The sequence below is a fragment of the Carcharhinus amblyrhynchos genome, chromosome 11 (genome assembly GCF_965287045.1).
Source record: "Carcharhinus amblyrhynchos chromosome 11, sCarAmb.v2.hapA, whole genome shotgun sequence".
Classification (NCBI taxonomy): Eukaryota; Metazoa; Chordata; class Chondrichthyes; order Carcharhiniformes; family Carcharhinidae; genus Carcharhinus; species Carcharhinus amblyrhynchos.
Window position 1 is genome coordinate 49153480 of NC_137334.1, and position 57401 is coordinate 49210880.

Here is a 57401-nt window from a genome sequence, read left to right on the forward strand (position 1 = left end):
GAAAAGAAGGAAGAAGCTGCCATTGAGACTCACCTTCGTGACGACTGACCAGAGGGACTCAAACCATCTTTGCAGGTAGTATATCTGATTTTGGGGTATCCTCTTGTTTTATGTGGGTAATTTAAGGGTTAGTAGTGTTATTGTTAATAAACTTGTTGAACCTTTACTTGTGTTTGTTGTTTGTCCACCTTGCAAATAAGGGCACCGGGGTAAAACATTGGAGTAAACAAACTGGTCTAAAGAATCAGAGATATTTTAACATTTCAACAATCTGGTTTTCATGTGGTAATCCTCACAAGTGAGGATTAGCAGAGAGTGGCAAGTCTATGCTGAAGGATCCATGTATCTCTTTGTGCACAGTTGTCTCTTATGTACGTTGGCTTGCCATACATAATTTTCTGATCTCTGAGATTATCTTGTGTAAAACAAACCCAAATTAAGCCATTTTTACCTGCCACATGAAACAAATACCTGAGGGTCACTGTCATAAAGATGGATAAAATGTTATATGTGCTTTAATATTGGTTCAAGAGCGAGCAGCTGGGTGGTTGGCAGATTGAATATCATTTATTGAAAACAACTTCACACCTCAACTCTGGGAGTACAGATAAAAGATCTTTACATGAACATAGTGAGGTCCTTCTCCAATGGCAATTGAATTTTATGATCACTTGACTTCATTTGATCCTAAACATCAACCTACATACAAGCTCTTCACTTCAATAGCATTTCAAGAAAACTGAAATAAAAAGATCCAAGAACTCTACAAACTCTGGAATATCAGGTTAAATAATTTAATTTCTAATGGCATTGTTCTGTTCCTGTGGTACGATGCTGGTAGCAATCATCCTCTGCAATCTCCTTCCATACCAACGTGCGTTTTTTTACCAGCACTGCATACTTATTATTACCGATGTGGTGCTGCTGGTTTTCCTCCACCACATGGAGGATGGTGCTGAAGTCTTAATTAGGAAAGTTATGTCAGATCTTCCACTCATTGATCTTTGACCCTGCCATCTTTTTTCTGCAAAGGTAGCACCCTGATTAGCACTGCTGCCACAAAGTGCCAGGAATCCAGGTTCAACTTCGACCTCAGGTCACTGTCTTTGTGGAGTCCTCACTTTCCCCTCTGCATGGGTTTCCTCTGGGTGCTCTGGTTTCTTCCCACATTCCAAAGATGTGCGGGTTAAGTTGATTGACCATGCTAAATTGACCCTATTGTCAAAGGATTAGCAGGGTAAATGTATGGGGTTATGGGAATAGGGCCTGGTGGGATTGTGGTCGGTACAAGACTCGATGGACTGAATGGCCTCCTTCTGCACTGTAGGGATTCTATGATTCTAAATAAGTAAATGTAATTTTTTTTGGAGACTGTTAATTACTTTGCATTCCTTTTTTAAAAATGTAAATTTTAATTGGCACAATTCTTTTCACAAACTGTCCAATGCACATATCCATCCACATTAAAGTTTTTTTCAGATGCTTTTATGGTTTTGTCAAATATTTAAAAGTTGAAAACTTCTGTTAAAAACAGTCCTCATCTTCCACCGAGCTGCAGGCTGACTTTTGTGGGTATGACTTCTGTAGCTAAGAGTTTGACAGACACTGTGGACATGGCTTTCATCCACTGTACCACTTGTTCCTTCCTTTTTGTCTTCATTAACAATGTGCAACAGAGCCACACTGGGACGCATGTCGCAAGGCAATCTCTTCCTGCCGTCCAGATGAAATTCATACCTACAGTTGTATTCAGTGTGAACTTTAGCTCACGGTTTGTGTTGAGTGCTGTTGCTTCACCGCAGACTGCAAAACTCAGATAATTATTGTTTCTGTACATTCTCAGTGTCTTGCTACTTTATTTGTTTCTTTGTATCCTATATCTAACATGTTAGGAATCAGAACATAGAAAAACTACAACACAAACAGGCCCTTTGGCCCACAAGTTGCACCGATCATATCCCTACCTACAAGGCTTACCTATAACCCTCAATCTTATTAAGTTCCATGTACTCATCCAGAAGTCTCTTAAAAGACCTTATCGAATTTGCCTCCACCATCACTGACGGCAGCCGATTCCACTTACCCACCACCCTCTGAGTGAAAAACTTATCCCTGACATCTCCTCTGTACTTACTCCCCAGCACCTTATACCTGTGTCCTCTCGTAGCAACCATTCCAGCCCTTGGAAAAAGCCTCTGAGAATCCACCCGAACTCTCCCTCTCAACATCTTATACCCTCTATCAGGTCACCTCTCATCCTTCGTCTCTCCATGGAGAAAAGACCGAGCTCCCTCAACCTATCCTCATAAGGCATGCCACCCAATCTAGGGTGGATTGGGTGGCATGCCTTATGAGGATGTTGTTGGACGTTGCTCCCCTTTGTATCATATCAGTAAATAAATGCAAGTGAGTAATTTATTACATAGCATAAGGTGAAAATAGGAGTAAATGTGAGAGTCTTATCGCTGGCGAAACTGATGCAGGATTTTGAATGCACATGTTTGGTGTTGAGTGGAGTTGCTAAACATTGGACCTTTATAAATATAAACATAACTAATACTACAAGTTAATGGAACAAACTAATGCCACATATATTAATATAAAGGCAAAATACTGTGGCTGCTGGAATCTGAAACAAAAGCAGAAAATGTTGGAAAATGTCAGCAGGTCTGACAGCATCTGTGGAGACAGAATAGAGCCAACATTTCAAGTCTGGATGATCCTTCATCAGAGCTGATCTTAGGGTAAGATATTAGCATACCAGTTTTTGATAATATGCAGAGTCTAATAAAGGCCAATTTGGGACTTGTTTAAATGTAAATTGTCACTGCATATATTGTGAGCTAAAACTTGATTTTAAATTTACATTTTTAGTTTTCTGCTCAAGGCTTTAAATTTGACTGCATTAAATTTTTCAGAGTAAAAAGCTTAGTAAGAGTAAGAAGAACGGTTGCTTTGCTACTGGTGCTATGTGGGAATCTGGGGTAGTTCCTGGATTTGGGATGACATTTGTGGGAAGGGCCTCAAATGGTTTTCTGGAATGCATATCCCCGGAGGTGGTCAATCTGCAGGAACAATGAGTTGGTGAGGAAGAGTAGTTAGTGACTACCACCCTCCCTCCCCCCCCACTCCACTGGGGATAGAAGAGGCAAGGACCCTCAGGGTAGTGAATTGATAATCATTCAATACCCAAGACCTTTAACAATAACTTGGAGGATGGAACTACAGAGTAGGTGGTCGCCAATGGGTGGGGGGAAGTAACTGAGTAAATGTGCAAGAGATTTTGGAGAGGAATAATAGTCAGGGTAAACTAGTGGATGCCTGACTCTGAAGTCAACCAACAGATATTGGGTGATGTAGACGGGCTAAGAAATTATATTTTACATAAAATGGACGGGATGGGGCTGAATGGTTATTGTGTTTACTTACATTTTTGTGAATTTAGGGCCTTACAAATTCAAAAATACACATCTGAGGGACAAGTATAGATGATGTAAAACATTACTTTCACATTTACAAGTGCTCTTAATAAAGGACAATTGATAGGACGTGTCAAGAAATATCTATCTAAAAAAAAATTACAATGAGATACCAAGAAAGGTATTCAAGGCAAGGCTACCAAACTCATTTTAAGAGAATTGCTTTACAGGCTGCAATGGGAAACTGGTAGATTACATATGCTGGAATGATGAAATCCATTGGAAAAAGTGCTTGTTTTGAGACATGAAAAAAGGTGGGAACACTAGATTTATGACTTGGATTCCCAGGTCGTTTGTGAAGTCATAAAACGAGTTGCAAAATAATAGTTCACATTTCAAAATATCAAATAGCTTAAGCTGCACAGATAGCATTGTAATGTCCTAACTCCAGTTGTCACAGTGGTAACTGATTTGCCTAAAGGCAGGAGTGATATTTATTTTTCCCTCATTCCATCCCATCTTTTCCTCGGTTAAAGCTGTTGATTCACTGGCACTCGCTGTGACTCATCATGTACTGGATGGAGTCTTGACTCCACAACTTCCAGAAAACTGTAACTGGAGCCATTTCCTCACTCAAGCTGCTCCACTTACTTCAGAGCTGTTTGTAAATGCCAGCATCGGACATTAGAATAGGCACCTTTCATGCTTTCTTGGTGGATGTGTGAAATGTTGCCACAAGGAAAAAACGCTCCCCTCCCCAATATTTGCCAATCTTATAACTTTTTGGACCTAACTCTGTACCTGCGACATAAAATGAGGCGGCTCAGGGAAAATATTCCATGTTTCTGAAGTGACAACCCGCGCATGCGTGCCGTTTTGGGTACTTTTTAAAAGTATTTTGTCATTTTTGTTGTTGTTAAAAGTGACATTTTAATTACAGAACATGGCTTTTTCCTGAAAGAAAATAAAATTGGCGCAAGCTGAGGGATCAAGTTGTCAATTCAGTGACCTCTCAGCTGAAGGGGGTGTCCACCCCGTCCCCACTGTCCCCGCCTTTTACCCGGAGCCACTGCCCCTCAGCATCGACACTGTCTTCCTCCCTCCCTCCCCCCCTCCCAGGCGGGCAGGAATGGAGAAGTTTCTGCAGTTTGTTGTGTTTCTGGTGACCGCCGCGTTCCTGGGGAGCTTGTCGGTGGTGTTGGTTTTGTTCTGGGTGCTCCACTGGAGAGGGGGGCTGGCGTGGGACCAGGGACTGCTGGAATTTAACTGGCACCCAGTCCTCATGGTCATCGGGCTCATCTTCATCAATGGATTCGGTAAGTGGAAGCCACACAAGACAGAGAGAGCACGACTGAAAGTCAAATTACTGCAGATGTTTAATATTGTAAAATTAAAAAAAGTGTTTTACATCATTAGAAATAATGTTACTTTACGAATAGCAAAGTAGACACAAAGTCAAACTTATTGCAAATTAACGTTACTACTTCAGAAGGAATTTGCATTTCTTTAAACTTGATGTATATAGAAATTGTCACATTTCTATATCAGAGGTACGCTTTGAATACGTTAATTAAAACACTTTTTGACTGAATAGGAAGCAGACATTTACTTGTTTTCATTTATTTTGAAAGAATTACAATGCGTTACCAGAAAGTTGGATTTCATGCATTAGTGTTTTACTTTGATCATTGTCATTTCCAGCAATGTTGGCCATTTGCAGTAAAGCTGATGTAGCTCCTGATAACGGGCTTAAATCCTTTCAAAACCTGTTCAGATAATGACTTCAAGCAGAGTTGAAATTTTGTCTTTCAATTCTTATACAAATAATTATGATTAATGAAGTGCTTATTCTGCATAGATCTATGACAATGTGATTTAATATTGTTCTGAGTTTACGTACCGACAGTAAAATGTTTTCACTTCTTTAAGGTATCATCATTTACAGGCTGCCTTGGACATGGAACCGCAGTAAGACCCTTATGAAGTACATTCATGCTGGCCTGAATATCGTAACCTTTGTTATTTTGGTCATTTCGCTTGTGGCAGTTTTTGATTTTCACAACTCCAAGAAGATCCCTAATATGTACAGTCTGCATAGCTGGGTTGGATTGGCTGCAGTTATTATGCATGCTGTACAGGCAAGTGACTTTTCAACATGAATGTGTATTGCATTGAAATTATGATGTTATACCTTTTGTAGCTGCCTTTGTTTAGATGTAAGACCCTAGTTTTGGATTGAACCACATCATTTTCAATCTTACTTTAGAATTCCAGCATTTAATGGCCACTCTTCTCTAACGGCTCCTTTACAATGAGATTATTAATTAGCCATTTCTCATTGCAAAATCTGAAATAGCTTGTTCTCTGGGTTTTCAACATACAATTCTAGAAAGCATGTGTGCGTGCGTGCATGGATCTTATTGAGACTTACAGGATACTGTGAGGCCTGGACAGAGTGGATGTGGAGAGGATGTTTTCACTAGTAGGAAAAATTAGAACCAGAGGGCACAACCTCAGGCTAAAGGGACGATCCTTTAGAACAGAGTTGAGGAGGAATTTCTTCAGCCAGAGAGTGGTGAATCTGTGGAATGTTTTGCTGCAGAAGGCTGCAGAGGCCAGGTCGTTGAATGTCTTTAAGGCAGAGATAGATAGGTTCTTGATTAATAAGGGGATCAGGGCTTATGGGAAAAGGCAGGAGAATGGGGATAAGAAAAATATCAGCCATAATTGAACGGCAGAGCAGACTTGATGGGCCAAGTGGCCTAATTCTGCTTCTATATCTTATGGTCATGTGTGCATGCATTTCTACCCCCTACCGATGAGAATCACATCTGGGCTTGTTTGTTTCTAAGTGCACTTTTCACGCTCATTCAGCACTTCGAATTTGTTTGGTATGATTGCACCCCTCCTCCATCCCCCAATCTTTAGTAGTTTGAAGTCCCTCATGATTTTTCTATTACTGTTGTTACGTGCACCTCTAATTCTTGATTTATACTATGTCCCCCATTACCACTACTATTTTATGGTCTATAAATAACTCCTACTAATATTTGCCCCTTGCTGTTTCTTGGCTCCACCCAAATTGATCGTACATCTTTGTCTTATGTAAGATGCTCTGTCAAATAAATGTCAAATATCCTAAATACCAAACATTCCGTTCCCAGCCTTGGTCACCTGGCAGTTCTCCATCATGGCAATTAGATCATACCGGCTTACTTCTATTTGCCTTCATCTGCCTTGTTGCAAGTGCTGCATGCATTCAGATCGAGAATTCTTTTTATGCAAAGTATTGTGACGATCTGGCACATGCTGCCTGAAAGGGTGCAGGAAGCAGATTCTGTATAACATTTGAAAGGGCATTTGATGTTTACTTTAAGAGGAAAACAGTGCATGTTGGGGGTTGGGATAGGGGAGTAGGGTTAATTAGATAATTCTTTCAAAGAACTGGCCCTTATCCCTCAAGCCTCTCCTATCACTCTCCCTCCACTACCACCACTGCACTATAGAGCACACATTTCTTTCTCCATTTCTCCTAAAATTTACCACCCACATTTATGCATGAGAATAATGGTGATCTTCTTGTTGTGTTCTCTGATTTTATGGAATCTCTTAGCTTTCTTTTTCCAGTCGAAGTAATCCCATCACCTCAAATCTATCCTAGTATCTATAGTTTCCTATTCTGCTCCTATTTTCTATGTTTCTGTTATATAGTTCCAGTGGAAGACTGGCACAGGTATAAAACAGAGTAATTCAGTGAATGTAGGTACTAGGGACCATAGTTAGCACAGCATCTGAAGATCGGAATAACTGAGGCTTGTTGTTTTTGTATCTTCACACTCATCCCTCGTAGTGAAAGGATTTACAGGCTGACTGTGCCAAAGGCTCAGTCACCTGAGATTTAACACTACGTTAATAGAAAAAGCAACTAAACTGGTGTAAACTGGATCCCAAATAAGGGTTATGCCAAATTTTAACATTCATATTTGCAGAACAAACATGGAATAATTCCAGTTAGAGAGTAATCCAGTACAGTATTTCTTGCAGAAATGTTCCAATTTGCATAAAGAGCCCTCCTGGGTTATTTATACCCCACATAGATGTAGAAAACACATCATCGCATGTCAGCTGGTGATGACTTGAAAAATCTTGATCGAAACTGAAGTGAAACCAATGTGCTGGTATTCTTTTAGTATTAGTGAATAAAACCAAACTGGAAATTATGCTGGATCTGAACTAATGCTAACATTAATTCTCCAAATATTCAGCTAAGAACTGTGGTTTTCTAATAATCAAATGAAACAACTCTGTAATTAGCGGTAATTACAATAATGTCAGAGCAGCAACTCAATAGCTTAATTCTTTTTCCCCATAACCTTTGATTCCATTTGCTGTAAGTGGTATATCCAGCTGCCTCTTGAATACATTTAATGTTTTGGCATTAACTACTTCCTGTGGTAATGAGTTCCACAGGCTCACCACTCTTCTGGTGGAAGAAATGTCTCCTCACCTCTTTCCTAAATGGTCTACCCTGAATCCTCATACTGTGACTGCTGATTCTGGACTCTCCCATCACTGGGAATATCCTCCCTGCATCTACCCAGTCTAGTCCTGTTAGAATTTTGTTAGTCTTTATGAGATCCCCCCTCGCTTGTTTGACCTCCAGCAAAAACAATCGTAACCTAGTCACTGTCTCCTCATACATCCCCGGAATCAGACTGGTAACCCAGCGTGGCTTTGTTAAGGGGAAATCGTGCCTTATGAATCTGGTAGAATGTTTTGATTCCGATGTGGAGTGCCATAGGCATAGACAAGAGTCATGGGTGGAAGAGGGGACTCACAATGTTGAAATGGCGGCGCGGGCTCGTTGGGCCGAAGGGCCTGTTTCCCGTGCTGTGTTGTTCTTTGCTCTTTGTTCTCTTTGTAAACCTTAGCTGTACTCCCTTGCGAGCAAGAACATCCTTCCTCAGAAAAAGAGACCAAAACTGCACCCATTACTCTAGGTGTGGCCTCACCAAGGCCCTGTATAATTGCAACAATACATTCCTGTTCCTGTACTCAACCTCTCGCAATTAAGGCCAACATGCCATTTGCCTTCTTTAACACTGCTGCACCTGCATGCTTACCTTCAGTGACTGGTGCACAAGGACACCAAGGTCCCACTGCACACACTCCTTTCCCAATTTAAAGCTATTCAGGTAGTAATTTGCCTTCTCATTTTTGCTTCCTTTGTGTGAATATGTGTGAAATGTGAATAACCTCACATTTATCCAAATTATACCACATCTGCCATTGATTTGCCCGCTCATCCAGCCTGTCCTGATCATTTTGAAGGATCTCTACATCCTTGTCACAGTTCACCCTCCCACCCAACTTGGTATTGTCTGCAAACTTTGAGAAGTTGCATTTTGTTCCCTCATCCAAATCATTAATATATGAATAGCTGGGGTTCCAGCACCAATCCACGTGACACCCCACTAGTTACTGCCTGCCAATTTAAAAGCATTAATTCCTACTCTTTGTTTCCTTTCTGCCACCCAGTTTTCTATCCATCTTATTACACTTCCCCCAATCCCATGCGCTTTAATCTTACATGATAATCTCTTGTGCAGGACTTTGTCAAACGCTTTCTGGAAGTCCAAATATACCACATCTACTGGTTCCCCCTTGTCAACTCTACTGGTTATATCTTCAAAGAATTCCAAGAGATTTGCTAAGCATGATTTCCCCTTCATAAATCCATGCTCTGTCTGACCCTGCCACTGCTTTTTAAATGCTCTGCTATAAACTCCTTGATAATGGATTCAAACGTATTCCCCACTACTGATGTTAAGCTTACTGGTCTATAATTCCCTGTTTTCTCTCCACCTCCATTTTTGAACATTGAAGTGACATTAGTTACCCTCCAATCTGCAAGGACTGCTTCAGAGTCTATAAAATCCTGGAAGATGACCACCAATGCATCCGCTATTTCTAGAGCCACTTCCTTAAGTACTCTGGGATGTAGATCATCAGGATTTATCTGCCTTCAATCCCATCAATTTTCCCAGCACCATTTCTCCACTAATGTTGATCTCCCTCAGTTCTTCCCTCTCACCAAATCTTGCATTCTCTAACATTTCTGGCATTTGATTTGTGTCCTCTTTTGTGAAGACAGAACCAAAGTATGTATTCAATTGCTCAGCCATTTCTTTGTCCCCCTGTTATATATTCCTTTGTTTCTATCTGTAGGGGATCTACATTTGTCTTCATGAACCTTTTTCTCTTCACGTATCTATAGAAACTCCTAGTGTCAGTCCTCATTTTCCCTGCAAGCTTACTTTTGTACTGTATTTTCCCTTTCATAATCAATTCTTTGGTCCTTCTTTGCTGAATTCTAAATTGCTTCAAATCCTCAGACCTATTAATTTTCTTGGCCAATCTGTATGCTTCTCCCTTAGATCGGATACTCTCTCTAATTTCCTTTGTAAGCCATGGATTGGCTCTCTTACCCATTTTGCTTTTGCGCCAGACAGGAATAAAGAGCTGCTGCAGTTCCTCTATGTGTTCCTTGAATGTTTGCCATTGTCTATCCAATGTCATCCCTTTAAGTAACTTTCACCAATCTATCAAGGCCAAGTCATGGCTCCTACACTGTTTCCTTTATTACGATTCAGCACCCTAGTCTCCAAAACAACTATTTCAACTGATCAACAAATGCCAAAGGATAAAAACCTTATTTTCTTCATGTTTTAGTGTTTGAGGAAATTAGTGAAAAAAAGCCATTGGCTTAAAAATAAGGCAAGCCATACAGAAAAGCCTAATCATTTGCACTGTTCAAGAACCTTTTTAGAAGAAACATTGTCAGAATTTCAATAAACTCCTCAACAGAAGTCGTTGTCACCCCAAACAAAATGCTAACAATTATGAAGATGGGATAATTTTTTTATAGAATTTATAGAATCAGAGAATAGTGCAGTTTAGGTCATTGAGTCTGTGCCAACTCTTTCAAACAGCAATCCAATTAGTCCCACTCACCTCTTCCCTTAGCCCTGTATTGTATTTTCCTTCAAGTCTTGAATTTCGCTCCTATTTTCAAAACCAAACTCTTTTCTAAAATGATCTGTCACTATGTTTCCATATTCTTACTTATTCCATCATTTGTACAAACCAATCCAATTTAACATTTATTTGTCATTCATTCATTACCCTTAACCAGGTTTGCCCCTTCAGCAGAACAGAACGACTTGCTAAATATTTTCCTTCTATTTTGTTACACTTAAGAAAAGTCCTTACTATCTGGTTTTCTTTCTTAATCCCTTATAATCTTTTTCTTATCACCACGATACTGGTATATTCCTCTTTCTTTCAGTGTTGTTAGTCTGCATTTTATCATGCATGTCTTAAGATTACTTAGTTTTGATTTTTTTAATTGTGTAATTATCCTTTGGTGCAACCCTTTTGATCTTTTAGGAATAAATATATTTGAAGATTCCTCACTGCTACCCTCAAAATCTTGTAGACTTCTAACATGACAGAGGTTAAGGGGCGACCTGATAGAGGTCTACAAGATTACAAGAGGCATAAACAGAGTGGATAGTCAGAAGCTTTTTCCCAGGGTGGAAGAGTCAATTACTAGTTGGCATAAGTATAAGGTGCGAGGGACAGGTTTAAAGGAGATGTATGAGGCAAGGTTTTTACCCAGAGGGCGATGGGTGCCTGGAACTCGCTGCCAAGGGAGGCAGGGGTGGAAATAGATACGACAGTGAATTTTAGGGATGTCCAGATAAATACGTGAATAGGATGGGAATGGAGGGATATGGTCCCCAGAAGCATAGGGGTTTTAGTTCAGTCTGGCAGATGGTAGGTGCAGGCTTGGAGGGCCGAAGGGCCTGTTCCTATGCTGTAATTTTTCTTTTAAAAGTCATTATCATATCTGTTTCCACTATCTCCCCCAGCAGCGAGTTCCGAGCACTCATCACCCTCTGTATAAAATATTTGCCTTGTATATCTCCTTTAAGTCTTGCCTCTCACATCTTAAACCTATGCCCCCTAGTAATTGATTCTTCACTCTGTCCATGCCCCTTATAATCAGGTCACCCCTCAATCTCCATCGTTCCAGTGAGAACAAACCAAGTTTCTCCAACCTCTCCTCATAGCTAATGCCCTCCATACCAGACAGCATCCTGGTAAATCTTTTCCGTACCCTCTCCAAAGCCTCCATGTGCTTATGGTGGTGCAGTGACCAGAATTGAACACTATATTCCAAGTGCAGCCTAACTAAGGTTCTAAAAATCAATGTCAGGAGTTACATTTGAACCCACACCTCCAGAGGAGAATGTGATCTGAACACAGAGCCTTAGACTGTTTGGCCACCCTGACTCCCTGAACCAATTCCCTTTAATTAATGTTAAAATCACTGCTTCAATAGGTGCTTGTGACAAATCATTCCATATTGTCTATCTTTACAGGGGAAAATATCTAACTTTGTGATTCTGTTTAGTCACCATGCTGACTATGCCTTTTATTACCAATTCACCAATCAATGCAAACGTTCTTTTATTTTCTATCCTCTTAAAATCCTGTCCAAACTTTTTCACCATTTTGAAAACCTGTTTTAGATCTCATCCTCATATCTTTGACTTAAAAATAAAATGCCTTTTGCCACAACTATAGCCTCTCAATCTGGTATTACTTCTAGTCGATCTTAATTTGGTTTTTTCCATAATTTGATTGGAGCACATGCAGTTCTGTAACCAAATTGTAATTGAAGTATTGTAACAATTCAGCATTACTTTATGGTATTTTTATAGTCAATGTCAAACTTCGTACCTGCTAATTTACATGATATTAGCATGCAGTCCAGCATTGAACATGCTGCTGAGTACTTGCACAACTTAGCAGGAAGCCCATGTTTGTGTGAGGCAAGCACAAGCGTTAAAACTAGCCTGTGCATTGGGGGGGGAGGGTGGTGGTGGTGGTGTGGTGGTGGTGGGAGGGGGGGGGGCAGTGGGGTGGGGTGGGGGGGGGGTTGGGGGGCAGTGGGGTGGGGTGGGGGGGGTTGGGGGGCAGTGGGGTGGGGTGGGGGGGGTTGGGGGGCAGTGGGGTGGGGTGGGGGTTGGGGGGGTTGGGGTGGGGGTTGGGGGGGGTTGGGGGGGTGGGGTGGGGGTTGGGGGGGTTGGGGGGGTGGGGGGGGGTTGGGGGGGTGGGGTGGGGTTGGGGGGGGTTGGGGGGTGGGGTGGGGTTGGGGGGGGTTGGGGGGGTGGGGTGGGGTTGGGGGGGGTTGGGGGGTGGGGTGGGGGTTGGGGGGGGTTGGGGGGTGGGGTGGGGGTTGGGGGGGGTTGGGGGGGTGGGGGGGGGGTTGGGGGGGTGGGGTGGGGTTGGGGGGGGTTGGGGGGGTGGGGTGGGGTTGGGGGGGGTTGGGGGGGTGGGGTGGGGTTGGGGGGGTTGGGGGGGTGGGGTGGGGTTGGGGGGGGGTTGGGGGGGTGGGGTGGGGTTGGGGGGGGTTGGGGGGGTGGGGTGGGGTTGGGGGGGGTTGGGGGGGTGGGGTGGGGTTGGGGGGGGTTGGGGGGGTGGGGTGGGGTTGGGGGGGGTTGGGGGGGTGGGGTGGGGTTGGGGGGGGTTGGGGGGGTGGGGTGGGGTTGGGGGGGGTTGGGGGGGTGGGGTGGGGTTGGGGGGGGTTGGGGGGGTGGGGTGGGGTTGGGGGGGTTGGGGGGGTGGGGTGGGGTTGGGGGGGGTTGGGGGGGTGGGGTGGGGTTGGGGGGGGTTGGGGGGGTGGGGTGGGGTTGGGGGGGGTTGGGGGGGTGGGGTGGGGTTGGGGGGGTGGGGTGGGGTTGGGGGGGGTTGGGGGGGTGGGGTGGGGTTGGGGGGGTGGGGTGGGGTTGGGGGGGGTTGGGGGGGTGGGGTGGGGTTGGGGGGGGTGGGGTTGGGGTGGGGTGGGGTTGGGGTGGGGTGGGGGGGGGTTGGGGGGGGTGGGGGGGGGTTGGGGGGGGGTGGTGGGTTGGGGGGGGTTGGGGGGGGGTGGTGGGTTGGGGGGGGTTGGGGGGGGGGTGGTGGGTTGGGGGGGGTTGGGGGGGGGTGGTGGGTTGGGGGGGGTTGGGGGGGGGGTGGTGGGGTGGGGGGGTGGGTTGGGGGGGGTTGGGGGGGGGTGGTGGGTTGGGGGGGGTTGGGGGGGGTGGTGGGGTGGGGGGGTGGGGGGGGGGGTGGTGGGGTGGGGGGGTTGGGGGGGGTGGTGGGGTGGGGGGGGTGGGGGGGGGGTGGTGGGGTGGGGGGGGGTGGTGGGGTGGGGGGGGTGGGGGGGGGTGGGGTGGGGGGGGGTTGGGGGGGGGGTGGGGGGGGGGTGGGGGGTGGGGGGGTGGGGGGGGGTGGGGGGGGGTGGGGTGGGGGGGGGGGGGGGGGGGGGGGGTGGGGTGGGGGGGGTGGGGGGGGTGGGGGGGTGGTGGGTGGGGGGGGGGGGGGGGTGGGGGGGGGGGGGTGGGGTGGGGGGGGGGGGTGGGGGGGGAGGGGGGGTGGGGGGGTGGGGGGGGGTGGGGGGGTGGGGGGGAGGGGGGTGGGGGGTGGGAGGGGGGGTGGGGGTGAGGGGGGGGTGTGTGGGGTGGGAGGGGTGGGGGGGGTGGGAGGGGGGGGAGGGTGGGGGTGGGGGGGGGGTGGGGTGGGTGGAGAGTGGGGGGGATGTGGGAGGGGTGGGAGGGGTGGGAGGGGGGGGAGGGTGGGGGTGGGGGGGGTGGGGTGGGGGGGATGTGGGAGGGGGGGGGAGGTGGGGGTGGGGGGGGTGGGGTGGGGGGGATGGGTGAGGGAGGGGGGTGGGAGGGTGGGGGGGTGGGATGGGTGAGGGAGGGGGGTGGGAGGGTGGGGGGGGTGGGGTGGGGGGGGAATGGGTGAGGGAGGGGGTGGGAGGGTGGGGGGGTGGGGTGGGGGGGGATGGGTGAGGGAGGGGGGTGGGGGGGGTGGGAGGGTGGGGGGGTGGGGTGGATGGGGATGGGTGAGGGAGGGGGGTGGGAGGGTGGGGGGGGGGGGTGGGGGGGGATGGGTGAGGGAGGGGGGTGGGGGTGGGGGGTGGTGGGGGTGTGGGGGGGGGTGGGGTGTGGGGGGGGGGTGGGGGGGTGTGGGGGGGGTGTGGGGGGGGTGTGGGGGTGGGGGGTGGGTGGGTGGGGGGGGGGGTGGGGGTTGGCAAAATATTAACTTCCTGATGGGATGAAAGTTGGCGCTTAAGTTGATGGTAGATTGAGTGACGTCAAAAGTCAGGAAACTATTTTTAATACCTTAGTATGTCACATATTCTCATTAAAAACAACTTTGCTAGAAGTAAGTATACCTTTGGAACTAAGTAATCAGCAAACCAGAAGTACCTACCTTCAGATCACAACTGCTTAAAAGTGGGTAGTCTTAAAAGTGGCTTGGGTCTGAGTAGGACTTTTTCTTAAATGGAGAGTTTTGTTGAAGCAGGAAAGAGAGGCATTGATGATGGAGTTCATGTGACAACTGTGAGAAGGGAACAGGGACATGGCTGACTGGGAGGACTCTGTGAAAGCAACATGGCTGACAGAGTGAGGAGGCTGTGAAAGTGACAAGGCTGACAGAGGGAGGGCCATAATACCCCTGCAGAGTCTTGTGGGGGCAGGGAGCAGAAACTGGACGATACATGGAAGGTAATTGCCTGCAGGCAGTAGGTCAAGCATCGTTGTGAGGAGGTCATGGGTTATAGAGAGTGGGCCGACGATGGTGACTGTCTGGTCGAGGGTAAAAGGGACATTCCACTTTGCTGGTGTTTAACTGATGGTGACCTGGGGGTGGGGGGGAAGCTCTCGGGTGAATGTTGGGGTGGGGGAGTGTCAAGGGTTACCCAAGGCAAGGCAAGGCTGGTGTGAGGGCAGTGGATGAGGGACATACCTCAAAGGTGGATGAGGGAGGGTGCAGAGTGATGGCTTTCAATTCCAGAGTCACTGTGCAAGTGTCCACATACATGGCCAGGTCAACACGAAAGTTCGCCTGAAGATGAACTTGTCTACAGTGGTGTAGATGGAGACCAGGGTGAGGTGGGGTGGTAGTGTGTGGCCAACACTACATGTAGGGCTTCCTATTGGTCAAAAGCACTCAGGATGGGAGGGAGGACCTGAAAGACACTGCTGAGCAGATCTTTTCCAGCCTTTCTGCACTTCACCTTGGGCAGACAAGCTGGTCAACTGCATCCAGTGCTTCTGCTATCTTTGGCATAGCTGAGGAGGAACTGGCAGAAAGTGGTCCAGGGCCAGGCACAATAAGAAGGGGTGCCAGCAGAGGGTCAAGCAGCTCAAGATGTTGGCAACTAGGGGCCATTATAATGTTTTCTGGTTTCTTAATACTATGATAAGGTGGAACTCACATACCAACAGATGAGGTGACAGCAGCCTGCTGAGTTCTGTGCCTTGTGTGTACAGTGGTCTTTGCTGTCATCCTTTTTGTAGGTTGTGCCCTAGTGGACTCCAGACTGCTGACGGTCTCCTGCACATGTGCAGGTGCACTTTCTCCGGCATCATCTGCTGGGGTTACAGGCAGAGGGAAGGAGCAGCAGTAACATGCCCTTGGGGTACTCTGAAATGACACCTCTGGGGTGCCGTGCTGACAGTCCTTCTCTCTATTGGCGTGCAATAACAATTCGCTGAATCCAGAGGGAGAAGAGTCAGTGGGAGGGAGATAGAGGCACCTGAAAAAAAGACTTATTCCTCCAGAAAGCTGGCTGTTCATTTAAGGTACTACTGGCTGTGCAAGTGTTGAACAGAATGATTCTCTGTTGCATAACAATAGAATAACTGCTTTTATTTTACAGATAGTATTAGGACTGTGCACTTTCCTGCTGCCCTGTACTCCTATGTTTATCAAGACTTTATACATGTCAGTTCATGTCGGTGTTGGTCTTTTCATCTTTGGAATGTCAGTTACTGCAGCTGAAATGGGAATCACTGAAAAGCTTATCTTCTCTTTGTAAGTATAATCATCAATTATCTAGAAAATGATAGCAATAATTGTACAAATAGCGCAAAAAAGTCTTTTGACCAATGAGTCATATGCCAATCAGATTTTCATTTAATCTCCTTTAGCCAAATGGTTTTCCATTTCTAATCAAAGTAAAAAAAACCATATGTATCAATTCTCAGCTATTTAACAAACAACTAAAAGATTTCATGGTAAATACACAATTAGCATTTTGCACTTTATCAATGCCTTCTGTATATCCACCAGTTCCTCTTTAGAAGCACATGTTACTTCTGCAAAGAACTCCAATAAATTGGTTAAACACGATTTCCTTCTCATAAAACCATGTTGACTCTGCCTTGGTTACCTTGAATTTTTCAAAGTGCCCTGCTATAATGTCTTTAATAATAGCTTCTAACATTTTCTCTATTAGATGTTGAGCCAACTGGCCTATAGTTTCCTGCTTTCTGTCCTCTCCCCTTTTGAATGAAAGAATTACAGTTATTACCATCCAATTTAATGGCACCTTCCTTAAATCTAGGGAATCTTGGAAAACTAAACCTAGCACATCTACTATCTCACTGACCATTTTGATTAAGAGCCTAGAATGAAGTTCATCAGGACCTGTGGATTTGTCTGTCCACAGCTCCAACAATTTGCTCAATACCACTTCCCTGGTGATTGTAATTTTCCTGAGTTCCTTCCTCCTTTCCAATTCCTGATTTACAGCTATTTCTGGGATGGTACTTGTACTCTTTTTATAGTGAAGACCAATGCAAAATATCTGTTCAATTCTTCTACCATCTCCTGATTTTCCATGATTAATTCCCCAGACTCACTTTCTATTGGACCACTGCTCACTTTGTTAGCTCTTCTTAAATATTTGTAAAATTCTTACCATCTGTTTTTCTATTTCTAGCTAGCCTCTTATTGTAATTTTTCCTCCTTTTTTAACATTTTTTTTGCTGCTTTTTTATTCTGTTTAATCTTCTGACCCATCACCCATCTTTGTGCAATCATATACTTTTTAAGTTTGATACGATCTTTATTTTCTTATTCACGGATGTTGTATATTTCTCATTGGAATGTATCTATTCTATTGTATTTTCTAAGATATTCTGAAATATCTCCTTAAATGTCGACCAATGTAGCTCTATTGACCCCTCCTTAACCTAATTTTCTAGTTCACTTTAGCTAGCTCTACTTTCATGCCCTCATAATTGGCTTTATTTAATTTTAAAATATCAGTCTTTGATGAACTCTTCTCTCCTTCAAACTGAATGTAAATTTCAACCATTATGGTTATGGCTATCTAGAGTTGCCTTCACTATGAGGTCACTAATTAATCCCATCTCATTGTATAGTCCCAGGTATAGCCTAGTCTCTGATTGTTGTACATGTTTGTTGTAAGAAATTTGCTCTAAAACAATCTTTGAACTCCTCATGTAGGCGCCTTTTGCCTATTTGATTTTCTAGTCCAGATATAGACTAAAATCCCCATGATCATCATTTTTCTGAGAAGCTTCCAATATTTGTTTCTTCCTTACTCTGTCCTACCATGTGGGTACCATTAGGGAGCCTGTATATCACTCCCACAAATTACTTGTCTTTATAATTTCTCATCTCTACACAAACCACTTCTACATCCTGGTTTCTTAAGCTTAGGTCACCCTTCTGTATTGTGCAAATACCATCATTAATTAACAGAGTCACCCCTCCACCTTTTCCTAGTTTCTTATCCTTCCTAAATGTCCAATACCTTTCAATATTCAGGTCCCCAATCTATGTCATGTCTTATTGTTGCTATACTTTGCACTTTCTTTTCCAGGCAGCAATACTACACTCCCATGTTCTCAGTCACCTCCAGGGGCTATATTAGTGAACACTGTGGGAGTTTTCATGTTTTATTTGAGGCATGGCAGGATATGCAAGTTCAGCACATAAAGGTCTGTTTTTCTCATGGATCCCAGAATGTTTGGGGCTCTTTCTTGGTTCTGTGAACCTGATCTCTTGACTCACAACATTCCTCAATATTTTAGCTTAGCCAACTTGAAGCTGGAATGGGATTAAAGTTAAAACTTTAGTGGATCCTTCTCTAACCCACAACTTGTACTCCACCTTAACTACTGACGCTACATGCGTCGTTGCTGCGTGTGTTCATTCTTTCTTTCTTGGGCCAATTACGTTAGCCTGGTACTCCACTGATCTTCAATACTGCATTCTTTTAGCCCTGTGACAGTTACTTTACTCAATACTGGATTCCTATGGCAACCCCTCAGCCTTTGACAAATATTCATTGATTGGCAAAGTCCTACACAAACATTAACTTCCTACTCCTAATTCTCTCTTTTGACATATGTCCCTACAGCAAAGGTGCTGTGACAAATGCCCAGTCTTGGCAAGTGCAAAGACCATGACACAGTTCCTCCTATATTTAGACCCTTTTTGCAGTTAGTTAGCTTTCCAGCATTTAGCCCAACGACGTACACCCTGTTCAACACAAATTATGACTTATTACTCCACTTTTAACCAAAATGAACAATGAGAGGGGATTAAGGGTTATGGGGAGAGGGCGGGAATGTGGAACTGAGCCACGACAGATCAGCCATGATCTTATTGAATGGCGGGGCAGGCTCGAAGGGCTAGATGGCCTACTCCTGCTCCTATTTCTTATGTTCTTATGAATGCTCCTGGCTTCCCTACAACAATCTAAGTTTAATTTGCATCTCTACATAGAGGTCCTAGGAACATTCTAGGCTCAAGACTGTTCTTTTAGTCAATCAATCAGCTTTGTTTCCATGGGTTCTTTTCTAACTTTTTCTTTAATGGTACATCTAGTAGTCAGGCCTATCAGCACTGTAACTGTGGCTTCACTTCAGCCAGACTTGCTGGAGCCCAGTTGTGCCCTAGAGTTAACTTCAGTTCATTCCCAATGGACACATGTTCTTTCTTAATGTTACATCACAACAATTAACATTTCATGAGATACAAACTCTTAATATACGCAAGTTCACAAAACCACCCTAATAATACAAATGACACTCAAGGTGTATGCTGCAATATGATAATGTAAGCCTTGTTAAACAAAGAACAAAGAACAACACAGCACGGGAAACAGGCCCTTCGGCCCAACGAGCCCGCGCCGCCGTCCCACTGTCTGTGACCTATTCATGATTTTAGTCTACACCTAACGTGCGAGGATCAGGGAGGTCCAATTTAGGGACAATTTAGTACCCAATCAATCAGCCTAAAAGCACATCTTTGGGGGATGTGGGAGGAAACCGGAGCACCCGGAGGAAACCCACGCAACCACGGGGAGAACGTGCAAACTCCCACAGACACAGGCCCAAATTCATGTGTCCGCACAGCAACAGAGCTGTCATGTTGCCCTCGAGATGGTCCAGTTTAAGCACACTAGTGACATGAAGCAATAGGCAACTCCCGAAGCAACGTCCAAGAGCAGCCCACTACAACCTGCCGCATGCATGCCCCTTGCTGGACTTAAATGCCTGTGGAGACAAAAAAATTCATTATTAAACAGGCAAAGACTAACATCCCTGAGGCAAAACGTATTCCCAAGCCTACAATGTTTAGTAAGGCCTACTATATCCCCCTATATGTAGCCTGCTCATATGGCTGTCTAAGTGACTCTTAAACAACCCTAGCGTGCCTGCTTCCACCACCTTACTCGGCAGTGCATTCCACACCCCCACTACCCTTTGCGTGAAAAACTGCCCTCTAATATTTGTCTTATACCTAGCCCCCCTCACCCTAAGCCCGTGACCCCTCGTTCTATCCATTTCTAATAGCGGAAAAAGCTTACCACCATTTACTCTATCTATCCCCTTCATAATCTTATAAACCTCTATTAGATCCCCCCTCAGCCGACGTCTCTCAAGGGAAAACAGCCCAAGTTCGTTCAATCTTTCCTCGTAAGACAGCCCTTCCATACCAGGCAACATCCTGGTAAATCTCCTCTGCACTCTCTCCAGGATCTCTACATCCTTCCGGTAGTACAGCGACCAGAACTGGACGCAGTACTCCAAGTGAGGCCTAACCAACGTTCTATACAACTGCAACATCAGACTCCTACTCTTATATTCTATACCTCTTCCTATGAAGGCTAACATACCATACGCTTTCCTCATCACATTCTGCACCTGCACCGACACCTTCAGGGACTTGTGCACTTGCACCCCCAGGTCTCTCTGCGTATCTATACTCCGGATAGTTCGACCTTTTATCGTATAACTCCCCTCCACATTATTCCGGCCAAAGTGCATCACCTCGCATTTCTCCGGATTAAATTCCATTTGCCATCTATCTGCCCAATCTACCAGCCTGTCTATGTCCTGTTGCATTGCCAGGCACTGCTCCTCAGTACCCGCCAATCCAACCATCTTAGTGTCATCAGCAAATTTGCTGATCACACCACCTACCCCCTCTTCCAAGTCATTAATATATACCACAAATAGAAGAGGTCCTAGTACCGAGCCCTGCGGCACACCACTGGTGACAGACCTCCAATTGGAAAAGGAGCCTTCCACTACTACTCGCTGTCTCCTCCTCCCAAGCCAGTTCTCCACCCATCTACATACCTGGCCTTGTATCCCATGAGCCTTCACCTTTTCTATCAGCCTACCATGAGGGACCTTGTCAAACGCCTTACTGAAATCCATATAGACGACATCAACGGCTTGTCCTTCGTCAACCGTTTTTGTCACCTCTTCAAAAAATTCCACTAGATTCGTAAGGCACGACCTCCCTGTAACGAAGCCATGCTGCGTATCCCTGATCAGATTGCAGCGCTCCAGATGTTCATACATCCTATCCTTGAGGATCCTCTCCATTAGCTTGCCTATAACTGAAGTCAAGCTCACCGGCCTATAATTCCCTGGGTTATCCCTCTGACCCTTCTTAAACAACGGTACTACATTTGCAATGCGCCAATCCTCTGGGACCTCACCTGTGTCCAAAGAAGAGACAAAGATTTGCGTCAGAGGCCCAGCAATTTCATCCCTCACCTCCCTTAACAGCCTGGGATAGATGCCATCAGGCCCCGGAGATTTATCCGTCTTTATACTGTCTAAAAGTCCCAACACCTCTTCCCTCGTGATGACTATTTCCCTCAACGGATCCTCAAACTCCTCAAGCACAGCACCAGACATCCGGCCCCTCTCCTGCGTGAATACCGACGCAAAGTATTCATTCAGGATCTCCCCCATTCCCCCAGGCTCCAAGCATAGTTCCCCTCCTCTGTCCCTGAGAGGACCAATCTTCCCTCTAACCATCCTTTTATTTCTAACATAGGAGTAAAATGCCTTAGGATTTTCTTTAATCCTACCCGCCAAAGCCATTTCGTGGCCCCTTTTTGCCTTTCTGATGCCCCTTTTAAGTTCTCTCCTACATTCTCTGTATTCTTCTAACGCTATCTCTGTCCTCAAATGCCTAGATCTAATGTACGCCTCCCTCTTCCTCCTGACCAGGTCCTCAATATCCCTAGTTACCCACGGCTCTCTAATCCTACCCTTCCCATCCTTCCTCTTGACCGGCACGTGCCTTTCCTGCAAAGATTTTAGTTTTCCCTTGAGAGACTCCCACATACCCAGCGTCGACCTGCCATCAAACAGCTTACCCCAGTCCGTATCTTTAAGATCCTGTCTAATCCGGTTGTATCTAGCCCTCCCCCAGTTTAACACCCTCCCCTTAGGACAGGCTTCATCTTTATCCATTAATATCTTAAACCAGACAGAGTTGTGGTCACTGTTAGCCACCTGCTCTCCTACTTCAACGTCAACCACCTGCCCAGGCTCATTCCCCAGAACCAAGTCCAGTATAGCCCCCTCTCTGGTCGGGCTATCCACATACTGCTCCAGGGATCCTTCCATTACACACTGTACAAATTCCTCCCCGTCAGCACCCTCTGATCTCGGCACCTTCCAGTCTACCCCGGGGAGATTAAAATCTCCCACTACCACCACCCTATTCTTCCTGCACTTATCTAGAATGTCCCTGCTTATCCCTTCTTCCACAGCCCTCGGGCTGTTGGGCGGTCTGTAGTACACACCCAACATAGTAACATCTCCCTTCCTATTCCTCAACTCCACCCATAGCGACTCGATTCCTATATCCTCTATACCTCCCTCCCTCTGCACTGCTATGATGCAATCCTTAACTAACAACGCCACTCCCCCACCTCTCAGCGACCCACCCCTATCACGCCTGAAGCACTTATACCCGGGAACATTCAACTGCCAGTCCTGCCCTTCCTTTAACCAAGTCTCTGTCACCGCCACCACTTCCAACTTCCTTTCGAACATTATTGCCTTCAGTTCATCTGTTTTGCCAGTCACACTCCTAGCATTGAAACACATACACCGAAGACCCTCAGAAACAATCCGATCCTTCTTCCTACCCTCCGGGCTTACCCTATCCCCAATCCCAGTTCCGTCCACATCCCCACCCCCCCTCCATATTAGTTTAAACCCTGCCGAAACACTCCAGCTAACCTTCCAGCTAAGATATGCACACCCTTCCCAGTTAACTGTACCCCATCCCTCTTATATATTTGCCCCTCTTTCATAAAGACTTCCCAATGGTCTACGAATCTAAAACCCTCTGCCCTACACCAATCCTTCAACCACGCATTGAGTTGGAGTATCTCATTATTTCTAGCCCTGCTAGCGCCAGGCACCGGCAGCAGCCCAGAGAACGCCACCCTGGAGGCCCTACATTTCAGCCTAGCCCCCAACTCCCTGAACTGCCTACGTATGTCCCCCCTGCACTTTGTTCCTACATCCTTCTCTCCTACGTGCACTATCACATCAGACTCGGACCCTCCACCCTTCAAAATTCCCTCTACCCTTTCTGAAACATCCTGTACCCCTGCTCCAGGGAGGCAGACTACCATCCTGGAGTCCCGCTTTTGCCCACAGAACCGCCTGTCAATCCCTTTGACTCTCCCATCCCCCACCACTATCTCACACCCTGCACTCTTCCCTTCCTCTGAGGTATTCTGATCTCCCTCCCTTGCCTTCTCTACCTCAGCTGTCACCCCACCCTTGATATTCCGGGGTAATTCCTCTGGGGCAGTCCTAGTGCTATGACTCCTTTTCTTTTTGTTCTTCCTAACTGTAACCCATCCATCTCTCCTCCCAGGTCCTGGTATCTGCTCAGTGTTACTGTCCCTATCCATGATTTCCTCATTTTCCCTAACTAAAAACATATCCTCCAGCCTCAGTTCCAGCTGCCTCACCCGGGCCCTTAATCTCTGCACCTCTAGACATTTCCTGCATATGTGTGCTTTCAGGAGATGTGCTGTCTCCAGAAATGTCCACATATGACAACGAACACAGTGAACACGTGTAACCCTAGACCCTGCCATTATGTTTGCCCCCTATTAAGGTGTCCTATTAATTCCTGTTACCAAGCCTACGCTCGCCCAAGCCCAGTGAGCTTAAGCCCTGTTACCTCTCACTCTGCTTCCCGCCTCACTCCGCTGCCCGCTATCTACCTTGGCCTTCTTTTTATACTCCCGCGCTCCCTTCCCAGCAGCCCCCGCGCCTATCTCCCGCTACGGAGCGCCAAAATAATCAAAAAACCCTCTTGAACTAGAATTAAGTCAAAATATAGTAATTACAATGCAGCACACTCACCAAAAGGCAGCCACTCGTCGAAATCACAGCTCCAGAGAACAGTGCTCTTTTTAAATTTATTTGAAATGGAGTTCTTTTCTTGCTGTTCTTTTTCTTTCCCTCATCTCCTGCCCACCCACTACCCTCCCCAGCGCCATTTATTATGTGCTGAGCTAGTGGAAAAACATCCAATTTCTGTTTATGAACTCTGGATTATACCAGATGTGATCACATCTCCTAACATGTGCACACTTTGAAAAACTCCAAATCCTGAACTTGGATAATGATATTTCCAAATATTTGTTTGAACTTTTTTTTAAGAATAGAGCAGAGATATGTTTTGGCTAGAAGAAAAGAACAACCGTTATTGTTGCTATACTTTGTGCACTTTCTTTTCCAGGCGGCCAGGCAGTAATACTACACTCCCATATTCTCAGTCACCTCCAGAGGCTATATTAGTCAACACTCTGGGAGTTTTCATTTTGCTGTTTGGTGGATGTATCTTGTGGATTGCCACACGTCCAGAGTGGAAGCGACCCCCACCAGAAATAAAAGAAAGTGTAAGCAGTGAAGGAGGATCTATCTTAAACAAGAGAAATTTTTCTGCTGAAACCAATAATGAAAATGTTGCTGAAGGCATAACAGGATCAACACCCCTCAACTTAGAAGATGTGGGTCAAAGATCAACGTTCTAAGAAACGAATTATAATTTTCTCAAATTTACTATTGAATACTTTATGCATTAAAAAGTAGTCATTCCATTTTTCCTGTGCAAGTGAAGATGCGCAACCAAAACATTACATTCTTAGCACAGCTCTTGGGCTCAGCTTTTCTGGAACAAAGAGGGGAAATACAGACCAAAAATAAATGTTTTATTGATACAGCAACTAAGTACAGATTGAGTATCCTTTAACTGGAATCTCTGGGACCAATTGCAATTCAGATTTCAGATAAGTATGGTTCTCGGCTACTAGGTATAAACTTGCATTACAATAGGCTAGATATACTCAATAGCTAGAAAAATAAGATACATCGCTGCATAAATGCATAAGTTTCTTTTTGACAGGGTGGGTCAGAAAAAAAAAATCACAAAGTAAATAGGACAGACGAATAACTAGACTTCCCATGATGAAGGTCGATGAGGTTTGAGAATTGTGCAAAACTTAAATGAGTTTGGTGTTTGAATTTACAGACAAAGGATATTTGACGTATCCATTTTGTATTAAAAATCTTTGTTTTATATATCCATTATTAACCTTTAGATTTTCAAGAATGTTGTTACTTGTAGAGACATTTGTGTAATTAGAAAAGGCCATGATATTAGAAGAATTACTACTGCATTAAATACTGTTTTGTGCAGATATGTAAACAAACATACAAATGCTTATGAAATATACAGTGAAAGTTTTTCATATTTTGAAAAAAGTCAATACATTTAGTGCATGCATTTAAGCATTTGTAGCAAAAAATGTACCATTAAACTTATACTCTGTAGTGATCATTGTACATTAATTTGCAGATAAATAAAAAAAAATTAATCCTTCTCCCTTGCTGTTGTTCATCATGAGCCAATTCCTTATTTCATTTTATCCTTCACCATTGATAAAGGAAACAAGTTAGGTGGAGATACGTAGCTGTTAATTAGTAGTCATGGATTTTGGTAATACTGAATTATTCTGCAATTTAGCAGGTCTGGAAAAGGAATAGAATGAATCCTCATACTAGCACTTTAATGAAGTATTATACAATGCATCTACCAGTCTTGGATACCCACTTTGTTATAGGTAGGAATTTGAATTGGACATGGATCCATTGTGAAAATATTAATTACAAACTCTCACCTGTACCATTTGGAAACTTGTTACAGCCACTCAGATCAGCTCTAGTACATTACTTACATAATTGCAGCTATTTCAAGAACTGAAGGCTGCAGGAGAAATGCTGAACAAATTTCCACTTTTGATATTTTGGAAAAATCATTGAATATAAGAAACAGGACCAGGAGTGGGCATTCAATCCTGCAAGTCTGCTCTGCATTCATTAAAACAAACTGATGTTTTACTTCTACTCCATGTTCCTATACCTTCTCTACATCACTGAATTCCCTTAGAGATTAAGATTTTTGGATGCTATGTTGAATATGCTCAATAACTCAGCTTGCTGAGACAGCATTCCCAAGACTCACTTTATCCATTTATTCCTACTCTATTTTCTTATGTTAATCCTCATTCCATGTATAGATACTACCCACCAATTTCATAAGCACTAATTTTATATAATAACCTAATGCAGCACTTTAATTACTTTTTGAAAATTAAAATATGGTTACTGGACATTTTCCCTGCTAGTTAGTAACTCTAAGATTTGTCAAACACTTTCTATTTCATAAATCCAGATTAAATCTGCACAATGTTTAGATTTTCTAAGTGTCCCATTACCAGATCCTGACATTTTGCCTGCTGTCAGGCAAACAGGCCTATTTTTTCTGCCTTTTTTGGCTAGTGGTGTTGCATTTGTTATCCTCCAATCCACTTTGACTGTTCTACATCCTAGGGAATTTTGCAAGGTCAAGACACACATTTGCAAGGTAAACAGTTCAGATGAACAACTAAACTTCCTATGATAGAGGTTGATGAGATTTGAAAATTGTGCAGATTTGGATTTACAGATCATTTAGCTGGCACATAGATATTAACAATGTCTGTCCTTTATTTATTATCTAATATGCAAAATATTTTCAAGCTTTTAGTTTTAAGTTCTATACCTACAATGAACAATTTTGTTGTTGACTTCATACTGTAGATAATGGCAAAAGGAGCGGTGACATGAAGTTTAATCTTATGTTGCTACATATCCATTCATAATTAATTTAAAAAAATTCTACCACATCATTAATCAACATTTTACTTGCAGTATTGCACTTTCATGATTTCTTATTAAAACACTAAACCATTTTCCCTATCCCATGTCTTTTTAAGAGTATTGGCAAATTTGGTCTATAGTCAGGAACATTTCCAAGTGTTTAATTTGTATCAAAAATAAGTTGATCAGTTTTTAAAAAGCAAACTCAAATTCCTGAATATATAGTATGTCAGAGGTGTACTGGTGTGCCATGAATTCCCAAATGTGCTGCAAAAAAATTATTCAAAATTCCTGTAATTAAACTAAAACCAACCTTCATCACCAGTGCAGTGGTCAGTATCTCCAAGCCCCAATGAACTTCAGGCCTTCAATGCTGCACTGGCCAGGAAAGAATTACACACGTGCCATTTAGAATTTTTACATTGGTCAGGGCCATCAGCACGACCAATGTTACTTTGACCCGAAGACAAAGGCTCCATTTACTCACACGAAAAGAGAAAACTCAAAAAGGACATGAGAATGAAGGGAGACATGGAGAGGTTAAAAGAGAGAGAAGACAGAGGTTAAAAATGAAGTTCCCAATAAGGGAAGACAAAGGTATGAAACAGGAACCATGGGTCGCACAGTAGTTAGCACTGCTCCCTCAAAACACCAGTGACCCAGGTTCAGTTCTTGCCTTGGGTGGAATTTGCACAATGTCTCCCAGTGTCTGCGTGGGTATTCTTCAGGTGCTCCGGTTTCCTCCCATAATCCAAAGATGTGCAGGTTAGCTGGGTTGGCCATGTTAAATTGCACCTTAGTGTCCCAAGATGTATAATTTAGTGGGATTAGCCATGGGAAATGTGTGGAGTTAGGGAGATAGGGTTGGGCATGGGTAAGATGCTCTTTTGACAAGTTGGTACAGACTCAATGAGCCAAGTGGCCTCCTTCTGCACTGTAAGGATTCCATGATTCAATAAAGCTGAGAAAACAGAATACAGCCTCCAATTGGAGAACAGATTGCAAGGAGCAGACTTTAAGTGAAAGTGCATTTCCCAGGAGGCAGCATGCCCTTTATCAGTGTTGGGATTTTCTGGTCTCATCCTCTCAACTGGATTTCCCACCAACTTCAACCCATATCTCTGAGAAACCTATGACAGCTGTGCATCATTAGCAGGACCAGAAAGTCCCAACATGAATAGCCTGGCCATAGTTTCCGGCATGCACCTGGTGATAAAGCTTTAATTTCATTCTGAAACTAATGAAAATTGTATTTAGAAGATTTGAGATAAAACATAGAAAACTACAGCAGAAACAGGCCCTTCGGCCCACAAGCTGCACTGATCATATCCCTATCTACTAGGCCTACCTATAACCCTCAACCCATTAAATCCCATGTACTCATCCAGAAGTCTCTTAAAAGACCCCAACAAGTTTGCCTCCACCACCACCGATGGCAGCCAATTCTCCTCACCCACCACCCTCAGTGAAAAAAACTTACCCCTGACATCTCTTCTGTACCTACTCCCCAGCATCTTAAACCTGTGTCTTCTCGTAACAACCATTTCAGCCCTGGGAAATAGTCTCTGAAAAGCCACCCAATCTACAACTCAACATCTTATAAACCTCTATCAGGTCACCTTTCATCCTTCGTCTCTCCAGGGAGAAAAGACAGAGCTCCCTCAACCTATCCTCATAAGGCATGCCACACAATCCAGGCAACATCCTTGTAAATCTCCTCTGCACCCTTTCAATGGCTTCCATATTCTTCTTGTAGTGAGGCAACCAGAACTGCGCACAGTACTCCAAGTGGGATCTGAATAGGGTCTTATAAAGTTGCAGCATTATCTCCTGACCCCTAAACGCAATCACTTGATTGATGAAGGCTAGTACACCATACACCTTCTTGACCACATCCTCCACCTGCGAGGCCAATTTAAGAGTCCTGTAGACCCGGACCCCAAGGTCCTTCTGATCCTCTACACTGCTAAGAGTCTTACCCTTGATATTATACTCCTTCATCCCATTGAACCTGCCAAAATGGACCACTACACATTTATCCAGGTTGAATTCCATCTGCCACTTCTCCATCCAGTCTTGCATCCTATCTATACAACTTCTGACATCCCTCCAGACTATCCACAATACCACCAAGCTTCGTGTCGTCGGCAAACTTACCAACCTATCCCTCCACTTCCTCATCCAGGTCATTTATGAAAATTACAAACAGCAAGGGTCCCAGAAGACCCCTGGGGCACTCCACTGGTGACCGACCTCCTTGCAGAAAAAGACCCATCCACAACAACTCTCTGCCTTCTGCAGGCAAGCCAATTCTGGATCCACATGGCAACAACCCCTTGGATCCCATGCCCTCTCACTTTCTCAAGAAGTCTTGCACAGGGGACCTTATCGAACGCCTTGCTAAAGTTCATATAAACCACATCCACCTCTCTTCCTTCATCAATGTGTTCAGTCACATTTTTAAAGAACTCAATCAGGCTCGTAGGGCACGACCTGCCCTTGACAAAGGCATACTGACTACGTTTGATCATACTAAACTTCTTTAAATGTTCATAAATCCTGTCCCTCAGGATCCTCTCCATCACTTACCAACCACCGAGGTTAGACTCACCGGTCAGTAACTTCCTGGGCTATCCCTGTTCCCTTTCTTGAATATAGGAACCTAAAGTCTTTTGCCAGAGAGCAGTTCAGAGAAAATAGGAGTGCCTCAAAATTTTTTTGTAGTATAGAGGTGTGCCGGGACAGAAAAGGTTGGGAATCCCTGCATGCACAGCACTGTGCACCTAGCTAAACTAACTTGCAAAATAAAATACATTGTAAAATATAAAAGAAATGCAATACACAAATGAAATTTTAAAAAAACTACAGTACCTGTTCTCATCTCCATTCGCAGTACTTTTGGATTGACTAGGCTCAATCTAGTGGCAGAAGTTGATCAGTGTAGGTAGCTGCTAATAACATGGATCAACTTCTACCACTCAATGGAGAATATAGTGTGGATTTGAAAGCAAAACCAGGAATGGAGCCAGAGTTGGGAGCCAGTGAAGAACAGATCCCAAGAACTCAGCTGAGAACAGAGACCAGGAGACAAAAGGTGAGTCACGAGGTAGACATCAGGGGCAAATAGGCAAGACCAGAAGTGGCCAGGTGGGGAGTGGCGGTGGAGGTTACAGTAAAACTGGCAATGTTGCATGAATATATTGACTTTTATTATTTCAAACTTTAATGGTCAATGTTAATTAAGTAAACTTTTAAGTAAAAATATAAAAACATCGACCACTGTTCACCATTTTAGAAATCCTGCATGGGATGTGCAATACATTGAAAACTGTTGTACAAACATGCCATGGGAATCAGATATCTAATTGGCAACACTTATCTTACCTTCCACGCTTATTGACCTCATAGCTCCTGTTTATTTAATCAATAACTCTGGTTACCAGAATGAAATAAGCTTAGAGTTCAATTCAGCAGAATTTACAGCACTATTACAGAAGAATGAATCATCATTATCTAACCAAAAGAATGTTTGTTTTAAACAATGTAATTCGTTTATTCAGGCATTTTTGTAATTGACATTTGTCAGTTCCATTCATGATTATCTTTGCTAAAAGATGTTTGGACCATTCCTTTATTTTCTCAAGTCACTTACAATCCAACTATCCATTCCTTCAACAAAGAACATATGTTTGCTCTCTATTTGTAACTAGTTTACACAAGCCAACAGTGCACAATTAAATCATAACCCGAGCAACCTGATTAGCTCATAGATAGTCAGCAGCTTTTCCAAAGATGGGGGAGTCTAAAACTAGAGGGCATAGGTTTAAGGCAAAAGGGTCCAGAGGGGCAATTTTTTCCACACAGAGGGATGTGTCTGGAATGAGCTGCCAGAGACAGTTTAAAAAGCATTTAGACAGTTACATGGGTAAGATGTGTATGGTGGGATATGGGCCAAATGTGGGCAACTAGGACTAGCTTAGTGGTTAAACACCAGACAGCACGGACAGGTTGGGCCGAAGAGCTAGTTTCCATGCTGTAAACCTCTATGACTAATTTTCTACCAAAACAACAATGAATTTAACATGTGAAATGTAATTCATCCAACAACTTCTGGTGAGGAAGTGACGCCATGAATTATCATCACAAGATGCTGGGTGATTTGTACGGCTGTCCTCCTTCTGGAATGTATCTCTGCAAAGCTGTGGAGGATGCATGCCAGAATTTTACTGGCACGCTCACCTGAGGCCCGCAAGATCCCACCCAGGCCAATGGAGAATGCCGTTCTGTGAGCCTGGTAAAATAAGGTTCATCAGTGCACTGTGGGCTGTTCCCAGCTATGCACACTTGAGATGAACATCAAACAAAACTGGAAGATCAAACTGGTGAAAGATGCTCTTTGGTTTGCCAAAAGTTTGCTGGTTTTCTGATGGAGTTGTCCTTGACTGAATGCTACAGACTGGCATATTTCAACGTCCAGGACTACATTCTGAGGGTACATTAAAGCTTGGGGCCACTGCTGCAGAGGTGCAAAGGGGAAAGATCCAGGAAAAAAAAAATTGTGGAAAATCTCAGGTTGTATGCCTGATGTGGAATATATATTTTAAATATCGAGAATTGCAATTATATGGAGGCACCCTGGAATGGAACATACCAAATACAGACTCATTGAATTTTATTGCACTGTAATTTTAAATTTAAAATGTTTCATAATGTACTTTTACAAATGTCATGAATAAACATTCAGAAAAAAGGATTTATGCTGCTCTGTCATACAAAAACAGAAGCTTTCCAACAACATCCCCATGAGTTAAGAAATTGCTCTATTTACATACCAACTGTCAATCAGACATGTTACAGGAAATTAGGGATAAACCTTAATGACCCGAGTGACTTTTTAATTGCACAATTTATGTTCCTATAATTTCATTCAACTTTTCTGGTCCAACTGAAAGCGAACAATTAAACTATTCTTCAAACATTGTTAAACTTTAAGCAGCAATTTACTGTCCAAACATTTTTCTTAATTTCCTGCTTTGTTTTGTAGCTAAGTTCACTTTAATTCATCATATTTCCTTCTCTGACATTCCTCTGTTATTCACCAAGACCCCTGATGCTCTGTTACCAGTTCCAACACCAACAACAGAAGTCCAACAACGTTAAAATACTAACAATACTTCAGAAGTACTTAATTGGCTGTGAAACTCTTTTGGACATCTGGTGGTCATAGAGGGAGCTATCTCAATGCAAAATAAATGAAAACAAAAAAGGAAATCTCAATGGGAGCCAGTAAGATTTCTCAACACTCATGATCTCACTGGCACCAGATATCCAGCGAGATCAGCCTCGCACCTGTCAAAAAATATTACAAGTGAGCCCAGGGTGCAAGCGCTTGGGCTCATTTACAGGCCTCGCCAGTGAAGGTTCTCTTTGGCGAGGATTGAGAGAGATCAATATCAATGGGGGCCAGACATGATGGCCTTGCCAGTAGAATGAAAGGCCATTGGGCAATCCCTGTCCTCCCCCACCATCCCAGAGGCAGTGTCAGCCTGTAACTGCCCACTGGACACCCTGGCAGTGCCAGGGGTAAAGTGAAACTACTGAACCCTGCAACAGTAGACTTGGGGGGTGGCATAGGGGCAGAGCAGAGCACAGGAATCTACAAATGCACAATGCCGCCCTCTGCTGCCATCAGCTGGCTTTGCTCTCTCAATGTTCAAACTGTGTGTGTGGGGGAGAGGAGGGAACCAACAGATACAATTAAAGATAAGAAAAAAACCATTGTGATCTTTGGACAACATCCCAAGAGATTGTATGCAATATAGCCAAAAAGCAGAATTGGAACAAGTCATAGTTCTTGGCAAAAAAAAAGTACTTATCATGAAAGATAAGTTTGGTCACATTATGTATTGCATAAATTTGTTATTTTTACCTGCAATTTTATTTTGAACATTACAAATGTCTGTTGCTTACAAAAACATGTCCAAAAAGCATTTTGAGTGATTTGATAAGTTCACCTTGTTATTTTCCTTATTTGGAGTTATGGAATGATTTATGGTATAGGCTTCTGTGGATCAGATGCCAGGAATTCAGCTGTATAAACTGTGACGAACTTCCAGTTAATGATCTCACATTAACGGAGATCAAAGATTTGAGTGGTACCATTGGAGGCAATTTCAAAAACTGATGTGGGCCAAGGCAAAATTCAAATAGGTTTCAACAACAGGTGGCAGTATTTGCAACAAAAAAAAGTTTAATTTCTTCAAGTTATCTTCAACTCAATCCAAAAAGGAGCAAAAATGTATCGATTTGCCTCAGCCATCCTACTTACCTGGTTAAAAAAACACTACACAAACTACAACACTCTCAAATTCATTATCTAATTTTAAATATTCTCAAGTTAAATCATTTAGAACATAAGAAATAGGAGCAGGAGTAGGCCAACTAGCCCTTCGAGCCTGCCCCGCCATTCAATAAGATCACGGCTGATCTGTCGTGGCTCAGTTCCACATTCCCACCCTCTCCCCATAACCCTTAATCCCCTCTCTCATCAAAAACCCATCAACCCGCGTCTTAAAAATATTTAGCGAGGTAGCCTCCACCACTTCAACGGGCAGAGAATTCCAGAGATTCACCACTCTTTGAGTGAAGAAGTTCCTCCTCAACTCTGTTCTAAACCGCCCCCCCTTTATCTTAAGGCTATGCCCCCTAGTCCTACTATCCTTTCTGAGCAGGAAGAGTCTCTCCACCTCTATCCTATCCATCCCATTCATCATCTTATACGTCTCAATGAGATCTCCCCTCATTCTTCTAAACTCTAACGAGTACAAGCCTAATCTATTCAGCCTCTCCTCATAGCTCAACCCCCTCAACTCCAGAATCAGCCTAGTAAACCTCCTCTGCACTCCCTCCAAGGCTAAAATATCCTTGCGTAAGTACGGCGCCCAAAACTGCACACAGTACTCCAGCTGCGGCCTCACCAATGCCCTATACAGCCGCAGCAAGACCTCCCTACTTTTATATTCAATCCCCCTCGCAATGAAAGACAGCATCCCATTCGCCTTCCTGACCACCTGCTGCACCTGCAAGCTGGGTTTTTGCGACTCATGCACAAGGACCCCGAGGTCCCTCTGCACCGTCGCCTGCTGCAGTTTTTCTCCACGTAAGTAATAATCCTTCCTACCATTATTCCTACCAAAGTGGACCACCTCGCACTTACCAACATTAAATTCCATTTGCCATTTCCTGGCCCATTCGCCCAGCCTATCTAGATCCTTCTGTAGACTCTCCCCACCCTCCGCACAATTTGCCTTTCCACCAATTTTGGTGTCATCAGCAAATTTCGACACCCTACACTCGGTTCCCTCCTCCAGATCATCTATATAAATGGTACCCCAAATTTACCCCAAAAAGCTTCTATGTAGGTCTACATGTCAAGAGATGGATGAATTTATTGGGAAAAGAATCAGAAACAATGCAAAATTATTTTGTTTTACACAGTGCTTTGTGCTTGGGAATGGATCCAAAAGGATGATGGAAAGAGATTCAATAGTGAATTCAAAAAGAGAATTGTATAAATCCTTAAAAGGGAAAAGATTTATAAGAGTATGGGAGAAAAACAGGGGGATGGAACTACTTGGATAGCTCTATCAAAGAAACAGCACTGGCCCAATAGCTTTCCTCTGTTGTATCAGACTGATTTGGTCAGTTGTTGACTTGTTAGCTCTGTTGTAACAAATTAAGACTTAGTTTTTCATTCTGCAATTGTAAAGATCAATGATTGATCATGTTATTCTTTATTTATTTAAAAATACATTCAAAATTTGTACTGCATTACAAACCAAAATGAAAAATATCAATTAATTCCAACAGATTATACTCAAAATGAGCCTCCTGAGTACTTTTGTCCAAGCTTTCAATTGTTAGCAGATAACAACCTGTTCAGATAAGCTGCCCAACCTGCTTTTTTGTATGTTCTTGCAGCTTCCACACAATCCTTTGCAGACAAGATCCCTCGACCCACAATGATGATATCAGAGGCCTTCTTGTGAATCACTTCTTCAGGACTCAGATATTGCTGGCCCAGATTATCCGCTGAGAAGTGAGACAGAGATAGAATTTGCTGAACTGATTCAACATGTTCGAGGTATGGTTACAAGTTTTCATAATAGTATTTAATTATCATTAAAAATATCTTTATTTCTAAGGATGTATCATAAACATCCCACAATGTCACACAAGCAAGGTTCGGATCTTGGATAATAGCTAAATATTTGCGCTACAGAAAGGCCAAGTCTCCTATCTAAGGAGGTAGTGAATGGTACTATTAAGGTTAGACAGCAGAGGGTGGCAAGGAAAAGGGAGGGAGAAGCAGTAAAATTTCTCAAGCTGCTTTAGGAAACTGAGCTGAAACAGGTTACACAGTGGGTGACAGTATGACAGTTAACCCAAGAATATCACTGAATTAGTAACACATTGTTAATGGACACAATTAGGAATAAGCTATTGCATTATGCACAGTGCTCAACAAATTTGGCACAACTTGGTTTCAACACACTTCCCAAAATATGTTTCAATGTAGGCAATATATGACCTGGGTTAGTCCTGGAATATATACAATAGCAGTTGTTATATGGCTTCAAGAGATTCATTGAAGAGAAAATGAAGGTTTGTTGTCATACAAGTTAAAGACTACTGTGTGCCACCAAGAGGGTAGGTAAGTTACTAGATCCATTTGATTTTACATTTCCTTGTGGACACTAATAAGGATCGTACCAACTAGCTATTCATTCTAATAACTTAGAACCCTGGGATTATTCTGCAAAAGAATATGGAACAGTTTGGTTGAAAACTGGAGACATTTGGGAAATAAGTCTATTTAAGGAATAAGTAGGATTAAATAATCCTAAAGGCTGGATTTCTACATGCAAGGCTCAATGTGCGTGAACTACACAATATACAAGCCTTCTTAGGCAGCAACTTTCAACTTTGAAACAACCAACTGTTACTTGGACAAGGGCAATAAGTACATGGGAACATCAATGCCTCCAAGTCACGCACCATCCCAACATAATGCCTGTCCTTCTTATTACTGGCATCCTACCCAACAGTTTTGCGGAAATAAAACCCATTACCACCATTCAAGGGGAAATCAATAAAAACTGGTGATAGCCACAACCTGAAAATGATTGGGGACAAAAAAAAGTTCAAATTCATGAGGATGGATCCTGACAAGGACAAATAAATACGAAGAATGACTTAAATAATTGGCACTACTTACACACAACTAAAAGGTAACCCAAAGATAGGGGAGTTTAAAACAAGAGGTTATAGGTTTAAGTTGAGAGGGAAGAGGTGCAAAAGGGTCCAGAGGGGCAATTTTTTCCAGAGGCGTTGAGTGTCTGGAACAAGCTGCCAGAGGTAGCAGTAGAGGCGGGTATTTTTGTCTTTTAAAAAGCATTTCGATAGTTACATGAGTAAGATGTCTATCAAGGCATATAGGCCAAACATGGGCAATTGGGACTAGACAAGTTGAGCCAAAGGGCCTATTTCCATGCTGTAAACCTCTACGACTCTGAACTGAAGATGTTATGAGGCAATTTGAAAGAATTAAAAATTATGAAGGGACCGGACAGAATCTATTTCAAGTTAGAAGTTGTATAGAAGAGTTTTTCCAGTGATGCAACAAATGTATGTCATGTAGTGCCAGTTGACTTGTCACTTCTTGTTTTCAAGCTCTCATTGCTGGTAGCAGTATAACTATTGACTCCCCATGGTGACATATGTAACCTGTGTACCTCTTGGACCTAGGCTAAACTACAGAGGAATTGGAAGAGGCCATACAGGCCCAGAGCGTGATTATGCCCTGGTGCCAACAAATCAGATCTCCAGCTATGGGTAAACAGCTCCACTGCCAGGAAGGGAGGAGACTAAGAACATAAGAAATAGGAACAGTTGTAGACCACATTGTCCATTGAGCCATTTTGCCAGTCAGTGATGTTGCGGCTGCTCTTGGACATCAACTTGCCCATCCCACATCCTTCGATTCCACAGGAGATCAAATATCTTTCTATCCCAGTCTTAAATGTATTTAATAATGGAGCATCCACAACCCTCCGGGTTGAGAATGTCAATGATTCACAATCCTTGAGGGAAGTAATTTCTCCTCACTTCAGTTTTAAACGACTGGCCCCTTATCCTGAGACTCTACCAAGGTTTTAGACTCCTTTACTGGTGGGAACAATCTTTCAGCCTTTACCCTATCAAACTCCTTCAGAATTTTGTAGGTTTCAATGAGATTGCCACTCGTTCTTCTAAATGCCAGAGAACATAAGCCCAATTTACTCTCATCCCAAGGTAATGAACCTTTGCTGTATCACCTCCAATCCAAGTATACATTTTCTTAAACGTGGTGACTAAAACTGCATACATCATTCTCCAGACATGATTTTACCAAAATCCTGTACAGCTTTAACTAGAAATTTTTATTCTTGTCCTGCAATCCCCTTGTAAGGTCAGCATGCTAACTTCCTGTATTCCTTATACAAGCATACTCAAGTCTCTTTCAACATCAATACTTACAAGTTTCTCACCATTTGAAAAATATTCTGCTTCTTTATTTTTACAACTGAAGTGAACAGCTTCACACTTCCCTATATTGTATTCCATCTGCCATCTTGTTGCTTCTCAACTAACGTGTCTTATTTCTGTTTGCAACTTCTGTGTGTTCTTTCCATAGGTTACAAAGAACAGTACAGCACAGGAACAGGCCCTTTGGTACTCCAAGCCTGCGCTGATCACATTGTCCTTTCTAAACCAACCGCCTGCATCACTCTATTCCCCGTCCGTTCATATCTCTGTCCAGATAAGTCTCAAATGTTATTAACATGTTGCCACCTCACTTAGCAGTACATTCCAGGCCACCCTGTGTAAAAAAACTTCTCCCGTACATCTCTACTGAATCTTTCCCCCCCCTACCTTGAACTTGTGCCCCTTTGTCATTTCTGCCCTGGGAAAAAGCTTCCAACTGTTCACCCTATCTGTACACCTCATAATTTTATAAACTTCCATCAGGTTATCTTTCCTCTGGGTTTGGTATCATTGGCAAACTTTGACACGTTATTCTGTCTCTCTTCATCTAAGTCATTAATATAGATTGTAAATAGTTGAGACCCCAACACTGATCCTTGTGGCACTCCACTATTCATTGCCAACTTGAACCCCCATTTTTAACCACACTGTTTCTAATTGGTAACCAATCTATTCTTTCTAATATATTACCCCAGACTTCAGGAGACCTTATTTGGCCTATTAACCTATTTTGAGGAGAAAACATAATTATCTCTGGTCAACACTATTTGTCTGTGCCAACTGCGCTAGGGTCTGCCACCCACAAATTGGTCTCCATAGCTACAAAGACGATGTTCACTACAGAAGTGACATACATCCTTGGTGCAGTCCATCATCTCCCAAGATGGATGGTTGTTAATGAGTTTAGAAAAAATTTACAACAAAGAAGTGAAACATTTAAACAAACGGTTAAAAGGCTGTGGGTTGTACTACTGAAGTTATCAGTCATTACGATAATTAACAGGTTAGATAAGTGGATGAAAACAAGGGGGGTGGGGGGAGGGAGGAGTATGAAAGAACATGTGGAACAAGGACTGCCCAAGAGAGATTAGCCCTACTGCTTGTGTAGCCACTGACTAGTTAGAACAATTTGTGAATAATTCTGCATAATCTTTAGCTCTCAGTAACCCAATCTGTTGAATGTTAATAATTATAATCGCTGTGTTATCTTTTGATGGCTTTGCACTGATCAACCACCATTTCAGCCACACTGAATTGAACATGGAGAGGCCAATCTACGACTATCAATAGCAGCAATCCAGGGTTGAGTTCAGGAGCTGAATTAAGCAAAAACTCAGCGTACACAACACTGCAACTTATGAGCATGGTAAGATAGATATCTATGTAAACAAAGAACAAAATCAGCCTGGGAAACAGGCCCTTCGGCCCAACGAGCCCACGCCGCCACCCCAACACCACCAGTCCACCTCTGGTAATACTGCTGGGGGACACAAATTAATACATTTTCAAAAATTTGTTATGTCTTTGCGGTGTATAACATACTTTTATCAACTACAACTTCCCATAATCCATTCCCATTACGCACACAAAAATTATGACCCTAATGACTAACAAGAGCTCTCTGCACTCTATCAGTGCAATACTCTATACTGTGCGTTATTAAGCTGTACTTCAAGAGAAGTAGCAATCTTACCTCCAATCTCCATCTGAACTCCAGGGGTCATATGTATAAAATCTAATCTGTCGCTGATGTTTGAGCTGGATATAAACCCAATGACAAAATCAGAGTGCTTTTCAGCCAGTCTTACCTAAATAAATAAAAAACATGTTTTCCAAGAATTAGAAATGAGATTGAATTTTATTTTTTGCAATTTAGTAGCACAGTTTGCTAGTTATCCCCAATGCTAAAGAAATAATTGCAACAATGAAGAAGAATGATTTCCTCAGAGCATCAAATGAAGCCAACTGGTTGAGCAGAGGAATAAAAAAGGGGGAAAAAGAAAAATCACATTGTGAGTATAGTACAAACTAAAACATGGAGCTGGAAGAACAAATATGTTATTAACTTGCTAAAAAGTGCAGAGACAAAAAGGCAGTAATAATGGCAATTTCAACTATTCTAATATTATTTGGAATAAATTCAAAGCAAAAGGCACCGAGGGCACAGAATCTGAAAATGTATTTCAGAAGATGACAAGACAAAGGGCAATTCAGTATTTAGTTTTAGGGAATTAACCACTGTAGGTAATAAAGGGTATAAGTGGAAGAGTATTCGGTGATAGTAATCATATTTCAATTAGATTTAAAGTAATTCCAGCATTATTATTTCCCACACTAGAGTACAAGTTCCAAATTGGGGAAGATCACTTTTACTAAGTTGAAATGTAATTTGACAAAGTTACTGGAAACACTGCTTGAAGATAAATCCATTTCAGAACAATGGGAGGCATTCAAGGAGGAACCGAAGAGGGTTCAGAACAAATATATTCTATAATTAAAAAGGGCTGGGACTCAAATCTAGATCCTCCTGAATATCAACTAGCATACAGAATAAGATAAAGCTTTTTAGCTTGTCAGGTGCCAAGAGCTCAATACTGTAGAAAGGCTACAAGAAGCACAGAAAGTGCAGGTGTGAAATTAAAATGTGACATGAAATGGTATTGACAAGAAAAATGAAGGAAAACCAAAGAAAATATTACTAAATTGTTGCCTTTTGTCACTTATCCTTGTAAGGCCTTCAAAAGAGAATTGAGAATAATTTGAAGAGAACAAATTTACAGGGCTATGGGGGCATGGGAGAGTGGGACCAGCTGAGTTACTCTTGCAGAGAGCAGGCACAGATGTGACAGGCCAAATGGCTTTGTTCTGTGGTGTAAGCATTCTATGATTCTTTATGCATCTCAGTTAGAAAGCTATAAGAAAAAATGGAATCATTTCCTTTCATAACAAAGGCAGAGTTTTTGCAGAAAGCTTTTGTTCTCAAACTGTTCTTGTAAAAATCCTCCAATTCCACGTGAGCCCTCCTGACAATTTTGAGATATCTTTCTTATATCATTTTTCATTAATAGATCAGAATAGTTGAATTACAGCTGTTTTGGTGTAGTCTCCAGTCGCTAGGGAACCTTCAGAGCTCATTTCGGCAATCAGCAAGCAGCCTCGATTCAGAGGCAACCCAACTTCCTTTAATCCTTTCACTACTCCAGGGCCAGGAACGACATGGGCATTCACAAAGTCAGACCATGAGGCAATTTTGTACATTCCACCTGGAGAACAAGATGGCATAATCAGTCAAGTAAAGCAATACACTGCTCGTAACTCCCAATGCTTGAGTCCTACACAGTAATCGCAAAATCAAGCATAAACCAGCGTACTGTTTTGACAGCAGAAGGTATTCCATTTCACTTGGTTTTCTGAATGTGTTGAGTGTAAAGGAAACTTTTTAGTCAGGTTTATAAACATGTTAAGCCATTTCAGTGCATGGTGCAAAGACAGCGCGCACACATTTCCATCCCAGCAAAACATTTATTTTATTTCAATCAGTGAATCATAGAATCCCCATAGTGTAGGAGACAGCCATTTGGCCCATCGAGCCTGCACTCTCAACAACCCCACCCAGGCCCTAACCCCATGTATTTATCCTGACACCAAGGGATAATTTAGCATGGGCAATCCACTTAACTTGCACAACTTTTGTCACTTATCAAACCGGAAACCAGAGCACCCAGAAACAGACAGAATGTGCAAACTCCATACAGCGAGTCACCTGAGGCCAGAATTGAATGTGGGTCCCTGGCAATACGAGGCAGCAGTGCTAATCACTGCACCACCAAGGAAGAGGAATGTGTCAAATGATGCCTTGCATTTCCTGTGACAGATACAAGAACCTAATGCTGAAGACTGCCAGTGAAATAATACGTTTGTTCTTTTACGAAGAGGTGAGAAAGTTGGAAGAGGGCAAAGAAACTCAAAATTAGTTCTGAACCTATCAATCTATCATTTGAACAACATAATCCATGCCAAACAATGGCAAGGAGCAATTAACTAAGTTATATTGAGACAAATAACTAAGGTTATATGGACCTGAACTCTTATCCACGTCATTTAATATTTCTGGGGAAAAGAACAGAGAGCTGTACATTCAAGGTGACACTAAATTTGCAAAGGGTGACAAGATCTTGGAAAGAGTACAATAAAGCTTTATCAAGAATGAGAAATGTTAGTTATGTGGAGAATCTGAGATTGTTCTCCTTAGTGCAGAGAAGTTTGAGAACAGAGTACTCAAAATTATAAGGGTCTTTAATAATGCCAGTAGGGATAAATTATATACTCCCAAAACAACCTAATAACCAGAGTTATGTATTTAAAATAATTGGATGATAACCCTCTTACTCGTCAGTACACCTCTAGCTGTATTTTCTGGAACACTAGCTAAACAGAGGTGAAATCAGAATCAATAAGAACTTTCAAAAGATAATTACAGGAGAAAGCTGTTTTGTGGGCTTAAATTGGACAGTTCTTTCAAAGAACTGACACAGGGATGATAGGCCAAATATCTCCCTTCAATGCTGTTAACTTCTAAGATTCTATAAATAGATGGACAGTAAATTGTGTACATGGGAACACGAAGTTTCAAAAAGGACACAAACAGACTAAGCGAGTAGGCACAGCAGTCAAAAGATCATTCACTTTTAATCCAAGACAGACAGTCTAGAATTTGTTAAATGGTGACAAACTAGGGGTTGTGGAAGATCAAAAGGGGTTTGGGTACCCAAATACATAAATCACTAAAAGCAGGTAGAGACTAATAGAACATGACCTTTGTCTCAAGAAGATTAGAATACAAAAAGAATGAAGACTTTATACTTCAGTTGTAAATAGCTTTAGTCAGACCCCATGGATTACTTCATTTTAAACATCAAAACTCAGGAATTTGAGATGGCTCATCACGGATTCACCAGAACAGTACCAAGACATAAAGCTTTAAAAATTGTGAAAATCGGTTGCATAAACATATCTTGCATTCCCAAACATTTACAAGGTTGAGAATAACAAGTAGTAAAAATGATAATACGGTTTGATAGCCATAGATAAAGAAACTGCTTCTTTTGGTAGAGTTAGAACCAGGCTATTTAGGAGTGAAAGCAGGAAGCATTTGTTCCATACACAACAGTGGAAGTCCAAAATTTCTGCCTTCAAAAGCCTGTGTACGGTGTGTCAATTGAAATTTTCATGACTGAAATTCACAAAAAGGTGTTGAGTGATACAAATCAAAAGTGAGGAAACAGAGGTAAGGTACAGATCATCCCAAATCAAACAGAATTATTAGTGCCTTGAGAAGTAGAAGGGGCTACTCCTTTTCTGAAAGCACAAAATACCAAATATAAAAAGCACAAATTAGCTTTCCTTCATAGACTAATCCAGAGTATTATTAACTCCACTGAATTATGGACCATGATCTAGCCTGCCACATGATTTTTGACTTGCCAAGAATTCAGAGTTGACAAACTAAGTTTCTGTACAGCCTGTAAATCCAAGGTAGGTTGACAGAGGCCCAGGAACAAGCAATAACATCTATTACTCTCAAAAAAGGCCCCAAATTAGCAACAAGAGAATTTCCAGGTTCCATTACCGCAGATGGATTCTAGATCAGGAATGCTGTTTCACTAGATGTTAATTTCTCAACGGCAGAATAATTTAGCCTCACCCAAATGCCCTATACCATTACCTCCAAGATCTGGCTATGCTTCAGAAACTGCGATATGAGCCATGTTACCCCCACTCCCAAGTAAATGCCTCCCCATCCTTTGCTTCACATTTTCCTTGAGGGCACTGACTGCTGCCCCACAGAGCCAGGGACCCAGATTTGATGCTGGTTTTGGATGACAATGTGCAGTTTGCACATTCTCCCTGTGTCTGCATAGGTTTCGCTGGGTGCTGCGACTTCCTCCCTTAGTCCAAGAATGTGCAGATTAAGTGGATTGGTCACGCTAAATTGTCCCTTAATGTAGGTTAGGTGGATTAGCCATGGTAAATGCACAGATCTAGAAGCATGACAGGACTTTCAATTCCATCAATATAAGCCTGTACCTACTGGGTCTAACCACCACAAAATGAGCTGGTTTGGAAAATGAAAGCTAATACATATGTCACTGCTAGTCTCAAGTTCCAGTCCCCTTTGAAAATGAGGTGAGACCACACTTGTAGGACACATGCCAATGCAAGATAATGTGCACCTTGTGTGCACTTTTCTCAATGGTACAAATTTAAAATATGCTTTTATAAATGAATTAAATGCTCAATTTGAAGCACTGCATTCATTAAGTTGACATTTTTATTTTTAAGGCTCAAACCAATCACAGAACATTGCAGTGAGACAAACATTCCCTTCTGTGCAGTTGCAGTTTTAGTTTCAACTAGTTACAACTGTATATTATGATTGCTGAATGAAGCCTTCGAATTGTGAACTGGTCTTCAAGACAAGGAATGTTTGCTGATTTTTGAGGAAGGTGTTGATTTACAGTGCTCTCATCTCAATTTTCTGTTAATTTGGCCAACTATAGTATTAATTAGGGAGAGATTAGTTGTTAGCCCCTGTGCTTTTAAGGACACACTGCTGGGAATGAGGGCTTGTTAATACTCATGGACTAGAGTGCTGGGCACTGAGTCAGCTCAAAATTTGTGATAATCATTTTTGCTAGAATTCCAAAAGAGGAAGATTTTAAACAAGGCTTTCACAAGTAATTAAAACATAAAAATGCAACTTATCTTTGCAGTCAAGCTCAATTGCTTATAACCACATCCAAGTATTCGTTATTTTATAACAAACATCATATAGATTTTTAAACATTTTAATGACTAGATACCTTCATACTGGCGTTTGACAGTGTTCCCAATATCTGCAAACTTCCGATCTTCAAATATCAAAAATTCATGCTTATCAGCAATTGCTCTTAGTTCACTGAACACAGCTGGATTAAAATCATTCAAGATATCAACATGCGTTTTCAATACACAGATCTCGCTACCCAACGAATCAGCCAGTTGTAACAACTCTTTTGAGCTTGTGACATCAGCAGCGAGACACAAGTTGGTTTGCTTCTTTTCCATTATCTTAAAAAGCTGTGCTGTGATTGGGTGAATCTCAGGAAGCTGGGCACGAGCACCGTAGCTTATTTCTCGATTGGGCTTTTTTGCAAGTATTCCATCAGGCTGGTTATTGAGCTGTTTTGTTGAACCATTCATCTTTATACTCACTAGTGGACAAGCATTTTTTCTTATGAATATATTGACGCTTTCTACCATTTCGCTATCAATTTTGCCTTGGCAATGCAAAATTTCTAATAACCTGGATAGAGAACAGACAGAGTGTAAACGTATCCCTTCTTCTTCTAATCTGGCCCTTCCTCCCTGTTCTCGGTCCAACAACACCACTGCATCAGTGACCTTTAATCCTTCCTTACGAAGAACTTCTGCAGTCTCTAAGACACTGGAACCACTTGTGACAACATCCTCGATAATAAGACAGGTTTCTCCTGGGTTGACTGTGCCTTCCACCAGACGTTTCGTGCCTGCGATTATAAAGTGACTTTTAAATAAATATAATAATGCAGTATTACAACTTTAAAGAGTCATTGAAAACCAAAGAAAAATACACACCACAATGTAAAAATGCATTATTGAGATCAATTTTTAGGCGAAAGTTAAGGGGTCTGCTTTTACATGAGTAGTGTTTTTGAGAGGCTTACTCTCAAAACACACATACATGGCTCTCAAAAGAATCCACAAGCAGGGGACACTGTGCTCACACCAGCCATTCACTGCCTCTTTCTCTCTCTGCTTCTAATTAAGGAACTTCCCCATACCTCTCCTTTTCACATCCCAGATGAGGAAACGCCAGCTGAGCCTGTGGTTTTGGGAACAAATTATGGGATGACAACTCAGCCCTCTGCAGTAAAGAATTCCACAGATCCACCACCTTAAGAAATTTCATCTCATCTCTGCATTAAATGGGTGACTCCTTACTCAGAGATTATGCCCTCTGGTCCTCGACTCTCCCAAAGGGCGAAACAACCTCTCAGCATCTACTCTGTCAAGCCCAAGACTCAATAAGGTCACTGCTTATTCTTCTAAATTCCAATAGGTACAGGCCCAACCTACTCAACCTCTTCTCATCAGAAAATCCCTCCATACCTTGGGATCAACCTAGTCAATGTTCTCTGGACTGCCTCCAACACGAATACATCTTTCCTCCTTTTTTGGGGACCAAAAACTGTTCATAGCAATCCAGGGATGGTCTCATTAGTGCCTGTGTAATTCTAACAAAATTTCCTTATCTTTATTCTCCATTCCCTTTAAAACAAAGGCCAACATTTTATTTGTCTTCCCTATTATCTGCTGAATCTGCACGCTAGCTTTCTGTGATCTATGCATGAAGATGACCAAATCCCTCTGCTGTAACTTTCTGTAGTCATTCTCCATTTAAATAATATTTTTCCTACATTACATTCCTTTTGCCAAGATTTTTGCCCATTCACTTAACCTGTCTCTATTACTCTGTAAACTGTCATCCTCACCACTTGCCTTCCTACCTATTTTTGTGTCATCTGCAAACTTGGCAACAGTACATTCACTTCCCTCATCCAAATTATTTATATATATTGTAAATAATTGTGACCCACCACTGATCTCTGTAGCACTCCACTAATTGCAGGTTGCCATCTTGAAAATGCCCCCCCTTATCCAAACTCTCTATCAGTTAGCCAAATCTTTTAACCATGCCTATATATTATCTCCAATGCCATGGGCTCTTATCAGTGAATCCCCCACTATCAACATTCTGGGGGATTACCATTGACCAGAAACTGAACTGGACTAGCCACATAAATACTGTGGTTACTAGGGAAGGTCAAAGGCAAGGAATGCTGCGGAGTGTAATTCATCTCCTATGACGCAACAGGTTTGAGATTGGCGGCTGTGGAGGGAAAATTATCAGAGGAGATGAGGTCAGTTACTATCCTGGAAACAATGGCTTAATGTTCAGTGGTGGGATCACGGTCCGGGGGAGGTAGGAGGAAGTGTCTGAAAGTTGGCACTCATTGTTTCCAGGGCAGTTAAAATCACTCTCTTCAGTTCTAACAAAGAGGCAGAAGTGAAACTTTAACTCTGCTTTCTCTCCATACAAATGCTGTCAAGCCTGCTGAATTTTCCTAACATCCTCTGTTTATGTTTCAGATTCTAGCGTCCGTAGTATTTTGCTTATTTTATTAAAATTTACAATTTGAATCACCATCTTGCCACATTTTACAAGTTACACAGTGTTTGGGCAAATAATGCCATTAGAGATAAGCTTGCTTTATTTACCGTGACTAATCTCTCTGAAGAGTTAATTTTACTTATTAGTGTCACAAGTAGGCTTACATTAACACTACAATGAATTTACTGTGAAAATCCCCTAGTCACCACACACCGCAGCCTGTTTGGGTACACTGAAGGAGAATTTAGTATGTCCAATGCATCTAGCCAGCATGTTTTTTGGACTGCGGGAGGAAACTGGAGCACCTGGAGGAAATCCATGCACGCACAGGGAGAATTTAAAATCCGCACCGACAGTGACCTAAGCCAGGAGTCAAACCTAGGTTCCTGAGGCTGTGAGGTAGCATTGCTAACCAATGTGTCGAGCTCCGAAACAGTTTTCCAGTATCTGCAGTATTTTGCTTTTAAATGTGTTTAGACATTTGAAGCTGTAAGCTTTTATGCAGTCAATTACTACTTGGGACATTAACATTTCAGCACTGAAGTTAAAGTTCAACATAAAATGTAGCACTAAATGTACGGTAATGTGGTTTTACCATAATCCTTTGCCTCCTTTCGACGAATGAGCATGGGTATTTTATTAGAAGAACAAATAATTGTTGCAAGAGGTAAAGCAGTGTATGGAACCCCACAAATAGAATTGTACTTGATTCCAGCACTGTTTGCAGTTTGCCAAAGGAGTTCTGACACCTGTAAGAAAAAAATAACTAATTTGTCAAATGAAATTAGTAAATTAACAGACAAAATTTAGGAGCCATAATAAACCAGAATTTAGATGTGTATATCCTCATGAATATTGCAAGCAAAACAGTCAAGCTTGTAGCTGATTCCAAAATAGGATACAGGACTTTTTAAAAAATTCAATTAGAGTACATGCCCATTGCAGGACTTCCCTTCTTAAATCCCAGCATTATGTGATAAAGGTACTTCCAATATTACTATGTAGGGAGTTCCAGGATTGTGACGCAGTGATGAAATATTTTAAAGTCAGGATAACAGATGGCTTGAAGGAGAAATCATAGATGGCAATAATCCCATACAGTCACTAACTTTCCCATCTACGTGGGAAAAAGCCACGGATTTGGGAGGTGCTGCCAAAGAGTCCTTGGCAAGTTGATGCAGTGCATCTTGCAGTTGGTACATAAAATAGCCTAGATGTGCAAATGTCAGAGGGAGTAAATGTTTACAGGTGATGGATGGAGGGGTAATCAAGTAGACTGCTTTGTCCTAGATGACGTCTAGCTTCTCAAATATTGTCGGAGCTGCACTCTTCTCGGTAAAAGGGAAAAAATTCCATCACGTTTTGATTTGTGCCCTGTAGATCATGGATACGCTTTGGGGATTCAGGAAGTAGGTTATTCGCGCATAATTCCCAGCCTCTGACAGGCGCTTGTAGATGCTGTATCTACGTAGTTGGTCCAGGTAAATTTCTGGCCAATGACAACCCTGGGGGGATTCAGCAGTAGTAAATGACATTTAATACTAAAGCAAAATGGCTATTTTCATTGTCTAGCACGAATGTTGCATGCCACGTGTCAGCCCAAGTCGGTCGTGCTACTCAGTTCAGAGTTGCGAATGGAACTACACTGAAATAATTAGTGAACATCTCCAACTCTAATCCTATGATGGAGGAAAGGTCATTGAAAAAGCAGCTACAGATGGATGGATCAAGGGCATTGCGTAAGGAACATTTACAGTAATGTCATGGGCTCAGATGATTGGTTATAGCTGGTAGTGGTCAATCTTCCTTTTTGCTAGGAATGGCTCAACCAGTGGGGAATTTTACCCCTCATTCCTATCGATTACAATTTTACCAGGGCTTCCTGGTGCTGCAAACAATCAAATGCCACCTTAAGCTCAAGGGTAGTCACCCTCACCTCACCATTCAGTTCTTTTGCCCATGTTTGGTCCAAGGCTATAATACGGTTTGGAGCCAAGTGGCCCTGCTGGAAATAAAATTAGGCACTAGAAAGCTGGTTATTGCTGCTTGATATCATTGCAGACATCTTCCATCACACTGCAGATGAACTGAACAGAGACTGTGTGGTGGCAACTGGCAGACTGGAATCGTCCTTTTCTTTTGCACAGGTAATTTTCCCCATCATTGACTAAATGTCAGTGTTGTAACTGTATTGAAATAGCTTGACCAGAGATGCAGCTAAATTCTAAAATATAAGTTTTCAGGACTACAGTGAGGTGCTGTCAGGACCTACATCCTTTGCTGTAACTGAACTGGGTGATGTCAAGGGTAGGAGTCTTAGTGTTGAGCAGAAGGACCTTGGGGTCCACGTCCATAGGACTCTTAAATCGGCCTCGCAGGTGGAGGATGTGGTCAAGAAGGTGTATGGCGTACTGGCCTTCATTAATCGAGGGATTGAGTCGGGAAGTAATGCTGCAACTTTATAAGACCCTTGTCAGACCCCACTTGGAGTACTGTGCGCAGTTCTGGTTGCCTCACTACAAGAAGGATGTGGAAGCTATTAAGAGGGTGCAGAGGAGATTTACATAAGAACATAAGAAATAGGAGCAGGAGTAGGCCATCTAGCCCTTCGAGCCTGCCCCGCCATTCAATAAGATCATGGCTGATCTGTCGTGGCTCAGTTCCACATTCCCGCCCTCTCCCCATAACCCTTAATCCCCTCTCTTATCAAAAACCCATCAACCCGCGTCTTAAAAATATTTAGCGAGGTAGCCTCCACCACTTCAACGGGCAGAGAATTCCAGAGATTCACCACCCTTTGAGTGAAGAAGTTCCTCCTCAACTCCGTTCTAAACCGCCTCCCCTTTATCTTGAGGCTGTGCCCCCTAGTCCTACTGTCTTTTTTGAGCGGGAAGAGTCTCTCCACCTCTATCCTATCCATCCCATTCATCATCTTATACGTCTCAATGAGATCTCCCCTCATTCTTCTAAACTCTAACGAGTACAAGCCTAGTTTATTCAGCCTCTCCTCATAGCTCAATCCCCTCAACTCCGGTATCAGCCTAGTAAACCTCCTCTGCACTCCCTCCAGGGCCAAAATATCCTTGCGCAGGTGCGGCGCCCAAAACTGCACACAGTACTCCAGCTGCGGCCTCACCAATGCCCTATACAGCTGCAGCAAGACCTCCCTACTTTTATATTCAATCCCCCTCGCTATGAAGGCCAGCATCCCATTCGCCTTCCTGACCACCTGCTGCACCTGCAAGCTGGGTTTTTGCGACTCATGCACAAGGACCCTGAGGTCCCTCTGCACCGTCGCCTGCTGCAGTTTTTCGCCACTTAAGTAATAGTCCTTCCTACCATTATTCCTACCAAAGTGGACCACCTCGCACTTGCCAACATTAAATTCCATTTGCCATATCCTGGCCCATTTGCCCAGCCTATCTAGATCCTTCTGCAGACTCTCCACACCCTCCGCACAATTTGCCGTTCCACCAATCTTGGTGTCATCAGCAAATTTCGACACCCTACACTCAGTTCCCTCCTCCAGATCATCTATATAAATGGTAAATAGCTGAGGCCCCAGCACCAACCCCTGGGGCACTCCACTAGTCACCATCCGCCAATCCGAATAGCACCCATTGACCCCCACTCTCTGCCTCCTATTTGACAACCAGTCCTCTATCCACGCTAACACCCTACCCCCAACTCCATGTCCCCTGATCTTCTGCAATAACCTCTTGTGAGGTACCTTGTCAAACGCCTTCTGAAAATCAAGACAGACCACATCCACCGGCTCTCCTCTATCCACCGCCCTAGACACATCCTCATAGAACTCCAGTAAATTTGTCAGACACGACTTCCCTTTAACGAAACCGTGCTGCGTCTGCTCTATCAAGCACTTTCTCTCAAGATGCCTCGCTATTTCCTCCTTGATGACGGATTCTAACATTTTACCTACAACAGACGTTAAACTAACCGGCCTATAATTCCCTGCCTTTTGCCTAACACCCTTCTTAAACAACAGCATAACATTAGCCGTTTTCCAATCTTCCGGCACTTCCCCGGAATCCAGCGACGTCTGGAAAATAACCACCAAGGCATCCACTATCACCTCCGCCATTTCTTTCAGAACCCTCGGATGCATTCCATCCGGTCCTGGCGACTTGTCCACAATCAGCCCCTCCAGTCTGTCGAGCACCGCCTCTCTAGTAACAGTAATGTCATCGAGACCCTCCAGTCCTACCACCTTTCCATCTCTAACATCCGGCAAATTATTCACGTCCTCCTCCATGAAGACCGAAACAAAAAAGTTATTCAAGACCTCAACCATATCCCCATCCCCTACCACTAAGTCCCCCTTCTCATCCTCTAAGGGACCAACGTTCACCCTAGCCAGCCTCTTCCTTTTTATATATTTATAAAAACTCTTGCTATCTTTTTTATATTAAGCGCTAGTCCAGCTTCATAGTTTCTCCTACCCTTCTTTATCAACTTCTTTGTCAATCTTTGTTGACATTTAAACCTCTCCCAATCCTCTTCTCGCCCACTACTCTTAGCTACTCTAAACGCCTCCGCTTTTAATTTAACACTTTCCTTCACCTCCTTCGTTATCCATGGCTTATTACCTCTCCTCCTACGGTCCTTTTTGACCGTCGGAATAAATTTCTGCTGAGCACCAAGAAAGATCTCCTTAAAGATCCTCCACTGCTCCTCAGCAGACCTACCTTCCAACGCGCTCCCCCAGTCCACATTCGCCAATTCTTCTCTCATCCTACCGTACTCCCCTCTGTTCAAAGGACGCGCGTCCGGGAACCCACTTTCTCCTCCTCCATCTGCACCAGAAACTCCACCATACAATGATCGCTCTCCCCAAGAGGATCCTTCACTGCAAGGTCCCTAATTCTACCCGCCTCATTACATAACACCAGATCCAAGATAGCTCGCTCCCTCGTCGGCTCCAACACACACTGTTCAAGGAAACTATCCCAGCAGCATTCCAAGAACTCCTCCTCGAGCCCACCGCGTCCAACATGGGTCGACCAATCTATATGTAGATTGAAATCCCCAATAACTACGGCCATCCCATTCCTGCACGCCGCACTTATTTGCGCATTAACAGCCCGCCCCTCCTCCAGATCATTATTTGGGGACCTATAGATGACACCCACCAGCGTCTTCCTCCCTTTGCTGTTCCTAATCTCTACCCACAACGATTCCACTTTCTGCTCCTTGGCTCCAATATCATCCCTTGCTGCCACCCTGATGCTGTCCTTAATCAGCAGAGCTACGCCCCCCCCTTTTTCCTCCCACCTATCCCTCCTAAACACTTGATATCCCTGGACATTCAGCTCCCAGTCCCTGTCACCTTGCAGCCACGTCTCTGTAACGGCCACCAGATCATATCCATTTGTGCTGATCTGCGCCACCAGCTCATCCACTTTATTCCGAATGCTTCGTGCATGCAGATAAAGTGCCTTCATCCCAGCCTTCACCTGGACCCTATTTGCCGTAACGCCACCAACCATACTCACGCCCCCTACTCCTTCTATTATTGGGACATCCTCGGCCTCTTCCCTTACCTGTACCCTCTCCTTAACTTTCGACCCCGTAATGTCACCTACCCTCGCACCTCACCCCCCCCCCCCCACACACACACACACACACACACACACACACACACACACACACACACACACACACACACACACACAATTAGTTGAAAGCCCTGTCTACAGTCCATTTTTACAAGGATGTTGCCTGGATTGGGAGGTATGCCTTATGAAGATAGGTTGAGGGAGCTAGGTCTCTTCTCCCTGGAGATGAAGGTTGAGAGGCAACCTGATAGAGGTTTATAAAACGTTGAGAGGTATAGATAGGATGGATTCTTGGAGGCTATTTCCCAGGGCTAAAATGGTCGCGGTGAGAGGACACAGGTTTAAGGTGCTGGGAAGCAAGTACAGAGATATTAGGGGTAAGTTTTTCACTCAGAGGGTGGTGAGTGAGTGGAATCGGCTGCCGTCGGTGGTGGTAGAGGCGAACTCGCTGGGGTCTTTTAAAAGACTTCTGGGTGAGTACGTGGGATTTAATGGGATTGGAGTTACAGATAGTTCTATGGCCTGGTAGGTATGGATATGATCGGCGCAACTTGTGGGCCAAAGGGCCTGTTTGTGCTGTAGTGTTCTATGAATATCAAGGGTCGATTGGGGTACAGCTTCCAATAATGCAGCCAAATCAAGAGCATTTAAATCTTCAGGGGTGCCTAACTTTTTGGAACTGGAAAATGGTCCATATTTGATAAAGATTTCACTCAACTTTCAAACAATTAATAGCAGAATACTGGGAGTGCAGAGGAGGTTTACTAGGCTGATGCCGGAGTTGAGGGGATTGAGCTATGAGGAGAGGCTGAATAAATTAGGCTTGTACTCGTTAGAATTTAGAAGAATGAGGGGAGATCTCATTGAGACGTATAAGATGATGAATGGGATGGATAGGATAGAGGTGGAGAGACTCTTCCCGCTCAGAAAGGATAGTAGGACTAGGGGGCACAGCCTCAAGATAAAGGGGGGGCAGTTTAGAACGGAGTTGAGGAGGAACTTCTTCACTCAAAGGGTGGTGAATCTCTGGAATTCTCTGCCCGTTGAAGTGGTGGAGGCTACCTCGCTAAATATTTTTAACACGCGGGTTGATGGGTTTTTGATAAGAGAGGGGATTAAGGGTTATGGGGAGAGGGCGGGAATGTGGAACTGAGCCAAGACAGATCAGCCATGATCTTATTGAATGGCGGGGCAGGCTCGAAGGGCTAGTTGGCCTACTCCTGCTCCTATTTCTTATGTTCTTATGTTCTTGATACAATGCAAAAGTTTTGTTGTAATGCATCCAAAATCATTCACTTCAATCTCTCTCTGCTCTTACATAATGTCTTCATTTAATTATGTCCCTACTTTTACTATCACATGTCCCTCTTTTCACTCGAATGAAAGCAAAATACTGCAGATGCTGGAAATCAAAACCAGAAACTGAACAAACTCAGCAGTCTGGCAAAAAACATGTGGACAGAGAAACAGAATCACTGTCGAGCCCATATGACTTTTTCAGAATCCTTATTCACTTCAATTTCTCCTGCTCTTGCATACTATCTTCATTTAATTACATCTCCACCTCTACTTCTGCAGTTCTCAAGCGTCATACGGACTCGAAATGTTAACTGTTTCTCTCCACAGATGCTGCCAGACCTGCTGAGTTTATCCAACATTTTGTTTTTATTCCCATCTTTCATTACTCACTACCCCATTTCTTTAGATCCCTCTCTTTTATTCACTGTTCCCCTCTTTTCTGAGACAATGGAAGCAGGCTGAGACATGGGTATTAATTCAAAACAGTATGAGGACTCATGCCAGTAAGTTAGAGGTTGTCACTGTGTTTGGAATATGGTGGGAAAAGATTTATCAAAAAAACCCACATTCTATACTAATAGTCAGATGCTAGACATCAGCAACAGTAACATAGGCTGGCGGCAGGATCAAATAGTCCTTTGGCAGCTGACTGCAGAGATAGTGAACATTGGACTCTACATTTGTGAGCATGGGTCAGTCACTTGTTCCAAGTTCCCTTCCTCTGCCACGTCAAATATAGAATCCCTACAGTGCAGCAGGAGGCCAATTAGCCTATCAAGTCTGCACAGACTACCCAAGAGATCCCACCCAGGCCCTTTCCCATAACCCTACATACTTTTTTAGTTTATTTATTAGTGTCACAAGTAGGCTTACATTCACACTGCAATGAAGTTACTGTGAAAATCCCCTAGTCAGCACATTCCACACCTGTTCAGATACAGAGGGAAAATTTAGCATGGGCAATTCACCTAACCAGCACATCATTTGGGCTGTGGGAGGAAAGCCACAGACATGGGAAGAACATGCAAACTCCACAGTGACCAAAGCCAGGAATCAAACCTGGATCCCTGGCACTGAGAGGCAGCAGTAGTAACCACTGTGCCACCATGACACTCAATATTTACCCCATTAATTCCCTGTAACCTACACACCTTGGGACACCAAGGGGCGATTTAGCATGACCAAAACCCCTAAGCTTCACACATTTGGAGCGTGGGAAGAAACCCAGGCAGACCCGCAGAGAACGTACAGACTCCAGACAGTGACAACCCCCCACCGGGAACCCGAATCCCTGGTGCTAAACACTGTGCCACCATGTTCCCGCCCAGAGAGAAGTCAGCACCAGGCTGAGAAGTGTCTGAAAAACCCGCGAACAACTGGTCTACCAGCGGATTGACTGGGAAACTGTAAATATATTCTATGCAGCTACACACACACACACTCTATCTGCAGAGGGCTGCCGTGCAGCAGTAATACTGACCCCATTCAATCAAGTTGGGGGGGGGGAGGGGGGAACCAGAATGTACACAGCGATAAATACACCTCCACCTGTCCCTTGCCCACAGCCAGCCCGCCGGTGGGGACCGGGTTCCCGCTCAGCGGCAACCCGAGGAGGGGCTTGGGGCCTAACCCGGCAGCCCAGGGGCTGTAAGCGGTACCTGGTTCAGCAGCGTCGGGTAGGACACAAGCACCCTCAGATCGAAGTAAACTGGTGAGGAAATCCCGCTTTTCAACACGAAGCAGCCAAACTTGACCGCCTGAATTTCAAACAGCCCCGACACCAACGACTCCATACCGCACGCGCCGCGCCGCGCCACGCCGACTCCTCTGCGCCTGCGCCGCCTCTTAAAGGAGCACACAGCCTCCTGTCCAGTCTATTAGATGCCGGCGTTGAACTGGGGTAAACACAGTAAGAAGTCTCACAACACCAGGTCAAAGTCCAACAAGTTTATTTGGTAGTAAAGATCCACAAGCTTTCGAAATGCTGTTCTTTCGCCAGGTGGGAGGAGAGTTCTGCTCACATACAGGACATATAAAAGGCACACACAGTTTACAGAATACTGATTAGAAAGTGAGTCTTTACAGCAAATCTGCTATTCAAGTCTAACTCACATTGTCTGCATCTCTAAGACTTGAATAGCAGATTAACTGTAGACTCGCATTCTTATCAATATTCTGTAAACTGTGTGTGCCTTTATATGTCCTGTATGTGAGCAGAACACTCCTCTCGCACCTGACAAAGGAACAGCGTTCCGAAAGCTAGTGGGTTTTACTACCAAATAAAGCTGTTGGACTTTAACCTGGTGTTGTGAGACTTCTTATAGTCCATTAGATCACATACCAGAGTCATAGTTTAAAGTGTACTTATTTGTGCCACAAGCAGGCTTACATTAACGTTGTAATGAAGTTACTGTGAAAATCCCCCAGTTGCCACACTCCAGTGCTTGTCCGGGGCAATGCACCTAACCAGCACGTCTTTTTGGACGATGCGAGGAAACTGGAGCACCCGGAGAAAACTCACGCAGACATGGGGAGAACATGCAAATTCCACACTGACAGTGACGCAAGCCAGGAATCAAACGTAGGTCTGTGGTGCTGTCAGGCAACAGTGAAAACCACTGTGCCACCATGCCATCCATAGCAAGAATGGAACTCGACAATGACTACGAATCTAGTTGCACTTTTAACTTTTGATATGAATTTAGGAATAAAGACCAAATTAGGAATAGTAGCACAAATTCCAGCTCAGCAGGCCATTTCGACAAGAGTGAGTGAGGCAATTTTGAGCAGTGAGGAATGGGATCCTGTTCTGGTCTGTAAACTGGGTGATCATGCCGTAATGTTGCAGGTACATAAGGGGTCATGTGTCAGTAGTGCAGGATTTTTCCCAGAGCATAGGCAGACACAGAGCATGTGAGAGCTGCTGAGAGTATACAATAAATTCAGGCTCCACCTGAACTGGGATGGAATCTGTGTCCTAGTGAAAAGTCAAGAAGTGGCAAAGCCTTTAAACTAGAACATGTGAGGAAGGATGCACAAGAAACATAAGCAGCCTAAATGTAAACAAAACATGACAGGAGAATATAAGAAATAATCATGTAAGTGAGCCCATAAATGAAATCTAAAAGCCCCAAAGACTGGTGAGAATGTGGAACTTCCAACTGCAGGGAGTAGTTGAAGGGAATAATAAAGATGCATTGAAAGGGAAGCTAGACAAGGATGTGAGGTAATCAGGAAGATGGATGGTTTGGTAGCACAGTGGTTAACACTGTTGCCTCACAGTGCTAGGAACCTGGGTTCAATTCCCAACTGTTTGTGCAAAGTCTCTACATTCTGCCCGTGTCTGCATGGGTTTCCTCCTACAAAATGAAAGACATGTTGATTAAGTGCATTGACCATCCCAAAATTCTCCTGAACAGGTGCTGGAATGTGGCGACTAAGGGATTTTCAGAATAATTTCATTGCAGTGTTAATGTAAGCCTACTTGTGACAAAAAATAAATAAGCTTTAAATACTGATAACTATACTGGTAAATTTAGATGGGGATAGTTCCCTAGGAGGTTTGAGTGAAGCATAAACACTGCATTGATTCGTTGGGCTGAATGGCCTGTTCTTGTGCTACATCTTCTATGTAATTATATATTCTATGTAAATGAAAAACATTTTTTTGCTTTCATTACAATAATTGGCATTTAAAAACTTGAAAAAAGATTGAAATGTGTTCCCTTTAAGTCTGCAGTTTAGCCTTCTGTGTTTCCTGATAAATTAACTTGTGTTTGAATATTTCCTTGATGATTTCTAATATTTCTCAGTTTGCTTGTAAAAATAATCTTCAATAGCATTC

General features: G+C 43.3%; 2 protein-coding genes across 2 annotated transcripts; one reads left to right on the forward strand and one right to left on the reverse strand.

Moving 5' to 3' along the window:
* The first annotated feature begins 4521 nt into the window (after positions 1-4521).
* On the forward strand, positions 4522-25516 carry cybrd1 (cytochrome b reductase 1). Its single transcript, XM_080198240.1, has 4 exons — positions 4522-4735; positions 5349-5557; positions 16201-16355; positions 24381-25516. Exons 1-4 carry the CDS (start codon positions 4549-4551, stop codon positions 24673-24675), a joined length of 846 nt encoding a protein of 281 aa, XP_080054366.1. The 5' UTR covers positions 4522-4548; the 3' UTR covers positions 24676-25516.
* An 8660-nt stretch (positions 25517-34176) lies between these two features.
* On the reverse strand, positions 34177-55369 carry umps (uridine monophosphate synthetase). Its single transcript, XM_080198241.1, has 6 exons — positions 55216-55369; positions 47278-47431; positions 44293-44997; positions 40517-40692; positions 39123-39237; positions 34177-34933 (listed from the first exon to the last, which is right to left on the reverse strand). The coding sequence occupies exons 1-6, from the start codon at positions 55348-55350 to the stop codon at positions 34755-34757; spliced, it is 1464 nt and encodes a 487-aa protein (XP_080054367.1). The 5' UTR covers positions 55351-55369; the 3' UTR covers positions 34177-34754.
* Positions 55370-57401: the final 2032 nt, after the last annotated feature.

Bases quoted from the DNA above. Each gene is read 5' to 3' on its own strand.
- umps (XM_080198241.1), bottom strand. From the start codon at position 55,350: ATGGAGTCGTTGGTGTCGGGGCTGTTTGAAATTCAGGCGGTCAAGTTT. The intron at 40,693-44,292 runs GTATCTAGTCAT...CTTGTTCTCCAG, and splicing joins TGTCAAACGCCAGTATGAAG to GTGGAATGTACAAAATTGCC. The intron at 39,238-40,516 runs GTAATTCAACTA...TTATTTATTTAG, and splicing joins GAGACTACACCAAAACAGCT to GTAAGACTGGCTGAAAAGCA.
- cybrd1 (XM_080198240.1), top strand. From the start codon at position 4,549: ATGGAGAAGTTTCTGCAGTTTGTTGTGTTTCTGGTGACCGCCGCGTTC. The intron at 5,558-16,200 runs GCAAGTGACTTT...TTTATTTTACAG, and splicing joins TTATTATGCATGCTGTACAG to ATAGTATTAGGACTGTGCAC. The intron at 16,356-24,380 runs GTAAGTATAATC...TTTCTTTTCCAG, and splicing joins GAAAAGCTTATCTTCTCTTT to GCGGCCAGGCAGTAATACTA.